This window comes from Terrapene carolina, unplaced genomic scaffold (genome assembly GCF_002925995.2).
Source record: "Terrapene carolina triunguis isolate 2854851 unplaced genomic scaffold, T_m_triunguis-2.0 Scaffold130, whole genome shotgun sequence".
Classification (NCBI taxonomy): Eukaryota; Metazoa; Chordata; order Testudines; family Emydidae; genus Terrapene; species Terrapene triunguis.
In genome coordinates this window covers 36,533,130-36,603,730 of record NW_020664481.1, presented here as the reverse complement: position 1 = coordinate 36,603,730, position 70,601 = coordinate 36,533,130, and the positions used below count along the sequence as shown (strand labels likewise).

General features: G+C 41.5%; 2 protein-coding genes across 3 annotated transcripts in view; both read right to left on the bottom strand.

Moving 5' to 3' along the window:
• DPY19L3 (dpy-19 like C-mannosyltransferase 3) overlaps window positions 1–663 on the bottom strand; it is a 50,619-nt gene extending 49,956 nt beyond the window's left edge. Inside the window, exon 1 of the mRNA XM_029911789.1 lies at window positions 508–663. The gene's annotated coding sequence lies outside the window, so the exon portion shown is untranslated. The remainder of the gene's footprint in view (window positions 1–507) is intronic.
• A 14,370-nt stretch (window positions 664–15,033) lies between these two features.
• Window positions 15,034–56,162, bottom strand: ZNF507 (zinc finger protein 507). 2 transcript variants are annotated; one of them, XM_026652848.2, is made up of 7 exons: window positions 56,097–56,162; window positions 46,443–48,574; window positions 44,086–44,191; window positions 37,162–37,276; window positions 25,488–25,592; window positions 16,518–16,652; window positions 15,034–16,360 (listed from the first exon to the last, which is right to left on the bottom strand). In XM_026652848.2, the coding sequence occupies exons 2-7, from the start codon at window positions 48,567–48,569 to the stop codon at window positions 15,994–15,996; spliced, it is 2,955 nt and encodes a 984-aa protein (XP_026508633.1). In that variant the 5' UTR covers window positions 48,570–48,574; window positions 56,097–56,162; the 3' UTR covers window positions 15,034–15,993. The 2 variants fall into 2 exon arrangements, with proteins under 2 accessions (XP_026508633.1, XP_026508634.1); XM_026652849.2 differs by lacking the exon at window positions 25,488–25,592.
• Between the last annotated feature and the right edge of the window lie 14,439 nt (window positions 56,163–70,601).

Here is a 70,601-nt window from a genome sequence, read left to right as displayed (position 1 = left end):
GTGGGGGAGATGGTGGAAGGGCTGGGGGCAATGGAGGAGAGGGAAGGAGCAGGTGGGGGAGATGGTGGAAGGGCTGGGGGCAATGGAGGAGAGGGAAAGGACAGGTGCAGCCCATGATGGAGAGGGAAGGGCTGGGGGCGATGGTGAGAAGGGAAGGAGCAGGTGGGGGAGATGGTGGAAGGGCTGGGGGCAATGGAGGAGAGGGAAAGGACAGGTGCAGCCCATGATGGAGAGGGAAGGGGCAGGTGGGGGCGATGGTGGGAAGGACAAGTAAGGGGGCGATGAAGGAACAGGGCAGCTGCTCTGTGGAGCTGGCCGAGGCCCGCGCCCGCAGTTCCCCGGCCCGGCTACACAGAGCGGCCTGGGCGGGCGCCTCAGGCGCCGGCTCTCCCGGCCCGGAGCGCAGCGCTCTCACAGCCCAGTTCTGCGGCCTGCACCGCCGCGGCCTGGCCTGGCCTGACACCGGCGCCTCCCCGCTCACGCGCGCCCCAGCCCCGGGGCCGATACCTGCCGACGCTGCCGAGCGGGAGCACCGGGTATAGCTCTGGCTGGGCGGCGGCTCGCTGCCGTGGTCACCCCGGCGCTGCCTGCGCGGAGCCGCCTTAGACCCCCGGTGGGGAGGGGGAGGACGCGGTGCCTTTTGTTCCTCGCTCAGTCTCTGCGAATGCGGAGCCGCGAGCGGGGCGGGCGGCTGCCGGGGGGCGGGGGTCAGCTGCCTGGTACATGTGTTGGGGATGCAGGGGGGGTGCCTGGGACAAGAGTTGGGGGGCTAGCAATGGCAAAGGATGAGGGGCTGCCTGGGGGTGGCTAGGAGCTGATTACAGAAGCAGGGAGGTGTTTACCCCGAGTGAGCCTGGGGGACAAGGTATAGCTGCAGTGCTTTCAGAGGGAGATAACGTGATTTAATTTGGGGCAGGATGCTGGGTAAACGTGGTAGCAGAACGTGAAGTTGTATTAGGATTGCAAGTGAAGAGTAGGGTGACCAGATGTCCCGATTTTTGGGTGTTTTTCTTATATAGGCTCCTATTACCCCCCCCCCACACACACACACACACCCGTCCTGATTTTTCACACTTGCTGTCTGGTCACCCTAGTGAAGAGACACCTAGATGTGGGGTGGAGTAGGAAGCTGGGCTATGTGAGTTTCGATGGTCAGAATTTGGTTGGCAGTGGGAGGGGCCTGCTTCTCTCTGCCTGTCCATTCACCTGTCTCCATCACTCCTCCTCACAGAACATTTGGGTAAATGTGAATAAAGGTTGAACTATTTGGACTTTTAAAGTCTTGAAGGGCAGGAGGCTGGGATCCTCAATAGATATGGTGGCTTATCTGGCGAGTCCAGTGGAATAAGAGGCTAAGCTGCCATCCCATAGTTTCAGTGTTTCCTACTTACAATTTTATTTAGTGAGATCATTTGCAGGTAAGAGAACAGTCTTGGGTTTGGTGATGCATAAAGGATTAACTGCAATGAAAATGAATGTTTTATCTGTAGGCATTGAAGCTGAAAAGCAAGCTACTTCACGTTGCCTCATCAGTTACTTCAATCTTGACCTCCTAATGTTGCGCTTTTCTAGAAGCAATGTAATTCAATGTTCGTGGTCAGGCCTAAGAGTATTTTTGTGAACACCAACTGCCAGTCATTCCTGATTGTTCCAAAGTATGTATGGTAGCTTCCATAATGTTGATTAATGTTTACTTGGAGCTGGGATCAGGGTGCCAAATTTATTTTAGTTACACCCTTAACCTGGACTCTGAGGTGAAGGAGTTGTCCCTTATCTTCAGGACTACCCAAACCATTGTTTTGAAGTTGTACAATACAAAATGCTGACTGATTTGAGAAGTAATATTCAGGTAAGCAGTGGTAACCCTTATTATAAAGACATGAATGAGTACACTAGAGATTCTAGTATTGCCAACCTCAAGTGATCAAAAATCATGAGATTTTTTTTTTAAAGGCTATATTGTGTTTTATTTCTCCCCTGATTTTTTTGGACACCCCCTGCCCATCCCCAAGTGTGTGTGACAATTAGTGTTGGCTGCTCTCCCAAATTTATCCGGGAAAGTGATTTTTGGCCCCCGGTGAAGGAGCTCACACCCTCACATCTGCCCCCTGCCCAGAAATTACTTCTGACCCTTCCCCCATTAGTTCAGCATCCCCATCAGTTCAGTTCCTCCTCCCCCCCCCCCCAGCTTCGTCTCTGTTCCTCCTGAGATTCTTCACCCCCCTCTCCTAGTCCTAGAGAGGTTGCAGCTGGGTCCCGTCTTCCCTGTCCAGGTTGGAGGGCAGCTTCAGCAGTTCTTCATCCCCCCACTCTGCCTTTTCTCAGGCTGGAATACTGCAGGGATGGAGGAGGATCAGAGATGCCATCCTTTCCTCTTTGCTCAAAGGAGGGAGTGGATATTAATACTTAAATTTTCAAAGCTGCAAGCCTTTAAAATTCTAATGTAAGATGTATGATTTTTGTATTTCAGTATGTGTATTGCACTCAATATGGGGAGTGGAATTAAACTGGTCAGTTTAATATTTCTTGGTAGTAATTTTCTAGTTGATTTCACTTTCTGGTTCTCATGTATTGTCCCAATTTGTTTTTTAGAATCTCATGATTTCTAAGCCAATCTTGGGACCCTGACTCATGATTATTGAATTGTTTATTGGAAAAAAAGCAAAACCTAGGATTTGAACCTAAACTAAGTTGACAGTGAAAATGAGTAGCATGTGTACGTGCACTTTTTCCTGTCTATGGCCCTGGCTCAATATGGTATTTAAGCATATATTTAAGATTCTGAAACGTTCTTTATTTACACGATCACTATTTCTTCCTCATTCAGTGCACAGGATTAATGGGGCTTCCTTAATGAGTAGCTATTAAATATTGTATTTTATCCTCATTGTTAAATGGGACCCCAGGCTTTATTTACTGTACATGATTGAAACCCTGCCACAGAGCCAAAATTATTAATTTCTCCAGGGGTGTTTTTATGGGCTCTCATCATAATATCAGAATGCTTCACAAACATTAATGAATTTATCTTCTCATTAGTGATGTGAGCTGGAGGGGTGATATTATCCCCATTTTACAGGTGGGAAAATGAGGCACAGAGAAGTTAAGGTTAAAAGTTTCCACTAATTTTGAGTGGCCAATTTGAGACAACGAGGACCTGGTTTTTCGGCATGTTTAGCATTCTATAGCATTTCATATGTTCAAGCAAAGCTCTCACTGACTTCATTTGCAGCTGAGAGTGCGCATCACTTCTGCAATGCAGACACCAGGTCTCCATTTGGGCACCTGGAAAATAAGGAACACATACTTAGTAATCACCTTTGGAAAGTTTTGGTTTAAGTCACGTGCCTAGAATCCTAGGAACTCAATGGCAAAGAGGGAGAGAATTCAAGGCAGCAATCAATTGCCTTAATCTGGAGAACATAATTTCTCTTCCTGCAGACCCATGTCATGCATTATGCATGTTTCTAACATCTGCAACAAATGAGGCCGGAGTCCTATGGACAACGTCCTCCTTTACTACACAACTCTGATTCATCACCAGAGCAAGTCCATTCTGCGCTCCAAACAAGGTAAGGGTCCTGTGGAAAAAATAGCATATGATCGTGTCATTAAAGACTGTATCATAATGCATATGTACAAGAGGGTGAATTAAAGTTGCATGGGCAGCCTTAATTCTGATATTTCCTAACTTTTGTGTGCTTGACTTTGCAACCTTTATTATGATCTTTTAAAGTGTTTGTTTTCAGGGGGAGGTGCTAATTTGCTAGGTTTTTAAAAAGGCAAACTGAAAAAACAAATCCCATCATGTGACATCCTACTTATGCCCAAATGGTTCATCAGGGGATTGGAACCTTTAAATCCACCACACAGACTTCTGGCACCTAAACTAACAGAGTAACTGTTAGCTTATCAGAAATATGTTGTTGTCTTTTGTGTAGAACAAGCACAACAGGGAGATGAGGCACATGCTTTGCTAGTGGATTTCAGAGTTATTTATTAACAGAAAAGGAACGGTGCAACTCGGGAATCTTGAGTTTCATTTCACCTTCTGGAGGCAGGGCTCAAGTTGTGCCATATTGCGGTTTTGGGGGAGTCAGACTGGCACCCTGGCACTGGTGGAACTCCGAGGGAGCAGGGGATTGGAGGGGAATCACCCTCCCTGGTAGTCTTTAGGTGTATGCATGGTGCTTTCTCAAACATATTATGCAATTGACAAAAGGAGGTGCACAACACAATTTTTTCACCTGGGGCTATAGTGTAAGCCCACCCCACACCTAGAAGCGGTAGCTCAGCCCATCTCCCTCATCTGGGCATTGCAACATGGTGCACAGGGTTGCATGGCATTGAAATACTGTGTGCCTTGTCATAACACCACTCACTTAAATTTGGCCTGGCCACCTCTCCCTTGTGATGAAAGGGTGGTTGGGCCAAACCTGAATGATGCTGCAACCCCCCTGAGACTGGCGCCACGGGTGAGTGTCAGGTGGGCTTGCTCTCTAGCCCATAAGAATGGCCAAACTCGGTCAGACCAAAGGTCCATCTAGCCCAGTATCCTGTCTTCCGACAGTGGCCAATGCCAGGTGCCCCAGGGGGAATGAACTAAACAGGTAATCACAAGTGATCCATCCCCTGGGCCCCATTCCCAGCTTCTGGCAAACAGAGGCTAGGGACACCATCTCTGTCCATCCTCCATGAACGTATCTAGTTTTTTTTTTGTTTTTTTTTTGTTTTTTTGTTTTTTTTTGAACCCTGTTATAGTCTTGGCCTTCACAACATCCTCTGGCAAGGAGTTCCATAGGTTGACTGTGCGTTGTGTAGAAAAATACTTCCTTTTGTTTGTATTTAAACCTGCTGCCTATTAACTTCATTTTGTGACCCCTAGTTCTTGTGTTACGAGACAGAGTAAATAATACTTCCTTATTTACTTTCTTGACACCTCTCATGATTTTATAGACCCCTATCATATCCTCCCTTAGTTGTCTCTTTTCCAAGCTGAAAAGTCCCAGTCTTATTAATCACTCCTCATGTGGCAGCCATTCCATACCCCTAATCATTTTTGTTGCCCTTTTCTGAACCTTTTCCAATTCCAATATATCCGTATTTAAGATGTGGGAGTACCATGGATTTTTATACAGGCAATATGATATTTTCGGTCTGATTATCTTTCCCTTTCTTAATGATTCCCAACATTGTTCGCTTTTTTGACTGCCACTGCACATTGAGTGGATGTTTTGAGAGAACTATCGCCAATGACTCCAAGATCTCTTTCTTAAGTGATAACAGCTAATTTAGACCTCATTATTTTATATGTATAGTTGCAATTAAGTTTTCCAATGTGCATTACTTTGCATTTATCAACATTGAATTTCATCTGCCATTTTGTTACCCAGTCACCCAGTTTAGTGCCCACCACCAAATGACCCATCATGACCCAGTCTCCTTACCCAGCCAGTCTTTCTGTTCCACACTCATCTCTCTTACCAGACTCCTTGTCCTAATCTACTACTGTGCTTCCCCATATCTGCTTTTTGTCCCCTATGCATTTGAGTCAGCTAGCTTTCTCCTCCAGGTTGACTGCATGGCAACAGGAGGAATCATTGAGAATTCCAGTGACCAGTCCCACGTAGGCCCAGAAGCAACAAGGAGTCCGGTGGCACCTTAAAGACTAACAGATTTATTTGGGCATAAGCTTTTGTGGGTAAAAAACCTCACTTCTTCAGATGCATCCACAAAAGCTTATGCCCAAATAAATGTTAGTCTTTAAGGTGCCCCGGACTCCTTGTTGTTTTTGTGGATACAGACTAACACGGCTACCCCCTGATACTTAATAGGCCCAGAGTAGCCATTGCCTGGAAAGGCCTGTTTTGCTCCCATAGCCCTGAGATGGAGCACACTCAGTTGCCCTGTGAGCAGGAGTGGCATTAGCCTTTTGCTGGCCAGAGGGGAAAATATTTTCAGGGCTGCACCCTATGAGCAGCCAAACAAAACAAACTCAGCTGGCCAATCAGAGCACAGCACAAAAAATACACTTAAAGAGCTCAGGAGCACAGTAACTCCTGGAGTTTGGTGTCTAGGGCAATCACCCCGTGTACTCACCCCTGGAACGGACTCTGTCTTTGGGGATGGCATATGGTCTGGTCCACTCTAGGAGCTATAAGCAGCTCAAACGTGCTCTGTGCAGAGATTTTAATTATTATACTCAAGTCTCTATTTAGCATGTTCAAATTAAAAAATTTTTTTTTCAAAGGCCAAATTTGTGCAGATTTTCAAGGGGATGGCAAAAGGCACATGCAGCCTGACACAAAGACCACCTTCTGCTAAATTTCATGTCCCTGCTCCAAAGAACGGGTGCACTAGAGCTGTTCAAAGAAAAGGTCACCAGACTTTAACATTGGAAAAATAACCTAATTTAAAGTAAATTCTTAATACTACACAATGTCTTATAAAAATGGAAATAATGACACTCTTGTCTAAAGCTTTCTCTACAGGAAAATTTGTACCAATTAAACTAAATTGATTTAGAAATTGAACTAACTAAATTGCTGCAGCTCTTTTGTATGGACATTACTTAAATCAGTACAATTTTCTCATGTGGACAAGATGTTAGGCAATATCTTGTTCATAGGTGATAACTGCTTTTGTTGACTGTCCCTCTGTCTTTCCCTGCGCTTTGAGAAATTTAAGATCTCAGAGCTGTAATCTTTTAACAGAGCAGCCAGCAGAAGGCAGTAATCAACCATATGGTGACTCCAGCTAGCCCGTTGTAGACAGGGACATCATTCATGAACTGATCCTGACTTTTTTTTTTTTTTAAACTAACATTTGCCAAATAGTTTGAACAAAATATTCAACCTATGGGTTGATCTGTTGACTGGTTACTATTTTTATATGCAGGGACATGTACATTGTATGGCATTGTTGCTGATGCCTGCCTGGATGATAAACTTTTGAAACAGTAGAAAAAAAAAAAAACAAGTTAATAATCATTTGTTACAGTAGCATCCTAAGACTCCAATCTGGACCTCGTGTTAGTCTCTGCATCTGTGTTTGTACAGAACCTATCTTTGCCAGGGGATTTATAATTACCTTCTGGTTTGAATTTTCAAGTTAATTCATTCATGTTAAAGTTGTTGATACTCTGGGAATTCATGAATTCTTCTCAGTTGTCCAGATACTCTTGAACAGCATGACATAGTGAATTATAGATAAAGCAACTTAGAGCTTTTATTCATGAAGATATTTACAAATCAATTTTGTTAGTCAACCAGCTCAACTAGTTACCCACATTGGAAACTGAACCTAGGTATCAGGGTTTGTGTAAAATACCACACAAGCTTTAATGAGTACAAGTAATCAGGACCTCACTTTTAGATCTCATTCGATAGATATCAACTATTGCCTCTCCTAGCATTAGGCAGTTATATTGGTTCTACATTACTATGAGAGAAGAATCACTTTGAGTTGCCAACACAGCTTTCTGGAGCATTCTGGGTTCTACTGGAATTCTTCAAACTAAATACTGACCGGGTCCCATCCCAGTTTAGCATATGCAGTATGAGATAATCATATCCCAAGATGGTATATTATCCATTCTCCAGAAAGGAATTCACTTAAAGTCACCTACACAGTGCTGACAAAACTTCCTTTGTCTGCTGTCTGTTAGTCTTGTTGGGTTGGCGATAGAATTTAAACTGAGGACTGTCACTTTTATACTATAAAAGAAAGGAAATACTGAGTGGAATAAGTTTTAACCATGACTTGTTCTAGGACCTCTTATGGTCCACTGGGGATATCTTAGATAACCTTGTCTAATCACATTAAAGTTAATCATGTGGCAGTGCTTTAAAATGAAAGATTGTATCACTGTATAATTGGATATATTGTATTTTTATGACAAGAAACCGATTGTCTTGACTTAGTCTTCTAGTCCTTTTGCAAATAAGATACCTCATGTAGCTTGTCTGAGATCTATATCAATCTTACATATTGTTTCATACAATTTTTAAAATTAACTGTTGTTAAACATGTGAAAGCTATAACCATGTTTATACTTAAATACTTAGTTTAAGGTCTCTAAAATTAGAATTCAGAACTTGGTCATGAAAAAACTACAGCAGGGGTCGGCAGCGTTCGGCACGTGGCTCGCCAGGGTAAGCACCCTAGCGGGCCGGGCCAGTTTATTTACCTGCTGACGCGGCAGGTTCGGCCGATCGTGGCCCCCACTGGCAACAAGACCTGGCTTTAGAAGCAGCAGCGTAGGTGGCATATTAGTAGATGAATGAATGCCAGAGTTAGGGACTGTAGAGTATGGGAACTTAGGAATTATGGACTTTACAGAGTGTAGCATTAGGTCACTTTGTTCTTAGCACTAAATATCGTAAGAGCTACAATACAGATGGGGTCAGCAGGAGTTAATCTGTACAGAAGATAAGTAATTTTATTCACATCAGTGGAGAAAAAAAGTAAAGGTATATACAGAATATGGATAAATAAGGAAGAATAATTATTTTCAAGAAACTGATCTACGTAAAATGTATGTACTCTGTAAAAGGAAGATAATCATGCTATTTTTATCACCACCCTTTAGTAGGGTGAGACAGAGAGTGACACTTCCATGGAACAATACATACTGAAATAACTATTTAAAAAGCTTTATATTTTTTAAGTTTCAGAAATGTGTAAAATATTAACTTTTTAAAAAAATTGGCTACTCTTTGGGAGCAATCTAACCTGTACCCTTTCCTTCCTGTATGTGTTATACTGGTATACATAGTACTAACTCTTTCTGCTACCTAAGACACTTTAAAAATAATTAGCAGCTTGTTCCTCTTTGGAAATACTCCATGGACCTATTTTTACATTTTAATATTATTGCTGTTCAAAATATTTAACCAATACAAGCCTTGTTCTATAAATCCAACCATAAAATTAGAATACTGAATAAAGTTGTGTGAATCCAATATGCAGTCATTTTACAGGGTTACTGACTTAGTGGATGGCGGAAGATGTAGATGTGATATCTTGATTTTTTTTAGTAAGGCTTTTGACACAGTTACATATTACATTCTCCTAAGCAAACTAGGGAAGTGTGGTCTAGATTAAATTACTATAAAGTGCACAATTGGTTGAAAAACCGTAGTCAGAGTTATCAATGGTTTGCTGTTAAACTGGGAGGGTGTATCTAGGGGGGTTCTTTAGGGGTCTGCCCTGAGTCCAGTACTAGTTATTATTTTCATGAGTGACTTGGATAATGGCATGGAGAGTGTACTTATAAAATTTGCAGATGACACCAAACTGGGAGGGGTTGCAAGCCCTTTGGAAGGTAAGATTAGAAATGACCTTGAGAAAAAGATAAAATTAAATAAAGAGGAGTACAAAGTACTCCACTAGAAAGAAAAAAAAATCAAACTACAGAATGGGGAATAACTGGCTAGGCAGAAATACTGCATAAAAGGATTTTATAGTAGATCACAAATTGAATGAGTCAACAATGTGATAAGGTTGTGACAAAAGCTAATAATCTGGGGTGTATTAACAAGAGTGCTGTACATAAGACACAGGAGATAATTAGCCCATTCTAGTTGGCATTTGTGAGGCCTCAGCTGGAGTATAGTGTTCAGTTTTGGGTACCACACTTTAAGGGCAGATCTACACTTACAACGCTGTTGTGGTGCAGCTGCGCTGCTGTAGCACTTCAGTGAAAATGATACAATGCTGACAGGAGAGCTTCTCCCATTGACGTAGCTAATCCACCTCCTGTCGACATAACCCCTGATGTAGACAACACTATATTGGAATAGGTGGGGATTTTTCACACCCCTGAGTGACTTAGTTATTCTGATGTAAGTTTATAGTGTAGACATGGCCTAAAAAAAGATGTGGATAAACTGGAGAGAGTCCAGAGGACAGCATCAAAAATGATGAAAGATTTAGAAAACCTGACCTATGAGGAAAGGTTAACAAAACTGGGCATGTTTGTTTAGTCTTGAGAAAAGAAGATCAAGGGAGGACCTGATAAGACTTCAGTGTGTTATAAAGGGCTGTTATAAAGAAGATGGTGATCAATTGTTCTCCATGTCCCCTGAAGGCAGGACAGGAATTTGCTACAAAGGAGACAAAGTTTTTCCTAATATCTAAGATAACTATAAGGATAGTTAAAGTATTGGAATAGGTTGTGGAATCCCCATTATTGGAGTTTTTAAGAACAGGTTAGACTAACATCTATCTATCAAGGATGGTATAGGTATACTTGTTCCTGCCTCAATGTGTGAGGGTTGGGAACAGGGGGGGAGAGAATGGACTGCATGACCTCTAGCAGTACCTTCCAGCCCTACATTTTTATGATCAGTAGTTTGCTGATCTTTACCAGTAACTTAAAGGCAGCTATTTGTAAAAACATCAAGATCTCCCATCTCTGGGAGAATATTGGATGATCTCTAGCAGCACAATTTCCACTAACACTTCTGATCCATTAATGCAGTGCAAAACACAATAGTGTCCCAACTGTGAACAATTTAAAATTGTATAATGGCAAAACATAATACCCTTACAAAATCATCCATGCATCTAAGGACATGTACTAAAGTCATATTAAAGCCTTTCAGATTAACTAAAACAATCAGTTATAGCCATCACCTTGGAATATTAGCACATATGTTTTGGGTATTCAGATAGCAAATTGTAGGTTAAGCAGTGAGGAAAATGTAAATGCATACTGATTGTCTCACAGTCTAAGAAAAAAAAAGCACCTTAACTTTTAACCAAAACAGATATTGTTTCATCAACAGAGCTGGGGACTGTCAAGGAACAAATAACGGCTCCTGGATTCTCTGTCTCAGACCTGGCACAAAATAGAGCAACCTGGAGCTGTTCTGCCTTGCGCCAGCTGATTCCCAGGGACTATATACGTAACTAGAAAACATCATGCTAAACTACTCTCCTTCGCTGTCCCTCCCCACTAGTGGCTGCTGTGCAGGCTATGTGCCCACTGGAGAATTACATCTGAGAATTATTACTCTATGTACATTTGCTGAAATAACTTACTGTAAAGTTTTGAAATCAGTTAGCCAACATTACCTTCGGAATAGAGATCTAATATTCTAGGGCACCTAAATACATAGTAAAACTAAAGATTAATATCTTAGATTTGTTTCTGAAAATTACATTTTGGACAATTCAATTCTTTAAGTTAATTTTGATTACAACAAATCAAAACCTAGGCTAGTATTAAGGAAGCAATTTTCTGACTGCCTTTATTTGTTGTTCATTACATCATTTTGGAAGAAATTGTGAAAACAAGTAATTTTGATCTTTCAGCTCTACCATTTTAATCAACAGCTCTGCACAAAGACCAGCTTAAACTGGAATTACCTGCAAGTCTCTTTTCTGTACTGCATACTGTGAAGTTGTTTTATACTCACATACCCTTCAGTATAGAAGGTGCAACATTTGTTCATATTCTAAGGATCAAGTATACAGTAGCTTATTGTGTTCCAGTTAGATTATCTGATATTAAGTCTCATTATTAGTAATGCCTCCATTTTATTAAAGTTTTCCTTCATCCCTATATGCAGACCTAGTTCTGCTATGTTTTATTAGTGCACTGTGTATAAAAAATGGAAGTTAAACTTTAGTTCAAGTTTAATAAATGTTTTCCACATAATTTGATATTCATATAATTTCTGTGAATTTTCCCCCCTGGATTGTTAAATCCTGCATTTTAGAATGGAGAGTCATATTTTTGTTTTTAATGTGTTAATGTTTAGATTATGGCTTTGTGTGCCCGTACAGAAGAAAGGCATTCTGCTTATATAAAGCATGATCTCTGCCTGGGTGCTCAGATTGGATTTGCACACCCATTTCAAAAGGTGTAGTTTTCTTCCACCTTACCAAGTATTGGCTCAGTATTTACTTCCCCATGTTAAATATTTGTCTCATTCTGTACAAATAAAAGCAGAACACTAAGAAGTGTTTAACAAAAAAGTTTATTACCAAAATACAATATTAAAGTCAATACATGACAAACTCCTGTAAAGCAAAATAAATTATTCTAACGTACAGTATTTCAGAAGGTAGTTAAAGTAGTACTACAGACTTGCTTCATAGTTCCAAATAGACAATCTGTTCTATCAGGAACACAATCCTACAGAGAGTTTAAGGCATGCAGCTTAATGTGCTGGATAGTTTTATAAAATGCAATTCATCCTATTTTAATAAGATACAGTGTCAAAAGTAACTGCAGTCTTTACGTCAGTCTTCTAAATTTTTTTATACTTTGGCTATAAAAAGCAGTGCCATAGTGTTACAATACCTTTTCTTAAAAAAATACATGTACTCATGTCCATGAATATCAAACGCAAATGTAAATTTCTATTAAATATATTCTATTCATCAATACTTTGAGCACCCACTGTACATTTTTTTAATTTTTATTTTAATGATTAAATAAGTGCTTGGGACAGGAGAATACAGTAACTCTGGCTGAATCCCACTCTCTCTTTCTAGGCCAAGTACAAAGTAGAAAGCTACAATGGAAGATTATAGATCCCCAGCTATTTCATGAGTAGAAAATGGGAATTTCCTCCATAACAGAATTGTAGGTATCTAGAACAAAGGCTTTAAGTTATAGTCCATATCACTGAATAAAATCTGCTTAGAGCAGAGTTGAAAGAAAAACTAATAATTTGATAGTTCTATGTGCCAGTAGCATCCCAAAATATTTGTAAATTCTCAAAGGAATGGGAAGATTGAAATGGTGTAACCCTAAAAAGTGCTGTTAAAACAAACCCAAAACATGCAAACAAACTAATCACACAACACTTTACAAAGCAGGTATCGTGATCAGAATACTTGCTTTCAGGAACTGATTCTGTAATCATTCCACATTCATCGCTTCTGTTAAAGTCAAGGGGGAATTTTGAATGTGAATCGATGGCAGCACGGGGACAATCAATAAGGAATTTTCTTATGAAGATTGTTTATTTTCTGCAGGCTAGCAAGTAATTATTTCTTGGCAGTTGTAGTATTTATCCTAGTCAGTTTTTAGAAGGCCCTCCCACCCCCTTCTACTGCTTTAGAACAACATATGGTTAACCAAAGATTACTCGCACAATTAATGAGATGGTAAAGAACACGCTGTAAATACCTATACTTTGGTTAGTAGTTCCAATATATTACAATGGGTCTTGGTGCATTATATTGTAACACTGCACCCAGAAAAAACATGACTAATAAAAAGTTTGACTTTGTAAATCTGGGCTTCCTGCCATCTTTCTTCTAGCTCATGCCTCCAAGTTCTTCACATATTTCCATTAGTGTAACAACTTTAAAATGCATGATCCATTATGGGAAAATTAAGTTAAGGTCAAGGCACACTGTAGTTTCCATGAGTTTTTAAAATAGGAATTTAAAATTCAAATTACTGTGGCCTCTCTGATATTTTTATATTTACCAGATTTTCAAATGACTGCAATAAATGGGATCTATAAATACAGGAGCCGGAATGTTAGAATGTGCTCTATGATCTCAGATATTAAAAATGTGCCCAATCATTTCCTGTTTTTTAAACACACCAGAATTCTATATGAAGGATACAATATTGGTGTCAACACTGGTCACTAAGACAACACCAGTACCCTAATTAAATATTTTCCACCTCTGATTGAAATTGTTCATTATAATCATGTTTTTAAAGTGTCAAATTAGCCTGTATGAATATGAAAAGTTCCCATCTGGTTGGCCCTTGTATATTCTATTTTTAGTAAAAAAAATGTAAAACATACAGAAGTTACTTTACATTTTTATTTAAAACATGTGAAATGTACTATGTTTAGTTCGTGGATAGGTCAAACCTATTAGTGTAATGGGCTGTATGATGATAGATCTTTACCAATTTTTAAAATAACTTTTGTACATCTAACCTAATTTATAGCCAAATTAATAGGACTACTTAAAGATAGAAAAAGTTCAAAATGTTTAAAAACAAACCCACTTTAAAAGATCACCAGTACAGCTTGAAATACAACTCTGCCCTTTATACAGCCTTTATACCCTGGGTTGCTTCTTAAAATTAAAGTTGTATACAAAAAGCTATCCTCTTTTTCTTTCCTGTTTGACCAGCTTCACTGTCCGCAGGAGAACTTAAAAAATTAACACAGAAATAGCACCATGAAGACTGTACACTACTCATACACCAGCTTTTCAGATTTATATAGTTGTAGCTTATTTCTGCTAAAAAATGTATAAATAGGTAATAAATACAAAAAATGTTCTGCATCACTCTTTAAAACTATAGTGTACTACCCATTTTTAACAAATGAGCAACTAACCCAGGCATAACTGAACTGAGATGCCAAGAACTGGGCATGCTTCAGTGCAATTACAGTTTTGAAGCTACCTTTAAACCAGAATTGAATGTTTCAAACTTCATCAGAATGTTTTAATCTGACTGCTAAAGGGCTCCTTTTCAAATGTTACACTTTTTTTTTGTAGCAAGCATATACTAAAACACAATTTTAGGGGCCAACTTTACAAGTGATTTTGGCAGAATTCCCTGGGAATTAGCCTGCATACTGAAATTCCCATCGATATATAAACTGATGTAGGTCATTTAAACTACATGAAAGATCAGCATTATAATGTTAGAAGCAAAATGGTTTTAAAAAGGGAGAAATTTCTAAGGGTTGCTTTAAAAATAAAACACCGCAATTATCAAGTTCCCTTTGTGAATCCTTATCACATGCATCAGTAATGTTTACTCTACTAACCATCATAGATCCTGTTCCTTTCTATTTTGGTGCAATGGAGAAAAGGTTGTTTCCACAAAGCAGGTCAATTTTTACTTAGAAATTATTTTTGCTGAATTCTCTTATTGTGAAATTTGAAGCATTTTATGAGAAAAGATTAGCATACCTTTTGAGTAATTATTTCAACAGACAGTGTTAGAGCCAGACTTTTCTAGGTATTTAGGCACTTAAAGATGTAGGTAGGCACCTAGTGCAATTTTCAAAAGTGGCTATGCACCGAGCGCTTTTGAAAATCCCACTAGGTGCCTATCTACATCTTTAGGGCCTAAATACCTTGAAAAATCTGGCCCTTTGTCAATTAGATTTCTGGTGATTGCCTGTTCCCACCCCAAGATTATGGCACTCATTATGTACTGACATGAAAAAGTCACTAGTTAAAATGCCAATTTATATCATGATCCCATTGCTTTTAGAGGTTTGGCTGAATATTTTAAAGAGAGACGTTAAACAATGGGTCATGTTTACATATGAATTTAACATGTCTAAAATAAGATCTTGTATTTACTTAGGATCTAGCCAAATAATTGGCAAGATACCTACTGCCTTCAGGCCACTCAGCTTCTCCTGCCTTGAATCAGCACTTCCTATTAGTGACAGAAGGAATACCATCCAGTACTGCTTATTCAGAAAACAATTGTTAAGCTGGGAAGAGTAAGGCCTTAAAAATAAATCAGGAGCACCCCCCTCACCATCTACCCCTCAGAATTAAACAGTAAATTTTAGGTGAGCATTAATTCATAACCCGTATCTGGCCTACTGTCCTTTGCATTGAAGGAAAAACAATATTTGTCTGAAATGAGTTTGACACCCTTAACTAAATACTTTCAAGGCAAAAAAAAAAAAAAAAGCCTTTTGAATTGAGCTAATACCTTGTTTAGCTGCTGAGTTTGAATTTCTTATTGTGCTAATGCACTTTGGATTAACACTAGGCATTGAGAAATCCAGACTCTTGGCATCACAGGGAAGGATAAAGGGTTAGATGGATCATTCCACAGTTTCCCCAAAATGGAGTATTTAATGGTTTTAGCTAATTAAATTATGTCTGTAATTGCAACAAAGACTCAGCTTGGGAAATCAGTACATTTTACTTGCATTTCCTCTCTTGAGCAAGTATCTCAGGCAACATTAGCAAAGATAGAAAAAACCCATTTTAGGAAATCCTCTTCTTTTTAGCTGATAGTTTGATCTAGTTGGAGTTCTGAGTTGGATTGTGGTCCTTATTTAGAATTATGTTTATGATTTCACCTTCATGTTCTTTCATATGATCCAACAGATTTTCTTTGCTGGTGGACTCAAACCCACAAATACAACAGCAGAAGAGTAGAACACAGTATTCTGTACCAAGGTGGGGCTGACTGGAGTTCTTTTCTAAATTGCATGAGGTATTAATTGTTGGATTAAGTTTTTGATTTTCATTGGAACCTGAAATTTCATTAGTAGTCTGATTAATGGACTCTGAAAATGACACCAAGTTCTCTGAACTCCCTAGAACAGGTACTAAACTTTCATCAGTGCTTTCTAATAGAGTCTTTCCAGGTAGCTGCCCTTGAAACCTAAAAAATAAACAAACAAAGTTTTTTTTAAAAAGTCATCATATTTTTTTGTTGTTTAAATTTGCAGATTGTAGTTTATCTTGGGTCAAGGTTGGGTGCTTTCAAAAGTCTAGATTAAGGATTCTAGTTTGTAAGGAAGTGTCATACATACACACACCTGCCGCTTTGTGAAATTGCATCATTAATAGCCTTGTTCACTTGTTCATAATTATAATTTTGATCACTTGCATGTTTCCACATATGGGACTTCAGGGAAGGAGGGTGGCTGCATACATATCCACAAAGAGAACATCTGAAAAACAATGAGGGTAAGAAAGTATTTGAAGTGAAGTCAAATAACTCACTTTTTTACTAAATTTTCTAAAACAGGCCAAATGAGATAATACAGCTGAGTATTACGGTAATTCCCTTTCTCTCCTAACGTTTGGTCAAAGAGAAATTTCTCCATGTTGCAGCAATTCCAGTATATCACCGTAATTTAATGCCACTATAAATAAAGCATGTCAATCCTTCCTTGTTTTAAGTTTATACCCTGGCCAAGTACATGTGTTTCAGAATAAAACTTCGCATGGAACATCTCAGTATCTAAAAAATATTTAAACCAAATTTAATTTAAAAAGCAAATCAAAACAAAAAACGTAGAATGCCACTATCAGTTTGGCCATTTTTAAAAAAAGCTATTTGAATACTACAAAAATGCACTAGTTCTGATCACTTCAACTTACCTTCCATTTAGAAATGAAATTCAGCGTGAAATTAGGTAATAAATGTAGATTATTGTTTTGTGATATTTTAAGGAAAACACAACACAAATAGCCAGAAAGAGTGAGTTCTGAAAGTTTGCTACTGTGTATGTACAATAACTTTTTTCTCCATTAAATTTAGTTTGTGTTCCTAATTGATATTTAATTGACACAGCAGACATTTTTATACCATCCCTAATTACATTTTGTAAGAACAAAAGTATATAAATAGCAAATGTTGGTAAATGAAGGAAAACCTGGGAATTTGTAACAAAGGTGACACTGCAATATTTCCTTTTCTCGCTTCTTCATTATTCCATTAACCCTCCCTTCTCAACACTAGTTACAAATTAAGATTACTGAAAACCCTTTTGAAAAAGTCTAACAAAACCATAATGTAAATGTTTTTGGAATGGGCAATCATATTCAACAGAAAATTATGTATTATGGAATTCAACTGGATGATTCAAAAACCTTTTGAGAAAGTTTCATAGAATGAGATCCTAAGTATGTTTTTAGATAAATTTGTATAGAATCATACTCCATGTAATACAGAAACATATTGGCTTAGTCCCAATTAAATACAATGGGACTTTTCCATAGATGAAAATGAAGAGTAGAGAATTTTAGAAGTTTTATGGTTAAAGTAATTTTAAGATATAAATTTGTCAACACTATACCTACGTAACAGACAAAAGAATATGTGATTATGGGGGCATCCATCACTAGCAAGTTGTGAAGCACAGGGGCTGAGGGCTAGGTGCCACCTGTCCAAAAAGCTTTAATTTTCAGAGGAAAAAATATTTGTATAACACCTGGAAACCCTGATACTGCACCACACAAGTCAATGAGAGTTTTGCCATTGACTTTAATGGCTGCAGGATCAAGCCCCAAATGCAGCAGTCTGAACTTGTGATGGCTGCAATTTCCACTAACCAGAAAACAAAAGAAAGGAAATTCTACCTACCGCTCCTCCACAGAATACTGTGGAGAACTCATAATTTGAAAGGTTATATGAAGATATATATAGTACACTACAGGCATGTGGTAAGGAAGGCCTGCTGTACTGGGCATATAATGAGGCCACGCTTTTTAGCATCACTATCTCTATTACATATCAGGAAATATGCAATTCTACGGGGGGGAGGGGAGAAAGGGAGTGGAACGGGGTGGTTTGTTTAATTTTAATCCTTCTCAGGCAAGTGAGCTTTTCAAATTAGAGTCAATGGATGTCTCAGTCTGAATGAAAACTTTACTAGCCAAATCAGATTGCTACATCACAATCCTGCCATTTTAATTAATAAAAACAAATGCACACCTTTAAAATCCCAACTTCCCTCTTAAATCAGTAAAGTATAGCTAAAAGAATGTTTAATTTTGCAAAGTTGAGTCAGGAACAAAAGATAAAGATGTCCACCCAATCACAACTCCACCCCACATGCACATGCATTACAACAGTCTTTAATTATATGTTGTTTGCAGCGTTGTTATAGCCATGTTGATCCCAGGATATTAGAGACACAAGATGGGTGAGGTAATATCTTTTATTGGGCGAACATCTGTTTGGTGAAAGAGAAGCTTTCCAGCTACCCAGAGCTCTTCTTCAGGTCTGGGAAAAGTACTCAGTGTCACAACTAAAAATACAAGGTGTAACAGATTATTTAGCATAAGTAGTTAACCTTGAATGGTCTCTTACAATATGTGTTAACTACTTAAGCTAAATAATCTGTTCCACCCAGTGTTTAGCTGTGACACTGAGTACTTTTCCCAGACTTGAAGAAGAGCTGTGGGTAGCTGAAAAGCTTCTCTCTTTCACCAAACAGAAGTTTGTCCAGTAAAAGGTATTACCTCACCCACCTTGTGTCTCTAATTACATGCTCACATACTACTTTACTGCAGAAGCCTTGCCTTATTCAGTGTGCAGGTTCGATAGTACAAACTAACTGAAGTGACAGTTCAATACTTATTTTTGAATACTCATGGTTTAAAGAGCAGACTCCAAGCTCAAGTATCAGAGAGGTAGCCGTGTTAGTCTGGATCTGTAAAAAGCAACAGAGAGTCCTGTGGCACCTTTAAGACTAACAGATGTATTGGAGCATAAGCTTTCGTGGGTGAATGCCCACTTCGTCGGATGCTCTAATACATCTGTTAGTCTTAAAGGTGCCACAGGACCCTTTGTTGCTTTTTACAGATTCAGACTAACATGGCTACTCCTCTGATACAGGACTCTCTGTTACTCCTAGCTCAGTCACTAAGGCCTTGGCTACACTTGCAAGTTACAGCGCTGTAAAGGCTCCCCCAGTGCTCTAACTCACTCCCCGTCCACATTGGCAAGGCATTTGCAGCGCTGTATCTCCGTGGTTGCAGCGCTGCATGTACTCCACCTCTCCGAGAGGAATAGCAAGTATTGCGCTGCCGCTGCAGCTCTGCGGCGCCAATGTGGCCGCCCAATGCGCTGTGAATGGCCTCCAGAATTATTCGGCAATATCCCACAATGCCTGTTCTAGCCACTCTGGTCATCAGTTCAAACTCTACTGCCCTGGCCTCAGGTAACCAACCATGTGACCGACCCTTTACATTCCCCGGGAATTTTAAAAATCCCCTTCGTGTTTGCTCAGCCCGGCGTGGCCTGGAGTGCTATCAGCGAATCTTTCCAGGTGACCATGCCTCCACGCGCCAAGCGAGCCCCAGCATGGAGCAATGGCGAGTTGCTGGACCTAATCAGTGTTTGGAGGGAGGAAGCTGTACAGTCCCAGCTGTGCTCCAGCCGTAGGAATTACGATACCTTCCCGAAGGTATCAAAGGACATGATGGAAAGGGGCCATGACCGGGACGCCCTGCAGTGCAGGATTAAAGTGAAGGAGCTGCAGAGTGCCTACCGCAAAGCCCGCGACACAAATGGCCGCTTGGGTGCTCCCCCTGCGACCTGTCGATTCTACAAAGAGCTGGATGCGATACTTGGGGTTAACCCCACCTCCACTCCGAGCACCACCATGGACACTTCAGAGCTGATGGGGGGGGGGGAAGGAGGAAGAGGAGGAAAACGGGAGTGATGGTGGTGGGCCAGATGGAGACACCCCGGAATCCCTGGAGCCATGCAGCCAGGAGCTCTTCTCGAGCCAGGAGGAAGGTAGCCAGTCGCAGCGGCCGGTACGTTGTGGAGGACAAACAGAAGAGCAGGTTCCTGGTAAGCGGGTTTTTTTTTCGGGAAGGAATTTTTTCGGTGTGGGCTCTTTGGGAGAGGAGGGTTAGGCATGCATGCCTAGATGCGGAATAATGCATTGATGTGGTTTATCACATCGCGGTAATCGGCCTCGGTAATCTCCTCGAATGTCTCATCCGGAACGTGTGCAATGCACTTGCGCAGGTTTATCGGGAGAGCCACCGTGGTCCTTGTCCCAGCCAGGCTAACGTGTCCGCGCCACTGTGCCGCGAGGGGCGGGGGGACCATTACTGCACACAGGCAAGCTGCATATGGGCCAGGGCGGAAGCCGCATTGTAGTAGAAGACCCTCCCTTGCTTCCCAGGTCACCCTCAGCAGCGAGATATCGTCCAGGACGAACTCCTGTGGAAAATGTTGGGACAGTGTTCAGTGTAGGTGCCCCCTGAAGCTGTTGGCTCTCCCCAAGGCACAGAAACCCAGAGGACAGTGCAGCCCTGAAACAATCAGTCCCCCTTACTCACCATTTTGAGGCTCCCGTGGGATATGTGTGCTCTGTTTTGGACGGGAAAATTATGCTATTGTGTAGACCCTGTGTGTTTTCTACTCCGTAAGTGCGGGGGGAATCATTACTCTGTCTGGTATAAACAATGCTGCCTATGTTAAATGTTGCATTTTGCCTATACAGCTGCATCAACCTTGAGACCTCAGCCGTCCCTCTTATCGCCTGCTCAAAGACTGCAAAGCCTCAGGAAGAGACCGCGAAAAAGCAAAGAAGACATGCTGCAAGAAATGATGCGGCAATCTATTAAAGAGAATGAGAAAGCACAGGACTGGAGGGAGAGAGAAAGCAGGATCCGCCAGGAAAACGCAGCGCACCGGCGGCAAAGCACCGCGCACCGGCAGCAAAGCACTGATAGGCTCATAAGCATCCTGGAGCGCTAAGCAGATGCTATCCAGGAGCTGGTAGCCATGCAGAAGGAGGAGCAGTGCCGCAAACGCCACCCCCCCCACAGCCCTTGTCCCAAAACTCTTTCCGTTGTGCCCCACTGTCACCTCCAACCCACTTTCCCCAACTTCCATGTTCTTCACGCCACCCGCTGCCTCCAACACCAGTATCTTCACCACCCAGCCCTGAAAACCACGACCCTTACCCTCTGCACTCAACCCCCATTACCATGCAGTATAGCTGTCCTGAAGTGCAGCACTCACTGCACAGCACACTAGACAGGACATACGCGAATCTGTGATTGTACTGTTCCCCACTCCACCCCCTTGTTTCTTTTCAATAAATGGATTCTTTGGATTTGAAAACATTCTTTATTATTGCATAAAGTAAAAGACTCCTTAGCCCAGGAAATAAACAGGCACTGCAAGTCTGCTTGTCTGCTTAGCAAACACTGATTCCTAAAGATTGGAACTACTGCACTTCACTCCCGTGCAGGGCACCAGATATCACTGCTGGTTTTCAGCCTCAAATTGCTCCCTCAAGGCATCTCTAATCCTTGCAGCCCCGCGCTGGGCCCCTGTAACAGCCCTACTCTCGGCTGTGCAAATTCAGCCTCCAGGTGTTGAACCTCGGAGGTCCATGCCTGAGTGAAGCTTTCACCCTTCCCTTCACAAATATTATGGAGGGCACAGCATGCGGCTATAACTGCGGGGATGCTGTTTTCGGCCAAGTCCAGCTTCCCATACAGAGATCGCCAGCGGCCCTTTAAACGGTCAAAGGCACACTCCACAGTCATTCGGCACCGGCTCAGCCTGTAGTTGAACTGTTCCTTGCTGCTGTCAAGGCTCCCTGTGTAGGGTTTCATGAGCCACGGCATTAACGGGTAAGCGGGATCTCCAAGGATCACAGTGAGCATTTCAACTTCCCCTACCGTGATCTTCCGCTCTGGGAAAAAAGTGCCAGCCTGCATCTTCCTGAACAGCCAAGTGTTCCGAAAGATGCATGCACCTTTCTGGGCCAGCCTGTGTTAATGTCAATGAAACACCCACGGTGATCCACAAGTGCCTGGAGAACCATAGAGAAATACCACTTCCGATTAACGTACTCGGATCCTAGGTGGGGTGGTGCCAGAATAGGAATGTGCGTCCCATCTATTGCCCCTCCACAGTTAGGGAACCCCATTTGTGCAAAGCCATCCACTATTTCCTGCATGTTACCCAGAGTCACGGTTTTTCTGAGTAGGATGCGATTAATGGCCTTGCAAACTTGCATCAACACGATTCCAATGGTCGACTTTCCCACTCCAAACTGGTTTGCGACCGACCGGTAGCTGTCTGGAGTTGCCAGCTTCCAGATTGCAATAGCCACCCGCTTCTCCACTGGCAGGGCAGCTCTCAATCTCGTGTCCTTGTGCTGCAGGGTGGGGGCGAGCTCCTCACACAGTCCCATGGAAGTGGCTTTTCTCATCCGAAAGTTCTGCAGCCACTGCTCGTCATCCCAGACTTCCATGACGATGTGATCCCACCACTCGGTGCTTGTTTCCCGAGCCCAAAAGCGGCGTTCCACGGTGCTGAGCATGTCCGTGAATGCCACAAGCAATTTTGTGTCGTACGCGTTACGCGGCTCAATAGCATCGTTGGACTCCTCACTTTCACTCTCACTGTCACTTTGGATCTTAAGGAATAGTTCGACAGCTAAACGTGACGTGCTGGCGAGACTCGTCAGCATACGCCTCAGCAGTTCGGACTCCATTTCCCGCAGACAGATTCCACTGCACAGAAACCGTTGAAAGATGGTGCCAAAGGTGGATGGAAACAAAGGGATTTCTGGGATGCGAAGCGATGCATCATGGGGCATTGGGACAGGACCCAGAATCCCCCGACCCACGCCCCCTTCCCACAACCCACGGCGCCAAAATGGGAAAAGGTGCTCTATGGGATAGCTGCCCATAATTCACCTCTCCCAATAGCGCTGCAATTGCCGCAAATGTGGCCACGACAGTGCGCTGGGCAGCTGTCAGTGTGGACAGACTGCAGCGCTTTCCCTACTCAGCTGCACGAAGTCAGGTTTAACTCACAGCGCTGTACATCTGCAAGTGTAGCCAAGGCCTAAGCATCACATTTTTGCTTTCAGGATTATAGAACACTATGGGTTAATGCTACTAGGTGCTAAGTACCTTCAGCTATCATTAATTTCAAATCAAAGCTGAAGGTGCTCAGCAACTTCCAGGATCACTCACTATACTACTCATCATCCATGGGTCAATATATGAGCGTATTGCACAACATGATCCTATAGGAAATATACAAAGTATAATGGGAGGAAAGAAATAGAAGTAAAATGAGTTTGCTGTTCCTGGCCAATGTTTTACAGAATGTATTTTTACATTACACTTTTAGCAAAAGACAATGAAGATTGAGGAAGAGCACTTAATTTTTGCAGTGTGCATTCATCTTGTGGTTCTATATAAGATATAGCTGCTGGAACCTAGGTCATTCTGCAGTGGTGTCTAGTACGTGGAGATCAGCTCCCTTATTGCTATAACAAATCATCATACAGATTTCAGAGTAGCAGCTGTGTTAGTCTGTATCCGCAAAAAGAACAGGAGTACTTGTGGCACCTTAGAGACTAACAAATTTATTTGAGCATAAGCTTTCGTGGGCTACAGCCCACTTCATCGGATGCATAGAATGGAACATATAGTAAGGAGATATATATACACATACAGAGAACATGAAAAGGTGGGAGTTGCCCTACCAACTCTAAGAGGCTAATTAATTAAGATGAGCAATTATCAGCAGGAGAAAAAAAAACTTGGTATTGATATCAAGATGATCCAATTCAGACACTTTGACAAGAAGGTGTGAGGATACTTAACATAGGGAAATAGATTCAATGTGTGTAATGGCTCAGCCATTCCTGGTCTCTATTCAAGCCTAAATTGATGGTATCTAGTTTGCATATTAATTCAAGTTCAGCAGTTTCTCGTTGGAGTCTGTTTTTGAAGCTTTTCTGTTGCAAGATTGCCACCTTTAAGTCTGTTACTGAGTGATCAGAGAGGTTGAAGTGTTCTACTGGTTTTTGAATGTTATGATTCCTGATGTCAGATTTGTGTCCATTTATTCTTTTGCATAGAGACTGTCCGGTTTGGCCAATGTACATGGCAGAGCGGCATTACTGGCACATGATGGCATATATCACATTGGTAGATGTGCAGGTGAACGAGCCCCTGATGGCATGGCTGATGTGATTAGGTCCTGTGATGATGTCACTTGAATAGATATGTGGACAGAGTTGGCATCAGGCTTTGTTGCAAGGATGTATTCCTGGAGACTTCATCACATGACAATCTTTAATTAAAGATTAATCTTTAGTTCCTGGAGACTCCAGGCCAATCCTGGAGGGTTGGCAACCCTATACAGAATTCAGTTTAATTCGCCCTACTGGCTTAACCTGTGCTGAATGATTAAATCTCACTGTTCAAGAATGTCCTAAATTGACATACTGTGGAAATTTTCTCACAGCCTTTGACAAAGTGGATCATCAGGGACACTGAGAGGCCAGAAGTGTGGAAGTTTTCAGTAATATTAGGTGACTGCAGAATGCTTTCCTACAGAGTATAGCTGCAGAGTGCATGGTATCTAGTGCTACTAGAAAGCACTTTGGAAAGGAGCATAGTGGGGAGGTTTAGTTTACATTTTGTAGTTGTGAAGAATTTGGATTTTTTTCTTGAGACCACAACTTTTGTATGCATGTGATTTATCCCAATGGCCCTGGTTGCCTGCCCAATCTTGCAGTATGAGTTATTTAGTTTATTTGCATTTTTGCTTTAGTCTTAGGTTTTCAACTCCTTGTTGCAAGTTAGCACTGGGTAGTCATGCTGAAGTATTAGAATTTCGTTTATAATAACTTTTCCTCAGTATGTAGCATGTGGGAACAGACTACTAAATGGCATTTATTTATCAAATATACACAAACATAAGAGACTAGTGAAACTCATGTTCTTTTCTAGGATAACATGATGCAACTCCACGTTTCGTCTCACATGGAGACACTAAGAATACCAAATTAGCTCCAAAACTTTTTGCTTTTGTACGAGTGTTAATCAACTGGCAATAGAGAATAAGACAGGGAGAAAAAATAATTCATGACTACCTACCCAAGCTATTTTTTATTTAGATTACAGAGAAAGCAATGAATCTGAACTCCACTTTGTTTCATAAGGTAACAAAATCACACTACTATGGCTTTTGCCAACTCATAACTGTTACATACTTGTACTGTTCCATTAGCTGCACTGCCTGGTGCTCCTGTGGGTGGCGCCTCATATGACATTTCAAACTATTCATATTTGTTGTGGCGAAGTCACATACTCGACATCTGAAGAAACAACAACAAGTGAGTGATCCCAACACCCTGATTGACACAAATTAAAGCTCCAAGAGGTAGCAACAGGATATTTTTGAAAAACTGTGAGTAAGACTAATAATAGTTTACTCAAGTCTAGATATTTATTATGATTATTTCTGTGTATCAGACCATGTAGATTTTCAGCATAAAAATCTCAGTGTAATAGTCATTTTTCATGAGGCCCAATTTCTACCCAGATTTACATCCCGTGAAACTCCACTGAAATCAATGAGTTTCACAAACTCTGAAAGGGGCTCAGATACACGATGTCAATCCCAAGGGTTAGTGCCAGACTATGTTAGATCAAGGCAAAAGCTTGCATTTTACAGGTATTGTATGTCATGTTCATGAGTGGATCTCATGCTTCAAGCCTACAAATTCTCCTTACTCCCTATGTTAAGACATCCACACCTTCCCATGTCACTTACATATTATCTTTCACTTATTAAGAAAACATAAGCTCCAGGTCATTAGATATCTCTTTTTAAAAAAAATAGAAACTGGAGATGAGATCAACAGGGCTGCAATTAGGTGGCCCTGGAAAAAGTTGACACACTATACTGCTTACATATTAGTTTTGTTATTGAATGTTTAATTTAAAAGTCAAAATATCCCTCCATGAAAACAAAACTTCCTAGACACCTCAAACTTAGATGTATGGCCATTGCACAATGTACATAAATACCAAAATACTGCAGGTAAAAATCGACCAACCTTCCTATAGATAGCAGATTAGAGCATCTCTTTACTAAAGCCATTCAACTCAACTAAAATACTATCTGTATATAATTTTCAGCAATTTAACTATTTCTTAAAAAACAAGATATTACAGTTCAAATATTGTAGATATACAACACTCTACTTATTTTATAACTTTTTTTAAACAACCTATAACTAGAATACTTATTACTACATAAGGCATGAAAGTCATGTGACCTGCATGGTTATTTCAAAGACATCCAGTAAACAATCCAGTATGTTATCTATGCAATTACAAAGTACTTATCTGGCCAGGAACACAAGGTATAATTTGCCTGCTCATTTCCTATTCAAGTCAATGGGACTTACACACACGCCTCAGGTTCTGGCCCTAACTATTGCTGATTTGACAGTTACCAAGTAAATAAGTATTTCAATTACATGATTTTTGTTTTGTAACTTAAAATATTAATGAGCATTACAACAAGGACTAACACCTAGACATACCATACAACAGAAACACAGGGAAAAAGGGAACGGTGGTTAGCCAACTTCTAAAGACTGAGTAGCTTCTCTTGATTTGCAGTTACATACAATATGTAGCACTTTTACAAAAATATAATGTAATGAGCTTTGAGTGGCCACCTTTCAACGCTCAAGAGGCAGAAACAATTTAAATCTTGCCAAGAGAGTGTGACATTCTGTACCTTGGGGGAGCACCCTGTAACCCCCCCCATATTCCTCATAAGTATATAATTGTGATATTACATATAAAGCATGCCTTGTAAGGTATCAGGGGAAAGGTTAAGATCTGCTGAAAGTCATTTCTCTATCCATATATGTAGATCAGTAAATGCATGTGATGTTATGAGAATTGTGTTGTATAGTTGTCACTAAAACATGCTGTAAATTGGGGAATCAGCCAGATATTAGCTCCCAAAAGGCAAGAGCAAGGAAAGTAACCAACACCTGGGCGGGGTGTGAAACAACCCATCAACAGCCATTGTCCAGCAGGGGAGCTACAACTCAATGACTCACCTGCATGAGGCCACACCAAGGGGACTGCTTAACTTTGCCTGAAGACTCAGCAATGCCCCCCAGGCATGCCTGGACTTGTGTTCTACAAGTACATGGAATGAGGGTATAAAACTGAACACAGGGGGCCCAGGCGTGGCCTTTTCTCCTGCCCCCACCTACGCTGCAAGCAACTAAGGGTATGTCTACACTTGCAGAGTTTTTGCACTGTAAGTTTCACTGTTGATAGGGAACCGGTGAAAGTAAAGCGCTGGTTTGTGTACTCACTTAATTCCTCAGGCATCAGAGTGTGTTTACATTAACAGCACTTCCATTGCTGATGAGAGCAGCGCTGTAGGGCAGCTATCCCATAGTACAGAGAGAGAGAGAGAGAGTGAGTGTGTGTGTCGCAAACACTGATAAGCTCCAGTAGCTCAGCATTGCTCCAAGCAGGGGATCATTTGCTCCATAGAGCAGGCATTGTCACCGGGCCAAATAAGTGAACACTTGCCAAGAAAACAGGAAGGGGAGTTTCAAAGTTCCAGGGGCTTTACAGGGGGAAGGGTGGATGTCTGTTTACCTGGCAGCAGAGCGGCTGGCCACAGTGGTCACCTAGGCACTGTGGGATATCCTCCGGAAGCTAAAAGCTGTGTAAACAGGAAGAACATGTCTTCACTTGCACATCACTGCAAAAGCATCACCGGAAAGGGCTGTACGTCTCTCCTGGAGGTGGTTTTCTTTTTGCGGTGAAACATCTGAGTTTCACTACAAAAAGTCATTAGCAAGTGTAGACGCTCCCATGGTTTTTGCACAAAAAAGGGACTTTTTCCGCTTTAAATGGCGAGTGTAGACATGCCCTAAGGCCTTTTCTACACTGCCACTTTTCAGCGCTGAAACTTTCTCGCTCAGGGCTGTGGAAAAAAACCCTCCGAGTGATGCAAGTTTCAGCGCTGTAAAGTGGCAGTGTAGAGAGTGCACCAGTGCGGGTAGCTACTCCCTTTCTGAGGGTGTTTGTTTGTTTTTTCTCCCAGCGCTGGTGCCGCAACTCCGCAGCAGCGCTTTAACATTGGTAGTGAAGACATACCCTAAAACATTGAGAAGAATACAAGACTCCAACAGAGGAGATTGGCCCAGGTTTAAGGAACAAACCTGTATATTAAGGACTGCAATATCCAGTGGGGTGAGAAACTGCTTAATCTAGATGTTGCCCAGTCTAATAGGGTTGAGAGTTTAGACTCGTGCTTATATTTTATTTTATTTTAGTAACTAACTCTAACTTTTTGCCTATCACTTAATATCACTTAAAATCTATCTTTTTTATAGTCAAATTCATTTAACTGTTTGTCTTTACCAGTGAGTTTGTATGAAGTGTGTGGCAAATCTCAGGCTGGTGTATAACCACTTTCCATTGCTGAATTAATAAATTAATAAATCTGCACTGCCCATCTTGAGCAGTGCATGACTATATGTTCCTGAGGTACAGTGCTGGGAGCTGGAGGGATTTGGTTCTGGTGCCTTTCTCTGTGTGATTCATGAGTGGCTCTGGGAGCATTCATGCAATCTAGTTGGGTCTGGGGCTCCACATGCGGTTGTGCTGAGTGATAACAGCACCTGGAGGGGTTTGCTGCTGGTCACTAGCAAGGCATTGTGAGAGACAGTCCAGGCTGGAGAGAGTTAAGGGGGCATAGCGGTCCCACACTCCCAGGCTGCACCCTGGGGAGATACCGTCACAGAGACAATGGTCTTTAATTTGTCCCTTAACAGACAACCCTGCCAAAGAAAAAAATCAGAAATCTGTATCACCACCATTAACTTAGTTAGCTTAAAGACTGATTCTGTATGCTGATAGGACTAAACAGACCCTTGATATTTTGTGTGTTCTCTCTGCTTTTGACAATAGGCTGCTTGAAACAACACAAACACCCAAAACCACTTGGACAAAATGGTTTAAAATGAAAGTGAGAACACATTCAAAATAAACTCAAAGTGTATAGAATACCACTTAGTATACAGAAACTCTAGATCAATATATGGGAATAAGTTAGATCTTAAATCACTGCATATCTGGCATTTAAGTTTCCCCAGAAATATTCACCTTCACAAAAGCAAGCAGGTCAAAGAGGCTCTCACAAGTTTGTCCTCGCTAAAGCTGATATCCTATGAAACAATAGATTTAATCACAAGGACTGCAATATTTACCTATACATTTATTCATTCTGCCTTTCCCCAGGAGCTTTCCTTGTCTCCTCAGAACTTAATCACCATTTCTCACATACCCCACCTTACAAATGTATGTCAAGGCCAAATTTCTGCTCAAAGGAGACTTCAGTAGGTTCTTCTTCATAAACCACAAGCAGGGTGGATAAAAAATGAGTTTTTTTTTAAATAAAAAAAAATCAGATTTTAATTTAAATTATATTTTTTAAAAAAATATTGTTTACAATGAGATCTGAATTTAATACAAGATATGTTAAGACCTAAACTTATTATAATATCTTAAAACATGTAAATAAAAAAATAAATATGCTGAATCCATAAGCCTCTATCAAAAACTTTGAGTCAAAGGCTGCTTTTCTATATAAAAAAAGAATCGGGCGGGGGCGGGGGGGGGGAACATCTGACTTTTGAAGTCAAGCTTTGTAAATTATGGCACAATAGGCCATCTACTGTATTAAAGGCTTGATCCTCTAAGGGCAGAGGCGCAGAGTGCAACCAGAAAGAAGCAACTCTGTTGTCAAAGCAACAACACTGTGAGAAGAAAGAACAACATTCTTCAGGTTGCAGCCTCTACTGTTGATTTCAAGACCTGGGAACTGGAGAAAAAACTTCCATGGCTGCACATCATAAAAAAAAAAAAGAAAAGAAAAAAAGACCCTATTTGGGAATATTTTTGAAGAAATTCCTGTACCTCTGGGTAAAAAACAAATATGCCAAATGTAAACAGTGCAACAAAGAGGTGAAAGGCCTGGTTGTCAGAATGAAACATTATGAAAAATACTTCTCAGAAAACAATGACTTTGAAGATGATATGGACATGTATCAACAATCTGGGTCAGCTGGTTACTAAATTTATTTTTGCACCATTCTTATGGTCTACCTACCATGTTTTACTATGCTAGTAAATTATATCTTAGATTGTCATAAATTTGTGTTTTGGGCAGATTACTTACGAATTTCAAAATGTTTATGTTCAAAATATATTTGGTATGTTAGTTTGTGGGACTATTTATTACATTTTTACTGTTACTGCTGGACTTCTGAAATTACTTTTTATTGCTCAATATGTTCCTAGGTGAAGATTTCCTGTTTTTTAAAAGTAAAGTTTATTAGGCACATATGAATTTTAACATTTAAAATTTTTCTTCCCCCCAGCTGTTTAGTAGGTTGCTAGAGATAAGGGTTTAAATAGATCTAGATAATCCTTATGATTTATTAATTATTATCCCTACATAACTAGGCTGAGAATAAATTATATAATTTTAAACAGTGGTACACACAGCTGCTGTAAGAGTAATCTTTCATTTACAATCTATTTGTTTTAAAGCAGTGCACTGAGTAGCACTCAATGAGTGACTTTTTATCATTTTGTTTGACGGTACATATCAGAAATAAGGGGTTATAAAGATTCATCATTTGTATGGTCTATAACTTCAGATTCATCTGCTGTTACCACCAGCAGTGCTTCAACTAAACATACGACAGCCAGTAAATTACTTGTACAAAAAATCCGAAACAAATCAAAACTTCGTCATCCAGTAAAACCATGGATGAGTTCATAACCAGGACCAACAAATTCCAGCAAGACTCCATAGATGAAAAGATTTCTTGGTTCATTTCTGCAACAAGTTCTCCTTTTCATCTTGTTCAGAACAAACATTTCATTGACATGGTTCAACCATTATCATGAGGCTATATTTCACCTACTGGATCAAGCATTGCTGGATGCAGTGTCTGAGAAGGAAATTGAACAATGTGTAAAAAACATTGACAGGAAATTCGTTAGTATGAGTCTAGATGGGTGAAGCAACATATACAATTGTCTAGGAATATGTGCTTGTGTGACAACAGATGATGGCATTTATCTTACAGAAACAACTGCTATATCAGGAAATGCCCATACATTAGAATACTTAAAAGTAGGAGCAGTAAAAGTTATAACAAACTGTGAACAAAACTTCAAGTGTCAAGTGCATAGCTTTGTCACAATGCTGCAAATGTAGCACAGATGAGAAGAAATCTAGAAGAAGATAATGAAGAGAACCTGAAACTTATAACACATGGGCACAGTGCTTATATGATGCATCTTTTAGCCAAATACTTAAATACAATTCCAGGAATAAAGGAAAATGCTGAAATTGCAAAACACTTCCATAACAACCCCTTTGCTTCCGGTTTACTGAGAAGAGCAGGAGGATCCAAGCTAATTCTTCGCCAATACATACAATGAAATTTAGTGGTTGACTGTTTTGAACTATTTATTAAGATCTGGCCTTTTCTGATGACAATTTGTGAACAAAAATCATGACAAAATAGATGGAATTATCACAGCCAACATAGTTGAAATTGGACTAAAGAGAAATGTAGAAGATATGCTGAATACACTGAAACCTATTTCCGTAGCCTTGGACAAACTGCTGCTGTTGGAATTTGGAAAGAACTTCAAGAGACATTGAAGAAAGAAATACCCAACAACAAAGTTAAATTGCAGGCAGTAAAGAAGCTGATGGCTGAAGCACTTACTCCATTTAGTTTTCTCTACAATATTCTCAACTCAAAGTACCAAGGTAGATGCATAATCACTCAAGAAGATACTGCTGACATGACATAGGTATCTCATAATCACCCATCAATTATGCCAAACAAAATAAATGTCAAAGACAGAGGTGAACCATTCATACAGTACATGTTTGTTGATGATGATTTAAAGATAGTCACACCACTGAACTGCTGGGAGTCACTACTTTAAGCATCTGGAATCAGAGTTTGGTGAAGTACTAAACCAGCTTTTCACTGCAGTATCTTCTTCTGCAGGCAACAAATATTTTCTTCATTTGGACTAATTATTTCAAAGCTGCAAAATGGACTGGGAGTTGAAAAAGAGGGAAAACTTGTCCTTCTCTTCAAGTCAATGAAAAAAACAAGGAGGGAGAGGATGAGATCTACTAGTTTTAACAGTGTGAAAAACAGCCTAAGTAACTTAGGAGGCTGTTGTCTCATTTTCAAGAGACTTAGGCGAACAGAAACTTAAGCTCAAGTCACTTTCAATGTAGGCATAAGTGAAATTTTTCCCAGGCTGACATGAAATAATCTGTTTAATTCAATGACTACAGTTAATCCCTCTGTTCCTTTAGTAAATCATTTAATTGTAAATGTGAAACACATTTTGATAAGAAATTTATGTATCCAAAATATTTGATTGTTAATAAAAATAAAGTTTATGCTGTTTTGTGTGTTTAAATTCTAATTACCAGCCTAATGCAGCTTGACACTAATTATGAGCAAAAAGTTAATTGTCTAGTAAATAAGAATTTCATTCACCTATTTCTAACATACTAACAATGTACAATAAATAAGAATCTGAAAATATTAAGCTATATAATTGCTTAAATAAATGAATATAGTTATAGTGTACTCTCCTTGGTAGCTAAAAGATGTACCAAATCTACTGTAAAGGCGCTATTTAGTTGTAAATCTACATGTTTTAATGGTTATATCAACCAATAAACATGCACCTTTTTTAGAAAATAAATGAAGTACAAATGGAAAAGTTATTAAGATCAATGATTTAAATTGAGGCTTTCCATTTGGTGATTTAAATCAATTCACCCTGCCCATGTCACCAGTGTCAAGTAACAAGAAATTCCCTGTTCTCTTCAATTTTATTGTTGTGAATTTTAATCCTCTATTGTTTCCTAATCAGGGTGACAGTTATCCATAAAAGTTATTTTGGAACACACACACAGATTTCTGTTGCACCCTTCATCTCTAAGTACAAGAGTACACGTACATCAAAGTGCAGCCAACTCTTGAGTTGGCAGCAGTACAAAACACATGGCAGAATAATGGAGGGAAGATTTTGGACAAAAACACGTGGACAAGTGAAAAGTGCCATGGAATTTTTAACATGAGCAAACAAGATTTCAGCTTTTAAGGTTTTCAGTTTCTGATCTTCAAGATTTCTACAGAGCAAACTTCATAACACATTATGGGATTGTGAATGGCTGCGTAGGTGTCCATTATCTACCATGGTGTGATCCATGCTGTGGAAAGGTTTGAGAACCCCTGGTCTATCTGATTGAGATTAGTCCAATCTCTGTGTTATCTGAAAGCTTCATATTGAGGTGTCAAAGTAAAATTCAAAGGTTATCAAATGAAATATGAATAATGTTAGTCACGTGTGGCTGATTATCAGAAGCTGGTGGAGCTAAACTCCACTAATAGTGTCCAAATGATAAAACACTAGTAGCTATAATATGGGTGCATATTACAGATTGCCGTAAAACCTGCTACAAAGTGTCCTAACTATGGGTTTCAGGCAGCAGAACGAGCAATAATACAGGCCTCTATGGGATTAATTCAGACAGACGTGGGATATGGGGCTCTCTGCAGCCTCTGCTCTTCCTCCTTCAGGCCAAGCAACAATGGGGGGAAGGAAGACTCTGAGGCAGGAAGGGGTGGGAGGTTGAGCTGGGGAACACTGTGGGGGTGGTAAGGAAGAGTGGGGAGGAGATTTAGTGGTCTTAGGAAGTGTTTTTCTGGGTCTGATGGAGGAAGGAGGGGGTTTCTAAGTCTGGGGAGAGTATCCTCAAATGAGAGGGAGGATGACTCTTAGGTGCACAGAGATTGTTAGGAAGTGTAAAGATTGAGCTAAAAGATGGACAGGAAGTGTTCCTGATCCTGGTTGGGGATGTTAGCAGAAAGGTGGGGAAGTTATTCTGGAGTAGTTTGACATGAGAGTTTGTGCGTATGTGTGTGTTTTATTTATTTATAGATAGTGACTGTGGAGACAGAAGGATAAGAGCTAGACTGGAGGGCGAAGAGGCTAGGACTGGTATAACATAGTTAAGTCTTAGGCTACATGTACACTACAGCATTTACACTGGCGCAGCTGCACTGTTGGAGCTGCGCTACTGTAGCATTTGTAGTGGAGACGCTGTAAACTGATGGGAGAGAGCTCTCCCATTGGCTTAATTACTCCCCCCCCATGAGAAAAATTAGCTATGTCGGCAGGGGAAGCTCTCCCGCTGACATAGCGCTGTCTGTACCAGCTCTTTGGTCGGTATAAAACTTATGTCGCACAGGGGTGTGGATCATTCACATCCCTGAGTGACGTAAAGTATACTGAAGTAAGTTGTAATCTATACAAGGTCTTAAAGGAAGAAATATTTTTCTCTCTTACACAATCTTTTATTGTAAAGGATTTCAGTTTTTCATTCTGTAAGATGGAGGTTGGTGAGAGCAATGAGAGGCCACTTTTCTACCCACTTCACTGGGCACTTCCCTACCTTTTCTCCAAAATCATCCAGGTCATACGCTGTAGCATGTCCTAGTTTTTTCACATTGACAGTCTGGCCAACTTGCATGGGGAGGGTAGGAAGCTGGAGTGGGGACAGGAAAGGAGGATTTCTGGTATCTTTCAAGAACCAGCCATCACTGATTGTAGCTGATATTTTCTGTTTTGTTCCTTTCTTTCCTGCTGGAACACTGGTTTTCCTCAGTACTGTCAAGTTTGAATGAAGAAGTCTTGGGAATCTAAGGAAGCGACACCCCGACCACCACCACCACAATAAAAAGGCTCTTCTTATAAGTCTTTGATTCTAAAACAAATCTCCAAGTTCTACCAGATCTCTGTGAAGACACTATGACATCCCACATTTGGCTTTGTGACAAAACATCTTTCAGCTGCTTATAAGTATACTTTTGGAAAAACATTCTAGAATACCAATACTGAAGCACTGTCACAAACAAATTATGGTTTATTTCTGTATAACACAACGCAGCTGGCTGAGTCATAGACAGTGGGATTGAACCTGAGACCTCGATATCTAAAACCCAGAGCTTCTACTACATGACCTAAAGGCCAAGTTGTACTGGGTCAAAGCCTGTACCAACTCTAACTTCTGCTTTCCAGCCACTAGAGAGGGATAAAGTGCCACACTGAGTGAGTATGAATTACATTTGTTTGAATCTATGAAAAAATTGCAATAGAAAAGGAACAATTTTAAAAAAAAAAAAAAAAGCAAGAGTAGTACAGACCACTAACACAAATTATTGAAGCTTCTACATAGACCTATGAGGAAATTATTAAAATGTCTCTTATCTAAGATTGGTAACAATGAACCTATTGAAAACCTATGGGAAAACGGAGTGGTGTAGGGGCAAAGTACAGGGCAGAATTTTGCAATATCATGCAGTGCCCAATACATCATGGTTAAGGCTGTGGCCTTGTCATGGAAGTCACAGATTCCGTTACTTTCTGTGACTTCTGCAGCGGCCGGTGCTTCTGGTTCAGGGGCAGCTCAGGCAGCAGCTCAGGCTGTCCCTGCGCCAGATGCACCGGCCACTGCTGGGGCAGTCTCGGGCCACCCCCACCCCCGCCAGCAGCAGCAGAGTTTGGGTGTGGGCAGGGGGCAGAGGGTTGGGGCACAGGCCAGGGTGAGGCGGGCTTTGGGCGGCGCTTAACTGGGGGGCTTCCCAGAAGTGGTGACACCCCCTCGCTCAGCTGCTAGGCAGAGGCATGGCCAGGCAGCTCTGCACGCTGCCTCCGCCCAGAGTGCTGGCTTCACAGCTCCCATTGGCCGGGAACCGCGGCCAATGGGAGCTGCGGGGATGGTGGTTCCCGGCGGAGGTGGCCACGCCTCCACCTAGCACCTGAGCGAGGGGGGTGTCAATGCTTCTGGGGAGCCCCCCAGGTAAGCGCCGCCCAGAGCCCGCCTCACCCCGTCCTGTGCCCAAACCCTCTGCTCCCTCCCACACCCAAACTCTGCTGCTGCAGGGGGGGAAGTGTGGAACCAGGTAGGGAGCCTGCCGGCCCCGCCAACCCTGGTCTGTGACTTTTACTAAAAATAGCCATGACTAAAATGTAGCCTTAATCATGGTTGCCCTCTCCCCACTCCACTGAGATATTTGAACCTTGTTATTTGTGTCTTACCAGTTTAAAACAAAGCTATTGACGTTTTAAATATGACTGGGCGTAACCCTCTGCAGTGGAATGAATCCAAAATGAACTCAACTGTACAGGAAATCCAGAAATCAGCCACACTTCAATTGAAGACTTTAATGAACTATTTAATGTAAAATATCGTAACATTTTCATTATTTCCCCCTCCAAAGTGTCACATTTCATTGTTTCAAATTCAGAAAATACAGCTGATATGTACAACTGAAGAGACATACTGTAGCACCATCAAGCTTATTGGATCCTAACTACACCTCTACCCCGATATAAAGCTGTCCACCGGAGTCAAAAAATCTTACCGCGTTATAGGTGAAACCGCATTATATCGAACTTGCTTTGATCCACCAGAGTGCGCAGCCCCGCCCCCCCGGAGCACTGCTTTACTGCGTTATATCCGAATTCGTGTTATATCGGGTCGCATTATATTGGGGTAGAAGTGTATATAGTTTGAATGAGCCAGCAGCTCCTCCATTTTTGAATGGATTAGTTTAATTTGCCTTTTAGTAAAACTCTGAAACTGATATTAAATGCTTTCTACAATGATACCCTTAAAAACAAACTGTCATTAAAATAACCACGAGCAATTTAAACTTTTAAGATAAACAGTTCAAAAGCCCAGCGCTAGTGAACAACAATTAAGATACTCACCTGTATGGCTTATCAGAGTTATGAATCCGTCTGTGATTTCGTACCCCAACATATGTTGTGCTTGTGTAGTCACACACATCACATCTATAGAGTTTCTGGACTGAAGGCTTATTCCCTGTACACAATAGATTTAATTGTTTTAGAAATATGTTTTTTCTCCTATAGGAAGTTCTAGGATGATAGTTTTAGCACTGAATAGAATTATGAAACATGCATTATCAACATTTTGAAGTGATATTTCAACACTGAAGCAAACTAGAAATGGACATCTATACATAATAAATGTAAATGTAGTTTACCAGTGCTCTTCTGCATGCTCCCTGCTATTTATTAGAGCTATTCATATTTTAGGAAGTACATGCTCCCTCACAATCCAGCCTCTACCCTTTCCTGGTTCCTGCAGTCAGATCATAATCTCAGGTTTGTAATATTATGAAGTGATGCTATAGAAACTCCTGGGCTCAGCATTTTCACTGCACTGCAGAATCAAGTCAAAAAAAAAAAAAAAGGTAGGCACTAAGAAAAAAGAAACAATTAACAACAATCAAAAGCTTCCTGAAAAAGATCTGGCTAGGAGAGCCATTTTATCTCCTACTAATACTCCATCATCATCTTAAAAGAGTTTGGGATATTCAGATTTAGGGTATGATATAAACCATTAAAGAGATAATCTAGATTTTTGTAAGAACTAAAAAATGAGTGTAAACAGAGGAAAATATTAACTTTTTTCAGTCTGAAATACCTAAGTATTTCCTTTCTGGGACTGACCTCTCAGCCAATGTAAGACATTTAAGCTGTGCTTTTCTTCTTGCAAATACTGGAAGATAGTTCAGATTCATCAACAAGGTTCTGGAGCTTGGTTACAACCCTTCTATCCTCATACCAAGTTCTTATTAGTAGATTACATTTAGTAATACCTAACTGTGTTAGATACATACATGGGACTTGAAACGACCAGGGTGTAGATTACTGGAAAACTTTTCTTCAAGTGGGACAGAGAGGAATCCCTGAACCAAAGTCATCAGGTAACAAGTTTTCCATTCTGGATCCTGACGTTTCCTCTGTCTGAGACTTGTGATGTGGCAAGCAGAAAGGAAAAGTTAGTAGGAGGGAGAAATAGCTACGATAGAAGGGAGAATTTCCCCTGTCCCTAAAAATAATAACCGATTCTGAGACCATGACTTGGAGTACCTTCCTGCTGAAGGATGCTTCCACAGAGGAGCAAAGGTCAACCTTCTAGACCTTTATCAACATATGCTGATGTGGCAGATCATGTGGCAGCCATACAGATTTCCACTGTAGTGGACGATGCTCTTTCTGCCTAAGAACCTGTGTTGAGCGGTCTCTCATCCCTTCTGGACTGGTTTTTTTGCAGTTGAATAAGAATCTAGACATTTTCCTGAAATGGTCATTTTTACTAAGATATATTTTAACAGTACTTCTCATATCTACTACATGCCATACTTGGGTGTTGAGAACTGGGCAAATCAAGAAAGGATGATTTCCTATGAAGTATGAAGGAAACTTGACCTGGAAATGAATGATTCTGGGATTCAAGGACAACTTTGTCCTTTGCTGAAGACACAATAAGTTTCAAATTTTGTAAGAACAGAGATTTCAAAAACTCTTCTTGCTGACATGATTGTGATCAGGAAGCAGGTCTCTGCCTTCCTCCTCACCACACCACACACAAAGGGGAGTTAGATACCATCAGGTTGAATGGATGGGTCATGACGACTTGTAGAATTGTTAGCAGAGTCCAGATAGGGAAGAAAGGTTTACCCATTGGTTTGGATACACGTTGCCATAAGGAACCTTGACCCCACCAGGCAACCTACAAGACACTACATGAGCCTGTGTTTGACATTGCATCTTGTGTTTCAACTTTAAACAATGATGGGAAGTCTTAGACTTAGGGAAGAAATCCAGAAAAACTGTAAGGTCTGGTTTCCTACATTCGATCCTTCTATTTTAACAGGAGAATTTTGTCCTTGTGAATGCTAAGAGCATAAAAGGCTTGTGGTGAGACTAGGAGTATCCTGTCTTGTTTAAGATTTGCCAGTCAATAGCCAGGCCATCAGGCTCAGGTATTCTGAAATGTGATATAGGGATTAGTCCTGGGATAGGAGTTCCTTCCTGGAAAGATGGAGTGATTTTAGCAACGTCTCTACTTAGGTCCATGTACAATGGCCTTCTTGCCAATTTGGTTTGAAAAAAAAAAAGAAAAAAAAAAACCCCTGATCAATGTTTCTTCCTTTATCATCTCTTGAATTACTCCCAGTAGCTGAAGTAGGGGAAATGGGCGTGAAGAGTAGCAGAAGAAGGGGAGTCAGGGAGAATTTGGGGTTTATCTTGATAATTTCTTGAGTGGTGAGGATAGTCCAATTTGCTGAGTCCCAAGAGCTGAACAGGTTGAACCAGTTTTTGTGGAAGTGACTCCAGCAGAGTGTCCTCTGGTATGGGAGTAGGAGGGAGGGTGGATGCAGGAGCACAAACAAACAGCTCAGACTGAGACCCCCTTCCCTGGAAGGGTTAAGGGATAGGAGCATTCATGGAAGCATCCCTTTCTGTGGCTCCTGACAGAGTGAGATTTATAGATTCTAAGGCCACAGGGGATCATTGTGATCAGGTAGTCTGACCTCCTATATAACACAGGACCATACAACTTCCCCCAAATAATTCCTAGAGCATCTCTTTTCCTTGCAAAAGGAACATCACCCCATTTAATCTGAAAACATTCAGCAGCTGGTCTAATTCAGGGAGCAAATACCCAGAAATTTCAGTCCCCCAAAGGAAAGGAGAGAATGGAGGTGGTAGTGGGGAATGTCCTCACTGCTGCTCCAAAAATCAGCTTTAAAAGCCAGGACTGCAGTGGATAAGACAGAAGTCCTTGTGCTACCAGAGTCACAGAATCTGACATACATAGGGGTTTAAACGTCTGCTGAGTGTTCTATCTTAACAGCGTTCCAGACCTTGTATAAAAGAGAAAGCATGTGGACAAGACTGAACTGCTTCTGTAATTTGCCAGAACTACAGCCCAGCCCAAATGCCTTGACCTAAAGGACAGGTCAGGAATCAGAAAGATAAAACTGATAAAGGACAAACAATAACAAAAAATATCAGAGAAGAATAAAGTAAGTCTGAATTAAACTTTAAGATTTAAAGTCTCCCAAGATCCAGGTGCCAATCAGCATTTGATTATAATCACTCCCCAAACTGAAATTTGACAGACCACATAAAAAGTGCTGAGGTTACTAATACTGTTAAGAATTGTTAGACATTCTTTTAATTTGTAAGCTGAAAGCTCTGATACTGTTACAACTAGCTCTATTCCAGATAGTAGGAATTGACGAAACAGGGGTTTAAATGTCTGCTGAGGGTTCTACGTTAATAGTATTCCAGATCTCAGATAGAAGGTGATAGATAGATAAACAGACATATATAACTTCAGCTAACAATTTAAAAAAGGGGATCCGAAATGAATGCTAACCTGGAAGCAACTTTTTTAAAGAGATAAAGTAGCAAACCAATGATTTTCCAAATGTAATTAAAGAAAGTCTTAGTTCAAATTTAATGTCATAATATGCAAATATACAAACTTGTTCTTCTTGATTCTTTAGAGCAAACATTTATTGAGTGAACAGCCTATTTTAATTAGACATGCAAACCCACTTCCTCTACATTTCATTTCAGTTTGTTTCATAGTTGGACAAATAAGTGATGTGAAAGTATTTTTTTAAAATACTTTACATTAATTTGAGGTTTGCAGACAGCTGATTTATCCTCCAAGTGAAAACCACTCCAAAAGTGACTAATAGTAGAGTTTAAACATGCAAAATCAAGTGGCAGCAACTGGACCTCTAGGCTGATACTACCAAGGATTTATTCTGCCAGCAATACATACACTTAATGGACATAAAAATTAGAAAACTGTATATATGCACACTTAACAAAAAGTGACCCCTACATGCTTAACTCTGCTCCACCCATGAACTGAAACACATGGTAGAAAATTGCTCAATGTTCTGAGATCTCTACAAGATAAAGTGACATGGAATGATACTGGGCCTACATTCTTTGATTCAGCCTTAAATTCATGAAAGCAAGGTACATCAGAACTTTTCCCACAATGCATTCATTTTATTACTGTACAAAAAAAAACAACCTTCCATGAAGTTAGCATGGCAGCCTTACTAAGTTTGTATTAACCACTTTTGTCACACTCATTCATACAGGTGGATACATATCTTTGTAATCTGGAGATTAACACGATTTCAGTCTAGCACGAGACACCAATAAGGTCCAGACCACCCAGCAGAGCAGAAACTGTGAATGGCTTCTGCTATTGCACTCCCGCTTCAGTGAACTTTCTACCATAAAGTGTCAGCAGGCTAGGTTCCACTAGTGGGAATTAATTTGGCTCTGAAATATTTTCTAGTAAGTAATTAGGTATTTATTAGTTAGATGGCTGTAAAGAAACAGTAGCTAACAAGATAAAAGGATACTGCAAACAAATAATTTATTGCATAGTTAGAAGTGGCTAACCACCAGTCAGCTCACACTTGGGAGCAATTACTCATACTAGTCACTAGTTTAAATTTATTCTTTAACAAAATGCAGTTAAGTTATGATCCATCATATGTTCCGGGCTGTAGTTAAATTGCAAGTTTGGAATTATTTTCCTCCCCCCATGATTTTGTGGGTGTTTTTGGAAGGGATTTGTGCACTGTGTATGTGGGAAATGACAAATCCTTATTCTAGCGGCAAGAACAGGTGCTCCTATAATGCAGCTTATTACTATAGTCCATTATTAGGCATTTACAATCCAATCATATCCAGTGTTATAATGCTTCCTTTAAGTTTACTGTATAACATGATGAATAAAGAGACGTTTAGGACTGACTATTTCATAAACAAAAAATTAAACTGTTCCAATTCAGAATCTCTCATATAAACAGATGCTATGCCATAAATGTCTTTATTTTGGGTAGCTTTATAGGGATGACATCTGTTTGACATGATGGCATCTGTACTGCCATAATTTGATTGCAAATTGTTTTTGAAATAATTTAAGATTTCCAAAATATAATTTAATGAAAGTTTAAAAGGAAAAACGTTTTCACTTAAATCATATTACCAACTTTAATTTGGGGTAAAAATCCATCTAAAATGAATGACTAAAACATTTTACATAAGGTAAAAATGAGTAAAAATTATTAAAACATTTAGAGTAAATTTAAGTCAGGCCCAGCTTCCTGAATAGGAGTTTCCCCTAGCAGAGGAATTACAAGATCAAGTCCTTAATTTGCAAGAATTGCAAAAAAAAATTTTTTTTTTTTTTTTAAAGAGCAAGATTTTCACAGATGACTAGCAGTTTTGGTTCTCTCAATTTTTGGATCTTCAACAGAAACACCTTAAATGGGGCCAGATTTTCTAGAAGAGCTGCTCAGCACCTTCTGAAAATCAGGCCCCTTTCACGTGTTTCAAGTTGGGTACCCAAAAACTGAGGCACCCAAAATCTTTAGTCACTTCTAAAAATCTTGGATTAAACAATTGCAAGCATTGACAATGGTGATAATCACAGCTGTGCAAACATCTATAACAAAAGCAAAACCAGCAACACTTATGTTCCATCACTTCTACAAAAATGCTCATGTTATTTCTTTTGAAAAACGCTGGGTGTGCTTGAAGAGTGCTTTTTCTTCTACTAAGGAGCTCTTCCTGCATGCCCATGCCGCATCAAAAAACCAACCAACCAAAACAAAACCCCTACAAAATTCATCTAGCATTTTCTTGAACTTGGGCCTGAAGAAAGTAACAAAACACTAAAGCTCAATCTCCTGGAATTATTATATATATCTAAATCCCGGCTGGCTTCCAGGAGGACAAAAAAGTAGCTAACGGGTAATTTTATTTAGTGCTGGTGAGGTAAATAACTGATTTTTCTGACTTGTATATTTAATGTCAGAACCATTTAATAAGAGCCAGCATGGTCTAGTAGCATAATTATGGGACTGGGTGCCAGGAACTATAGTTCTAACTCTATTCTGACACTTACCACATGGCTCTGGGCAAATTACTAACAGCCCATACTTGCTCACATTAATCAGTACCTTCCTTACTCCATGAGTGTCCCACTGATTTCAATGGGATTACTTTTGTCCTTACAAAACATGAGTAAGGGTGACAGAACTGGGCCCTTAGCCACTTTGTTGTTATACATATTACAACACACCTAGAGGCCCGAACTGAGATCTGGGTCCCATTGTGCTAAGTGCTACACACATTGCAGGAGACGGTTCCTGCTCCAAAGAACTTACAAACTAGATAAAAAAGACCAACAAAGAGTGGTAGAGGAAACAGAATGCTTTATTTATTTATTCCCCCTCATGTAAGCTGGGAAATATTTTTACCTACTGTGCTTAAGTGATATTATGATTAATGCTTGCAAATAAAAATACAATAAAATAATTTTGAAGTATGACATTCAAGAGCGTGTCCATGTGAGTATGCTTATTTGATGTTCCACAACTCTAAGTTATTTGAAAGTCAATTAAAAAAAAAAAACTTTTCTACATCCACTATGTATTTTTCTAAAAATATTTCTTAAAACCCAAAGGACATTAGTTCATAAAGGACTGTCCACGGCAATTGATATTTTAAAAAAGAAGTGATCTGAGTTATCTCAGTGCACATACATAGAAATATCTCCACTGGTTAAAGACACTGCTTGTCAAATGCTGAAAGGGTATGTCAAAACCATGCCTTCTGAAAACCCCACACACATTTAGGCTGAGAGTAAGCATAACAATTTTCTGCCTAAATGGAAGTTTTGAGAAACATAAGCTCATAATACAACACACCAGTAGCAACACTATAAATTTTACTCTTTACTGGTATCTTATGTAAAAATATATACAGTACCTTCTCTTTCATCTGCCTCACTGGAAACTATTAGTTTGTTAGATGTTGCTGTTGAGAGCAGATCTGGAAGACTATGTTGCTCTCTCTCATGATTTCGCAGCTGGCTCTGTTAAAAACAAAAAAACCAAAATCACCTTTCCCTACAATATTTGAGTATAGACTCTGTAAATACACAGTGGTCACTTCATGTTGCACTAACTTGCAAAGCTATTGTTTACATTTATACATTAGCTCATATGTATTTGCAGAATGCCTCAGTTAATTGACTAACTGTACTACATATAAAATGCAAAATATGGTACTAAGATGACAATTGAATGAATGAAATGCTTTTGACTGTTTTAAAGAGTAGACATTAGATATTTGACAAAGATATTAAATAGCAACAAGTTTTTTTTAAAAAGCAAAATCGATCATTAGAAAAAAGTGACCTGTTGAAGTAACTTCCTGGTCTTCTAAATGTAAAATAATTTTAAGATTAAACTTTTCTTCACATTCAGATATAATATAGTAATATACTGAAACTCTCAAAGAATAATAAAATTCTAATAGGAAGAATTTCTTCTCGATGAAGTGAGGGGGATGGGGATAGGAGGGAAATAGGAGAAAAGAGGACTGGGTAGCTCAGGTTACTGGTAATAGGATAGAGAAGCAATCAGTTCTAATTCACAGGTTCAAATATGGACCAGGTCAGTAGTGCCTATGTTTTCTGGTGATTATCCAGTTGCTTAGATGAAAGATGTCATTCCAGTTTCTACTGGCCATGACAAAAATTCTCAGCTATGGAGGTGACATACTTTAATCTAACTGTTGTCCTCCCAAATTAGAATTGAACAGGACAAGTGGGCAAGTTTGCACTGCAATTGCCTGTGCTGGTCCCAATTGTGTGAATGACTGAAAGACTACAGTTCCAGTGCTACTGATATCTTTTCATAAGCACTAAATTCACATATAAATGCATCATCCTGCAACACTAATGTGCTAAATAGAGAGGCTAAAACTGTGACCGTGTCACAGTATTCAGCTCTGGAGTGTAATTTTTCAGATTTGGTCCTCTGCATAACATCTGTTCCATGAGGCAGCGATGAGAAACTATAGAAAGAGAAAAAGAAATTTTCGTCTCTCAGCTGATTTTTCTGGGCTAAAGTTTCTAGAACAGCGGTTCTCAAACTGTGGGTCGGGACCCAAAAGTGGGTGGCGACCCTATTTTAATGGGGTCGCCAGGGCTGGCTTAGACTTGCTGGGGCCTGGGGCCAAAGCCTGAGCCCCACCACCCAGGGCCGAAGCCCAACAGCTTCAGTCCTGGGCGGCAGGGCTCAGGTTCCCCCCTGAGTGAGGGTGAAGCCCTTGGGTTTGGCTCTCCCCCATCTTCCCTCTCCCCCGCCTGGGGCAGCAGGGCTCAGGTGAGTTCAGTCTCCACTCCTGGGGTCATGTAGTAATTGTTGTTGTCAGAACGGGGTTGTGGTGCAATGAAGTTTGAGAAACCCTGTTTTAGAAGAACACTCTCTGGTTTTGCACCCACTCCCAATGAGGGGTCATGTTTGAGTCCCCTTTGAAGGTCTGATCTATTAGGTTATCTAGACCAGGGGTGGCCAACCTGTGGCTCTGGAGCCACATGCGGCTCTTCAGAAGTTAATATGCGGCTCCTTGTATAGGCACCGACTCCGGGGCTGGAGCTACAGGCACCAACTTTCCAATGTGCTGGGAGGTGCTCACTGCTCAACCCCTGGCTCTAACATGGGCCCTGCCCCCATTCTACCCCTTCCCACCCCTCCCCTCAGCCTGCAGTGCCCTTGCTCCTCGCCCCTTCCCCTCAGAGCCTCCTGCATGCCGCGAAACAGCTGATCAGGAGGTGCGGGGAGGGAGGGGGAGGTGCAGATCGGCAGGGCTGCTGGTGGGTGGGAGGCGCTGAGAGCGGGGTGGGGGCTGCTGGCGTATTACTGTGGCTCTTTGGCAATGTACATTGGTAAATTCTGGCTCCTTCTCAGGCTCAGGTTGGCCACCCCGATCTAGACTATCCCCTCCTAATGCTTCCATTCCCTCCTGTTATTGCTACAGGTTAACAGGCCAGAAGTAGTGCATTAATTGGTCACTATGATGACTCTCAGTGAAAATGTAATATTTTTCACAAAGAAACAGAGGACGCATAAAAGTAAATAACTTGAGGTTGCAAGACATGTTGCAAGAACACAGTAGTACAAGAGTAATTCTAATAGTCTCCATTTGTAATGACATTTGAGCCAAGGTGCCATACTTTGATAATTCCTGTGGCTAACTTAGTTTAGTTAAAAGAAAATAATAAAACAGTTAATTAGTAGCAAACTAATTCTAGAAAGATGCAAAGGAAATAACTTCACCTTATAATGAAAGGATTCTTCACATTGCTTGCATTGATACATTCTGGTTTTGCAGTGGTTGATCATGTGGCTTTCTAAATCTTTACTATTGTCAGCTATGTGCTCACAGATAGGACACTGATATGGTTGCCTTTGACGATGGACTCTCAAGTGTTGTTTTATGTAGCCCTTATTGCCACTGCTATAATGGCATAGGCGACAGCGGTATGGTCGATCTACATTGGGTATGTACTCTACCAGGTTACTTCCTGGCATGTTCATGTCATTCACAGGTTGGCATTGTGCGTTGTCCTGTAATTCTTTCAAAATGTCATCATCAGAAGCATTCTGATCTGTCCTCTCTCTCAATTTTTCAATTACTGTGAGCAGTGACATACTAATGCCCATTTTAATTGGTGCTTCTGATAGCTCTGGTTTGTCCTTCTGTAGCTCCATTATTGCACAGTCACTTTGGTTTAAACTAGTTAACCCCTCTGGAGGGTTTTTAAGTGATGATACCATTTTAGAATGGGCTGCACAAGTGCCATCCGTCTGCCTTTGTCCTGTATCTGCATCTAAAGAGTTTACCGCAGTGAAGGCCCTAAAGCTGGATCTTGTTAGTTCTGCAGCTCTGATAGGCATTGTAACAAGAGCTTCTGCAGCTAACGAGTGCAGTCTCAGAGACTCCGAATTTGTTCTTCTTCGCACAGGAGGGGCATTTTCATCAGCTGCTATGCCTTTATTAGAGATTAAATCATTATCTTTCTTCTCAGTATTGCTCCATCCGATTATTACTTCTTCAATTTCATCTGAGTGATAAACTTCACCAGATCCTTCACACACAACCTGGGATTCCTCTGAGATTAATTTTTTCTCAGCTTCAATGTCAGTGTTCATTAGAAAAGGTTTCTGTAAAACAGTTTCTTCAGCACTTGGCAAGCGCTCTACTATTACATTAACATGACCTTTCTTATTTGGGCTACAGTTAATGATTTTCTGTGCTGATGAAAGTAGGCTATCAGTTATCAAATTATCTTGCTCTGTATCTGTATCCGATATGGTTTCCTCTAACAGTTCTCCAGTAGGGGAAAGGGCTGTTGATTGACTTAGAACCTCCTCCTCTTTTACATTTTCTACCACTGGTGGAGATTTACATAACAGTTGCTCAGAACTACAAATCTGGAGTTGAAGAGAATGGTCACTATGGATGTCTGGTTCATTATTTTCTAGAGAGAGAACAATTGTATCCACACTATGAGGCGTATGAGTTACAGTTGCATCTGACAAGCTAGCAGGCTCATTTTCTTCTTCAAATATAGGATAGGAACAATCAACCTCACCTGCATGTTTCCATGCATGGGTTTTCAACATTCTTTGCTGACCACAAGTGTAGCTACAAATTAAGCACCGATACATGCCATACTGCTCATAAGTATACCATTTTCTCCTACCCATTTCAGCTATAGGAGTAGACCGAGTTATGCCTTTACAGTCCAGATGTACTGCCTGATCAGTGCCTGCTTTGACACTTCCTTCCACCGGCCCTTGCAAAGATGAAGTTGAGAGATTTACACACTGTTGCACTTTTGACTGGTTTTTGCCATCATTCTCATGGTGAATTCTGACATGAACTTCAAGTTCTTCTTGATTTTTAGAAGCAAAGTGGCATTCTGAGCACATTAATATCACTTCATTCTGTTGACCATGTTGTTTTATATGTTCTTGTAGTATAGAAAGAGATGGCGATAGAAATTTACATAGGCTACATTGGTAGCATATAACCTTTCTTTTACTTTGTGGAAGACAATTGGTTACATAATCTGCTTGTAGCTCATCAGTCTTTTTAATGCCAATAACAGGCAGCTCCATTGTTTTAGCTGGGATCTCAGAAATTTCTTGTGTTTCAAAAGATGGCGTAGAAGCATTAGGATGGGAACGTTTTTTCCCTATTAAAAGGCATCTCTGTGACTTCTCACTTTCTACTATCTTGCTTAATTTTTCGATAACATGGATTAGAGGATCAGTTTTACATTTTCTATGATCTTCACTGCTTTCCAGTGTTGAGCCAATGACTGTTTCAGAAATCAGTACAGCTTCCTGTTCCCCAATATTTGGCACCAATACTGCAATACTGCTTCCCTCTTCCATAATATCTGAAAAAGTTTTATGAAATGAAACATTAGCTTACTTAACAAGCACAAAGATAGAAATATGTAGTCACTACAGATAAATATTTAACTTCCTAATTCTACTAAAAATGGTAGCCTAAATTCATTAATATTCTAATAATAAAGTCTTCCAGTTTTAGACTATAGAAAATCAGAAATCTGGAAGGCCTTATACACACAGCATTTTGGATACCATGTTACATTTTGACAAAGTATTTGTAGCACCTTTTCATGTTAGCCTACATCTGAATGCCTCCAACTACTGTCTGGAGTGGCAGAGTGAGCTAATGATTTTCACGGGTAAGTTGGCTTGTATTGTTGTGGATATTGTCTATTTCCCCACCATGATCACCACCATCTGAACACTAGAAACCCTACCTAAAGATACTGATTTTAAATGAATTCAGCACATTTAAATTAAAAAAGCAAGTTTCAATCTGGCATGAAGACCTACTCTTTAAATACTAAGGGCATCAAGTACCATTTCTACTGATCAGACGAAGTCTTCTGAAATGAATGTAGGTTTGTAACAAAACACTTCAGAATATAGAACCATTTCATGCTGAAATTTTAGTTACTAAGCATTACCTGCATTAATCATTTAGCTATGGCTTTATTCATTAAGATAGTACAAATGTAAAAAAAGCATATTTCTCAGCACAAGACTAATTTTCTAAGATAGCAAGGCAATATTCGCTGAACTGTAAAGCTCTACTGGTAGTGAGCATTTCTGAACAATCACTTTCTGTGTTGTAAGAATTGTATAGTTCTGGAAACTGAAGGCAATAACTGTTTCCCATTTTACTTCCTTTAAAAAACATTAACCATAAACCACAGACCATAATGTGGTGTGGTCAGAGGTTAAAAAAGTGGCCATATTTAAGCACAAACATGGTTTGAGATTATTGACTGGGGAAAAAAAACCAAAAATGGGAATTTAATGCAGCATCATGTTTATAATATTACACCTAATATGGAGCTGATTCTTTTATTCTCATTATTTTCTCCTGTAATAAAAGTTCTTTAGGCCAAATTAAACCTTCAGTTACACCTGTGAAATTCCAGTATCTTCCAATTAATTACACTCAATACACATCTCTGATGTAAAAGGAGGAAAAGATTGGCTCTAATAGGAATAAAAAAACAGTATAAGTTGAATTTTCTCACTAAAGACAGTAGGCATGATTCTAAGTAAACACAAGGAGCAGGTAATATGGTGACATTTTTGCATAGCTACTTCTTAGAGCAGGACCACACTACAAGTCAGTTGAAGTGTCTTTTAATAAAAGTATCCAATTGTTTGGGGCTTAGAACTTGTCAAACAAGTTACTCATGTAGAAATAGTATTTTTAGTCAATTGCAGAAATTGGATTGAGCTTTTTAGTTTAAGAACAGAACGAACAGCACACAGCACCACAACATTGGGCTCGTATTTAGAACTGGAGAAGATGCTTTTTGTTCATGAGAGACAATAAAAACTGCATCCTGTGCTGAATTAATATGAGGCTGTAGAAACTTATTTGCAGAGGATACAGTTGTTAGAATTAAAAAGAAGCATTTTCAAATTATGTGTACTGAATCTTAAATATTCTATTTACAGATCTCAAATATGAACCAGAGAACTTTTTTTTAATCATATAGCAGAACAATACAAAGGTGAAGATTTTATAATAAAGAATCAGCTTCTATCCCCATGTAGCGTGTAGAAACATTGCTTCAATATAACTGAAAGAGACAAGTAGCTCAATAGTCTGTTCATGCCAGTTCTTCTGATGTAATTCCAGGTACACAAAAGTTCTGCTGTAGGTACTCCTCAGGAAATTGAGAAAAATACCACTCTGGCTCTTCACATATCCAGGGGTGGATAGTTGACATTAAGGGGGGAAGACAATGAGTGATATGCAGATAAGAATCATTAAAGTCTAGTGCAGTAGCACTATAATGGTAAATTGAGAATATTAATTCAAGTAAGATTGGTTTGAAATTGAACCTTTTGCTGCAGTTCACTGTGATACATTAAGAGGGAAATTAAGCCAACCTTAGCATTGGCAACAGTAATGGTTAGTAAAATAAAATAAAAAAAAAAAATTATTTTTGTCCAACACATGGGAAACTAGCTTCCCTTCACAAGCACTTCTCCGCTGTGTTGGGGGCAAAAACACATTTTGCAATTTTTTTTAATACCATTATTGTAGCCAATGCTACAGTTCGCTTGCACATTCCCTTACCTTACATTATAAGAATCTTTCTGAGAAAAAGTCATAGTTAGAGAGTATGGTCTTTTTTGAAAACAAGACTATAGTTTTGTTCCAATATTTTTCCTCAGATTCTGTAGTGGACATATGTATATTTCTTACCTTGCTATATGTTTCTGAGCACATATTGATTTTTATTTGAACTGTCAAAAAGGGAAATACATACAGTACTCTGCACTGCGGTCAATGGTAGTTACACATTACTGCCAATTTATGATTATTAAGGCTTGTAGTAGTACTTCTCTACTTTAAAAGGCTTTACATATATTAATTTGAGGATTATTTAACTCAGATGAAAAGTTTCCTCCATGCTAAATCTTGGATTCTACTATCACAACTCAATTTCCTCTTGCCCTCCTGTCAGTATAGAAGATAAATCCATTTGATTAAATAAATTAAAATAAGTGTGAATTTCACTGCTTGGAGTTTTTTCAAATGATTTCAGTGGGACTACTTCCAGGATTAAAGTTAAGCATGGAGTAAATGTTTGCAGGACCAGAACCTTTGTAGGGTTTGGGGGTTGGTTTTTTTGTTTTGTGTATTTTTTTTTGTAAGCAAGTTTTATTTGAATACAGTTATACAGATGAGCAGTTAAAGAAAAAAAATTAGAGAGAGCAGATTGTCCCAAACCAGAAACTGTTATTGTATTCAGGTACTTGCAATACAAATTTATCTCCCTGACAACAGCTACAAACCTTTTCCTTGAAGTATTTCAAATGTATAGGTCAGTGGCTCTCAAACTTTTGTACTGGTGACCCCTTTCACATAGCAATTGTCTGAGTGCGACCCCCCCTTATAAATTAAAAACACCTTTTTATATATTTAACACCATTATAAATGCTGGAGGCAAAGCAGGGTTTGGGGTGGAGGTTGACAGCTCGCGGCCCCCCATGTAATAACCTCGCGACCCCCTGAGGGGTCCCGACCCCCAGTTTGAGAATCCCTGGTATAGGTCATAACACCAGTCCCTACAGAAATGCTGAGCAGAGACACTTTCCCTTCAGTTTATATTGGCATCTGATTAGTTTATTTAAAATGCAGTTATGGTTTTTCTATTGTAAAAATGCTGAAGTTGAGAGACTCACAAGAGGATGTGGAGAAGAGTTTCTAATTTTCTAAGACACCGCCCTTTCAAAAATAAGACTATTTTTGTCTTTAAGACATTTTATTTAAATAGTAGCATTTTCTAAACCTTTAAGTTCTATAAAGATTTAAGTTCTTATTTACTAGAAGCGTATATGCAGAGTTCAAGCCATGTCAGATATTACAGGAGGATCACAATATCAAATATAATTAAGGTAAGGAAATTTGCAGTGTTACTTCCTTTCATCCATTCATACATAAAGTAATTGAACCTGGCAATGAAGTAAATATTCAGGGTATCACATAAAATGTGAATTATTAAGACAAACCAGAATGATCTTTTCTGTATTATTATCAACATTAGATTTGAAAAATGTTTAAGTAATGAAACCACTCTTAAGTGGATAAAGCTTAATTAAATTAATTCAAAATAACTCATTTTTAAAAGATACAAAAGTTATCTTAAAAACCCAGACTCATTAGATGCCTTAGTAATTACAAAATAATTTAAGGGCTTGAGCCTTCCATCAGATCTATGTATGTAAATTCTTTGCAGAACTCCACTGAAGTGGCAGGACTGCAACAGGAAATGTAGGCTGAAAGTACAGTTATGACGTCTTAGAAAACTTTTATATAGGACAAAAGAACATCATGTGGACAGGTTATGTAACTCAAATTCAGTATCTTCTTGGTAATAGAAATCAATGTGATAATGTATCTGTAGACAGTTACTGTTAAACTGAAAAAATGTCATTTATTCCATCATGAAACAGAATAAGTATGCTTTGCATGTTGTACTTTCATTTTTGATTGTTCAGTTGGCATAGAATGAATTTAGTTTTGTTGAATAACTACAACAAGCACAAATACATCCTTTTCACAAAGCTTGGAAATCACAGAAATGGCTGCCATTACAAGTGTCTTCACTTCAAGTTGCAATAGTAGTGATAATATGAGAATAAAAGTTGATACAATGGCTTGTCTTCCATTCTTTAAAATGTACATTGGATTTTTTTAGTAATACTTATAATCTGAGTAAAGCAATTTCAACAGTGTTTTTAGCATAATATAATGCTTAGATGTTTGTCTCACATTGACCTTAACAGGTGCCACAACTATTAGTGCAGAATAAGCAAATACTATCTATGCATAGTGCAAGATCTATTTCAGAACTCAAAAACACTCTGAGGGATGATGTCAACTTGAAAAACAGTCAATTTCTAAGGGTGAGTTAAAAGTAGTTTTAAGTACTATGCCTTCCCTTAAGTACTCCAGCTAATTTTTCTGGGTTTGCAGTTTGTTTGTTTTATTTCCTATTAGGAAAATATTTTTCTACTTTTATGTGACTGAAGCACAGAAAAAGAAAGGGAAAGTTCCATACAGGAGAAATGATTATTTTACACAACATCACGCTGTCAAACTGAAAGATGATATTTTTCTCTAATCTTTTTCAATTACAGTTATTATAGTGATCTATTATAGTGATCCCTTGGCCCGCGCCGCTTCCCGCAGCCCCCGTTGGCCTGGAGTGGTGAACCGTGGCCATTGGGAGCCGCAATCGGCTGAACCTGCGGACGCGGCAGGTAAACAAACCAGCCCGGCCCACCAGGGTGCTTACCCTGGCGAGCCGCGTGCCAAAGGTTGCCGATCCCTGTTCTACATCTTTGGACAGCTAAAGTTACTATTGCTTACTATATTTACAAGTTTCAGTGGTAGCCATCTTAGTCTGTATCAGCAAAAAAACCAAACAAGCAAACAAACAAAAAAACACGAGGAGTCCTTGTGGTACCTTAGAGACTAACAAATGTATTTGGGCATAAGCTTTCATGGGCTAGAACCCACTTCATCAGCTGTATGAAGTAAAAGATACAGGAGCAAATACATGAAAGGATGTGGGGTGTTTTACCAAGTGTTAAGTCAGTCTAACGAGATAAATCATTTAACAGATAAAGGCCTGAATAAAGACTGGGAGTGGTTGGGTCATTACAAAACCTAAACTTAATTTCCCCAATACTAATTTCTCCCTACTGTTACTCATGCCTTCTTGTCAACTGTCTGTAATGAGCCACTCTCTTACCACTTCAAAAGTTATTTCTCCTCCCTTGGTATCCTGCTGTTAATTGATTTATCTCGTTAGACTAACTTAACACTTGGTAAAGCACCCCACATCCTTTCATGTATTTATACCTGCTCCTGTATCTTTTACTTCATACATCTGATGAAGTGGGTTCTAGCCCACGAAAGCTTATGCTCAAATACATTTGTTAGTCTCTAAGGTGCTACAAGGACTCCTCTTTTTTTATATTTACAAGCTGAGCCTAGAAAGAAAATGTTTTATTCTAGATTCTGTTTTGCAGTGGAGTGATATTGAAGAGACCATTTCCCCCCCCTAAAAACAGCAAAAAAAGTTCAAACTTTAATTACTGCATCAGTAACACTTAGACAAAAGAGAAGGCCCCAATCTTGTAATCAGATCTATTAGTGTGGATCCATACTCTGCATGTAGTCCAGTTAAAGGCAAGTTAATTACTACCTATTTGCAGGATTTGGACCTATGGGAAATTTCTCCAGACTGAAGTAGCGAAATGTACGTGAGTGAAGTGCATATTTCAAAAGGCGTGACTAAGTTAAGGGCATTTGAAATGAAAGTTAGGTCTAGGAAAGGCCAACTATTTCTTTACACAATAATGTAAAGCAAAAGCCATCACAACAGCCTTTACAAATCCCATGAGTAGGAAAACTTTATCATCAGAATTTCACTTTTACCAACTATTGATTTTATTATTTAATTTTCAGAAACCAAAGCTATTGACATAGCAAAAGCCTTGAGACGGATATCAACCCAACAGTTGTGAAAAGTTAGATCTCACAGAGTTACCATACATCCAGGTTTTCCTGGACATTACCTCTTTTTTGAGATTCCATCCTCTGTCTGCATGGATTTTTCAAATAACAGGAAATGTCCTGGATTTTTGCAGAGTAGAGGCTGTAGCTTAAAAAGACCCCTGATTGGTCCACTTCCCAATTGGTCCTACCCCTACACTGGCAGCTGACTGGTCCATTCCTCTACAACAACAGCTGCCAGCTCCTACCCACTCAGCCCCCAGCCCTGGGGAGGGGGGCCCCCTGGGAGATGCTGACTGATGGCTGTTGCTGCTTCCTAAGCTTGTACCAGCTGCCCATCCATCCTGACAGGGAGCAACACTATCCCCCACCTCCAATGAGTACCCCTGCCACAGGTACCCTCTCCAGCTCTCCCCACCCCTTTTTGTCCTCTTTTGGGGAATCTGAAATATGGTAACCCTACATGACAGGCTTCTCAAATCACTCCCTCTCCAAAGGGGAGGGGGGCTGGAGTCAAGCACCCGTTTGGTTTTCTTACTCCTGCATTTCAAAATCACTCACTGGAACTAAGATTAATCAGATTTGGTACACTAAGATTATTGCCTCAACTGCACTTTGGTTTCAGCATCTGGTTGCTCTCTCCTCCCCCGAAGGGGCTGCTGGAACAACCCAAGGCTTGTTTTTCCCCCAAACCCCTATCATGGTGGAAGGAGATGGTAACGTGGGGGTGAGGGGAGGCTATATCTACTCCGCCAGGGACTCTTGCAAACTTTCTCATTTAGCTCATCAACCTTCCTCTCCTACAGTTAAACCTCGTGCAACCGCCTGTCCAGTTTAGTCACCACCACCCCAGTCATTCATGCTGCAAACCCATCTCCGGGATAGGGAGAGAAGAGGCACAAGAAGCCGCCCAGGGCAGCAAACACCGTACAGGCTGCCTGAGGTGTGTGAACCCTAGGTTATGCTAAGGGGAAGGGGCAAGGAGGGTGCTGGACGTTACGTAGGAAGCAAGGGCGTGAATTCAGACCCCAATACGGGGCGCGGGCACCAAGACCCCCCAGGGGCAGCAGGCGGAGGCTGAGGGGGGCGGTGATGACCCCAGTTACACCGCGGGGGCGCTTGGGGAAGAGCGCCCCCGGCCGAGCACCGCCGGCCCTGGCCCCGGAGACGGAGGGGCCTGCGACGTGCCGCAGGAGGTGATAGCGGGGGAGCCCAAAGTCTGAGGGGGGCGGGAGGGTGTTCCAGGATATGCACATGGGCTCCGCTTCCTGGCGCTCTGCTGCCGCCGCCTCTTTCCCTCCCGCGCCGCTTTGCTCACACGGTACCTGCCGGGTCCTCCGCGGGACAGGCCGCTCCCCGCCACGTCGCCTCGCTTCTCTCGGACCGGCGTCGCTTAAGGCTTTTTTTTCCCCCCCTCCCTGGGAACACTGCTTCAAAATGGCGATGATGGAGACGGGATCACGTGACCGTTGAGCCAGATCAGGTGATCGAAGAGTGAAAGTTCCCTGTTTCCTCTCCCTCCTTCCTGTTACCATAGAGACGAGGGCTGGCCCCAGGGTGAACGAAAACCCCAAAGCCTTGCTTACTATAGGGTTACCATACGTCCGGATTTTCCGGGACATGTCCGGCTTTTTGGGCCTCAAATCCTCGTCCGGGAGGAAATCCCAAAAAGCCGGACATGTCCGGGAAAATAGGGAGGGGCCGCCGGGGCCGGGGGTCGGGCCGGGGCCGGCGGTGCTCGGCCGGGGGCCGGGCCGGGGCCGGTGGTGCTCGGGGGCTATCTTTGCCCGAATGGGGCTACCGAAGGAGATATTAACCGACCAAGGAATTCCATTTATGTCAAAGCTAATGAAGGACCTCTGTACGCTGCTCCATATACATACCCTGAGAACTTCGGTTTACCATCCACAGACTGATGGGTTGGTAGAAAGGTTTAACCGAACCCTCAAGGCTATGATAAGGAAGGTGGTAAGTCAGGATGGGAAGGATTGGGACACCCTACTACCCTACCTTATGTTCGCTATCCGGGAGGTACCACAGGCCTCAACTGGGTTTTCCCCCTTCGAGTTATTATACGGGCGTCACCCCCGTGGCATACTAGCTATCGCCAAAGAGATCTGGGAAGAGGAACCTAAGGAGGGGAGAAATATAATAGAGCATGTAATGCAGGTGCGAGACCGGATAGCCCGGGTTACCCCTATTGTACGGGAACATTTGGAGAAGGCACAGGAGGCCCAGCGAACCCATTACAATCACCAAGCAAAAGTGCGACAGTTCCAACCAGGGGATCGGGTTATGGTGTTGGTACCCACGGCAGAAAGCAAGCTTCTGGCCCAATGGCTGGGGCCCTATGAGGTGGTTGAACCCGTGGGGGAAGTAATCTACAAGGTGCGGCAGCCAGGACGCAGAAAACAAGAACAGATTTATCACGTTAACCTTCTGAAACCCTGGCATGCACAAGAGGCATGCACAATGGTCCAAAAAGACCTAACCCAGGAAAACAAGCCTTCCAAACAGGTGAGAGTGTCTCCCGATTTAACACCAGACCAGAAGAATGAGGTGTCTGAGATGATCTTCCGGAACCAAGATGTGTTCTCGACAAAACCATGTCGAACAACCGAGACATATCACCACGTCGTCACGAACCCTGGGGCCAGAGTAACAATGAGGCCCTATCGGGGGCCAGCGGCAAAAAGGGAGGAAATAAAAGCAGAAGTAAAAAAAATGCTGGCGTTGGGGATCATCGAAGAATCCCACAGTCAGTGGTCCAGCCCAATCGTGCTGGTGCCCAAACCTGATGGCACCACAAGATTTTGCAACGACTTCCGGCGACTAAACGAAGGACCGTCTGGGTAATGCCCAGTACTTGACTACCCTAGACTTGACAAAGGGGTACTGGCAGATTCCCCTTGCAGAAGACGCAAAGGAAAAGACTGCGTTCTCTACACCAGAGGGTCTTTTTCAATATACTGTCTTCCCTTTTGGACTACATGGGGCCCCAGCTACTTTCCAGCGCCTCATGGACAAGCTATTACACCCGCATAACAGTTATGCTGCTGCCTACTTGGACGATGTGGTCATTCATACCCCAGACTGGGAAACCCACCTGGAGAAGGTGGAGGCAGTCCTCGATACCTTCAGGCAAGCTGGCCTTACAGCAAACCCTGCCAAGTGCGCTGTAGGGTTTACAGAGGCCAAATATCTTGGCTACATTGTGGGACAAGGTCTGGTAAAACCCCAAGTGAACAAGTTAGAGGCCATCCAAAATTGGCCCCGACCAACTCGCAAGAAACAAGTCCAGGCGTTCCTAGGTGTGGTGGGGTATTACCGACGATTTATCCCCCACTTTGCCACAAGGGCAAGCCCCCTGACAGACCTAGTGAAAGCCCGTGGACCTGATCTGGTGAGATGGTCTGACGCAGCAGAGGAAGCATTCACAGACCTACGGACTGCCCTCTGCAATAACCCCGTACTGATAGCCCCTGATTTCACTAAGGAGTTTATCCTGCAGATGGATGCATCGGAAGTAGGGTTGGGGGCCGTTCTATCACAGATGGTCGGGGAGGAGGAAAACCCAATTCTATACCTCAGTCGGAAACTCCTTCCAAGGGAACAAAAATATGCAGTGGTGGAGAGAGAATGCCTCGCTGTAAAATGGGCCATGGAAACATTGCGCTACTACCTGCTCGGGCGCAGATTTGTCCTCGTGACCGACCATGCCCCTCTTCAATGGATGCAGCGGAACAAGGAGAAGAACACAAGGGTGACCAGATGGTTCTTATCCCTCCAACCTTTCCAGTTCTGTGTGCAACACAGAGCAGGGAGCCGTCATGGCAACGCCAATGGCTTGTCACGTGTGCACTGTCTGGCGTCCCAAGCTGCCCAACCCCTTGGCGTTGAGCAGGGGGGAAGGATATGTGACAGACCCAGACCAGTGGGGTACAGGAGTCTGGTAGAGGGCAAATATACTGGTCACTGGATGAATAGTTTTCTGTTCCCTGAGTGACCAGAGCAGGGGCTGCACTAGAGTAATCAGGAACCTGCTAGAACCAGTTCAGGCAGGCAGGCTAATTAGGACACTTGGAGCCAATTAAGAAGAAGCTGCTAGAATCAATTAAGGCAGGCTAATCAGGGCACCTGGGTTTTAAGAGGAGCTCACTTCAGTTTGTGGTGCGAGTGTGAGGAGCTGGGAGCAAGAGGCGCAAGGAGCTGAGAGTGAGAGGGTGTGCTGCTGGAGGACTGAGGAGCACAAGCGTTATCAGACACCAGGAGGAAGGTCCTGTGGTGAGAATAAGGAAGATGTTTGGAGGAGGCCATGGGGAAGTAGCCCAGGGAGTTGTAGCTGTCATGCAGCTGTTACAGGAGGCACTATAGACAGCTGCAGTCCACAGGGCCCTGGGCTGGAACCCGGAGTAGAGGGCGGGCCCGGGTTCCCCCCAAACCTCCCAATTGACCTGGACTGTGGGTTCTCCCAGAGGGGAAGGTCTCTGGCTGTTCCCCAACCCACATGGTGAATCTCTGAGGCAAGAAAATCCGCCAATAAGCGCAGGACCCACCAAGATAGAGGAGGAACTTTGTCACAGTGTACTCTCTGTGCCATTATTTAAAACATTGATGAAGATATTGAAAAAAACAGACCCAGAACTGATCCCTGTGGGACCCCCTTGATATGCCCTTCCAACGTGATTGTGAACCACTGATGACTACTCTTTGGGAATGGTTTTCCAGCCAGTTATGCACCCACCTTATAGTAGCTACATCTAGGGTGAATTTCCCTAGTTTGTTTATGAGAAGGCCTTATTATCAAAAGCCTTACTAAAGTCAAGATATAGCACATCTACTGCTTCCGACCTTCCACAAGGCTTGTTACCCTGTCAAAGAAAGCTATTAGGTTGGTTTGACATGAATTGTTCTTGACAAATCCATGCTGACTGTTACTTATCACCTTCTTATCTTCTAGGTGTTTGCAAATTGATTGCTTAATTATTTGCTCCGTTTCCGGGTACTGAAATTAAGCTGATTGGTCTTTAATTCCCAGGTTGTTCTTATTCCCCTTTTTATAGATTGGCACTATATTTGCCCTTTTCTAGTTCTTTGGAATCTCTCCTGTCTTCCATGACTTTTCAAAGATAATTGCTACTGGCTCAGATATCTCCTCAGTCAGCTCCTTGAGTATTCTAGGATGTATTTCCTTAGGCCCTGGTTACTTGAAGACATCTAACGTGTCTAAGTAATTTTTAACCTGTTCTTTCCCTATTTTAGCCTCTGATCCTACCTCATTTTCTCTGGCATTCATTAAGTTAGATGTCCAATTGCTCCTAAACTTTTTGGTGAAAACTGAAACAAAAGTCATTTAGCACTTCTACCATTTCCACATTTTCTGTTATTCTCCCTCCTCCCTCCCCCCATTGAGTAACTGGCCTACCTTGTCCTTGGTCTTCCTCTTGCTTCTAATGTATTTGTAGAATGTTTTCTTGTTACCCTTTATGTCTCTAACTAGTTTAATCTCATGTTGTGCCTTGGCCATTCTAATTTTGTCTCTACATAATTGTGTTATTTGTTTATATTCATCCATTGTAATTTGACCTAGTTTCCACTTTTTGTAGGGCTTTTTGAGTTTCAGAACATTGGAGATCTCCTGGTTAAGCCAGGGTGGTCTCTTGCCATACTTCCTATCTTTCCTACGCAACGGGATAGTTTGCTCTTGTGCCCTTAATAATGTCCCTTTGAAAAACTGGCAACTCTTTTGAACTTTTCTTCCCCTTAAACTTGCTTCCCATGGGATCTTACCTGCCAGCTCCCTGAGTTTGCTAAAGTCTGCCTTCTTGAAATCCGTTAACTTCATTGTGCTGTTTTCCCTCCTACCATTACTTATGGGCATATGCTGCCACTTTGAATTCACTCACGGGCCATGCTGCTCATTTTCATTCACTATTTGCTGCTGGGGTGGTGTAAAAGAGTCAAAGTAAGGACAGAATCTGGCCCATCATATCCATATCTATATTACTAGCGAATCAGCTCATAGCAGTTGTTTTACCTAACTGCTAGCCCACTGCCAAAAGAAGATTGCAGAATGGATAAAATAAAGTTGATTAAAAGTGAACTCAGATAAGAAAGAGGTACTTTTAGGTGGCATGTGAAACAGCTGAAGGAGGTTGCCTATACTTTGGCAGCTTGATCTATCAATAGGGTCTGGCCTAAGTAGTCTGATTGGGCTGGCATCTTGGGGTTCTGGTTATTGTGAGCTTGGGGTTCTGGTTATTGGGATTGTGGGCATGCATACATCCTTCTAAATTCAAGCCTGGAAAATGCAATATTATGTTGAATATAATGTCATTTAGATAAAACAATGAAATACCCTTATTTGAATTCTATATTCAGTTCTTGTCACGGTTTCAAACAAAATATTGCAGAAATAGAGAAGTTCGAAAACAGGCAACATAATTATTAGACACAGAGAAACTTCTGTGTCAGGAGGGAATGAAGATTGGAACTGTTACATTTAGGGTATGTCTACACTACGGGATTAATCCGAATTTACAGAATTCGAATTTTGGAAACAGATTGTATAAAGTCGAATGTATGCGGCCACACTAAGCACATTAATTCGGCGGCGTGCGTCCATGTACCGGGGCTAGCGTCAATTTCCGGAGCGTTGCACTGTGGGTAGTTATCCCATAGCTATCCCATAGTTCCCGCAGTCTCCCCTGCCCATTGGAATTCTGGGTTGAGATCCCAGTGCCTGATGGGGCAAAAAACATTGTCGCAGGTGGTTCTGGGTACAGCCTCACCCCTCCCTCCATGAAAGCAATGGCAGACAACCATTTCGTGCCTTTTTTCCTGGGTGAACACTGCAGACTCCATACCACGGCAAGCATGGAGCCCGCTCAGCTCAAGACAGCAGTCATGAACATTGTAAACACCTCTTGCATTCTTGTGCAGTTTATGCTGAACCAGGACCAGAAAAATGAGGCAAGGAGGAGGTGGCGACGGCAGCGCAGCGACAAGAGTGATGAGGACATGGACACGGACACAGGATTCTCTCAAACCGCGGGCCCCGGTGCTTTGGAGATCATGTTGTTAATGGGGCAGGTTCTATCCGTGGAACGCCGATTCTGGGCCCGGGAAACAAGCACAGACTGGTGGGACCGCATAGTGTTGCAGGTGTGGGACGATTCCCAGTGGCTGCGAAACTTTCGCATGCGTAAGGGCACTTTCATGGAACTTTGTGACTTGCTTTCCCCTGCCCTGAAGCGCCAGAATACCAAGATGAGAGCAGCCCTCACAGTTGAGAAGCAAGTGGCGATAGCCCTGTGGAAGCTTGCAACACCAGACAGCTACCGGTCAGTCGGGAATCAATTTGGAGTGGGCAAATCTACTGTGGGGGCTGCTGTGACGCAAGTAGCCAAAGCAATCACTGAGCTGCTGCTACGAAAGGTAGTGACTCTGGGAAATGTGCAGGTCATAGTGGATGGCTTTGCTGCAATGGGATTCCCTAACTGTGGTGGGGCGATAGATGGAACCCATATCCCTATCTTGGCACCGGAGCACCAGGGTACCCAGTACATAAACCGCAAGGGGGTACTTTTCAATGGTGCTGCAAGCACTTGTGGATCACAAGGGACGTTTCACCAACATCAACGTGGGCTGGCCGGGAAGGGTTCATGACGCTCGCGTCTTCAGGAACACTAATCTGTTTAAACGGCTGCAGCAAGGGACTTACTTCCTGGACCAGAAAATAACTGTTGGGGATGTTGAAATGCCAATAGTTATTTTTGGGGACCCAGCCTACCCCTTAATGCCATGGCTCATGAAGCCATACACAGGCAGCCTGGACAGGAGTCAGGAGCTGTTCAACTACAGGCTGAGCAAGTGCAGAATGGTGGTAGAATGTGCATTTGGCCATTTAAAAGGTTGCTGGCGATCGTTACTGACTCACTCAGACCTCAGCCAAACCAATATCCCCATTGTTATTGCTGCTTGCTGTGTGCTCCACAATCTCTGTGAAAGTAAGGGGGAGACCTTTATGGTGGGGTGGGAGGCTGAGGCAAATCGCCTGGCTGCTGATTACACGCAGCCAGATACCAGGGCCATTAGAAGAGCACACCAGAAAGCGCTGCGCATCAGAGAAGCTTTGAAAACCAGTTTCATGACTGGCCAGGCTACAGTGTGAAATTTCTGTTTGTTTCTCCTTCATGAAAACCCGCCCCCTTTATTGACTCATTCTCTGTAAGGAACCCACCCTCCCCCTTCCCCCAGCTTGCTTTCAAAGGATTTAAAGTCACTATCGTTTAAAAATCATTTATTATTTATTAATTGATTATAAAAAGAGGGAGAGAACCCGGGTGGGGTTTGGGAGGAGGATCGGCGGGAAGGAAAAGGCTAAAACTAAACTAAAAAAACTAAAAAAAGGTTAAAAAAATGACAGGTTTTGCTTGGGCTGTCCACTGGGGTGGAATGGGAGGGTGTACGGAGCCTCCCCCCCCGTGTTCTTACACGTCTGGGTGAGGAGGCTATGGAACATGGGCAGGGGGGTTATACAGGGGCTGTAGCGGCACTCTGTTATCCTGCTGCCGTTCCTGAAGCTCCACCAGACGCCGGAGCATGTCTGTTTGCTCAACGCAGCAGCCCCAGCATTGCATCCTGCCTCCTCTGATCTTCCTGCCGCCACCTCTCATCTCGAGCGTCTCTCCTCTCCTCACGTTGGTCCCTCATGTCCTCACATTGGTCCCTCCTGTCCTCACGTTCACTGGCATCTTTCCTATACTTTGAAACCGTGTCCTTCCACTCATTCAGATGAGCTCTTTCACTGCGGGTGGATTCCATGATTTCCGCGAACATGTCGTCTTGCGTCTTCCTTTTCCGACGCCTTATCTGAGATAGCCTTCGGGACGGAGGAGGGAGGCTTGAAAAATTTGCAGCTGCTGGAGGGAGGGAAAAAGGGAGATAATTTTTTAAAAAGATACATTTTACAGAACAATGCTTATACTCTTTCACGGTGACCAACACTATTCACATTACATAGCACATGTGATTTCTGTGCAAGGTCGCATTTTGCCTCTTAATATTGAGCGCCTGTGGCTTTGCTGCTAGAGATCACAGACGCAGGTCCGGGCAACAGAATTCGGCTTGCATGCGGCCATGGTAAGCCATTGTCTTTCGGCTTCTGCGCCCTCCTTTCCCACATACCAAGCAAAGCCCGTTGAGTGCTGCAGTTTTCCTGTTAACCTTCAGCAGCAGAAAACAAACTATCCCCCCGCCATCCAATTCTCTGGATGATCGCTTTATCTCTCCCCCCACCGCGTGGCTGGTATCAGGGAAGATCCCTGATAGCCAAACGCGAAAAGCTCAGGGCCTTTTCCCACCCCCCCTGCGCTTGGCTAACTGCAGGGAAGGATTTCTTTTCAGCCACAGGCAAACAGCCCAGTAGGAACGGCCACCTCTGTCCCCTTAATTAAATTCCCGTATTTCAACCAGGTTACCATGAGCGATATCACTGTCCTGAGGATTACACAGCGAGATAAAGAACGGATGTTGCTAGAATGCCAGCAAACACCGGGACCATACGCTGCCAGGCTTTGTCATGCAATGATACCAGATTACTTGCTACTAGCATGGCGTGGTCAAGTGTCCTACCATGGAGGACGGAATAAGGCTGCACTGCCCAGAAACCTTGTGGCAAGGCTTTTGGAGTACCTCCAGGAGAGCTTCATGGAGATGTCCCTGGAGGATTTCCGCTCCATCCCCAGACACATTAACAGACTTTTCCAGTAGCTGTACTGGCTGCGAATGCATCCCAAGTCCTCAGGGCAAAGTAATCATTAAAAAACGCTTGCTTTTAAAACAAGTTTTATATTTTAAAAGGTAAACTCACCTGAGGTCCCTTCCATGGGGTCATGGTCTTGGATACTGGCTTGGGAGGGTACTTCAGTCAGGCTGAGAAAAAGATCCTGGTTGTTGGGGAGAACGGAGTGCTGTGTGCTCTCCGCAAGCTTGTCCTCCTCCTCCTCCTCTTCCCCGTCCACAGAATCCTCAGGTGTAGCTGATGAGATTACCCCCACCTCGGAATCCACGGTCAGAGGTGGGGTAGTGGTGGCGGCCCCCCATAGAACTGCATGCAGCTCGGCGTAGAAGCGGCATGTCCACGGCTCTGACCCGGAGCGACCGTTTGCCTCCTTTGATTTTTGATAGGCTTGTCTGAGCTCCTTGACTTTCACGCGGCACTGATCTGAGTCCCTATTGTGCCCTCTCTCCATCATGCCCTTGGAGATTTTTTCAAAAGTTTTGGCATTTCGTCTTTTAGAACGAAGTTCTGCTAGCACTGAATCCTCTCCCCATATAGCGATCAGATCCAGTACCTCCCGTACGGTCCATGCTGGTGCTCTTTTTCGATTATCGGCCTGCATGGTTACCTGTGCTGATGAGCTATCTGTGGTCACCTGTGCTCTCCACGCTGGGCAAACAGGAAATAAAATTCAAATGTTCGCGGGGCTTTTCCTGTCTACCTGGCCAGTGCATCCGAGTTCAGATTGCTGTCCAGAGCGGTCACAATGGTGCACTGTGGGATAGCTCCCGGAGGCCAATACCATCGAATTGCAGCCACACTAACTCTAATTCGAAATGACAATATTGATTTTGGCGCTACTCCACTCGTCGGGGTGGAGTACAGAAATCGATTTTAAGAGCCCTTTATTTCGAAATAAATGGCTTCGTTGTGTGGACGGGTGCAGGGTTAATTCGATTTAACGCTGCTAAATCCGAATTAAAGTCATAGTGTAGACCAGGCCATAGAGAGGAAATATTAGGTGGAATATGATAGAGGTATACCAAATAATAAATGATATAAATATAGTAAATTGGGAGCTCCTATTTTCTTCTAGTATAAGAACAATGAATCACTAAATGAAATTTAAATGGCACATATTTAAAACTGATAACAGGAAGAATTTTTTTTACACAATGCGTAATTAACCTTTGGAACTCATTGGTGCAAGGTATCATTGAAGCCAACAGTTTAGTAGGATTTTAAAAATGGATTAAACTTCTATATGGATAATGAAAACATCCACAGCTACATTAGATGGGATTAAAAGATGGTGTGAAGGTGTGTGTGTGTGTGTATATATATATATATATATATATATATATGTGTGTGTGTGTGTGTGTGTATCCCATGTTTCAAGCATTAAACCAAACACTAATTGACAGGGGTTAGGAAGACTCTTCCCTTATGAGTTGGTGACTCTAACTTGCCACTATGAGTATTATTTTGCAGTTTCCCTTGTGGCATTTGGTACTGGCACAACCTGGATCCTGGACTAGATACACTACTGGTCTGATCCAGCACAGTGTTCCTTATATTTCTATTTTATATTCCTAAGTATTAGTTACATTTTTGTTAAGGCACCTGGAGGCCTTTGGGCTTGGATTTTGAGACATTAAAATTGAATTGAATTGAATTTACATTATTTAAATGGATTATTCAGATTTACACAGACATTTCTTAATATTCAGCGTTTCTAATCCCAAAGTAGTGATATTTCAGCTGCAACAATGACATCTAGGGACTGATTTCTATTAATTTAATATTAGATATGTATCTCCAATTTTTGGAAAAGACAAGCACTAATATGTTGACTAAATCAAAATTACAGTATTTACTAAAAAGCTGTAAATCTGATACGTGCTGAAAGTTATAATTTAGAATAACCGTGGCATTTTACCTTTTTCTTTTCTGTTTTGTTTTCCCTTACTTCTGGCTTCTTCTGGCATTTAATGATGTTCCTATTTTTAAAATAGCAAAACAATGAATCTGTACACAGTTTTTTCCCCGTGACATTAACAAATGATTTCCCCCTTCCCCCACCCCATAAATTTGTTTCCCCTTTTCTGTGACTTTTCTCATGTTTGTTTGATCTGTTCTTAAAACACAATGGATCAGATTTTCATATGACTTTATTCTGGCTTCTAAAATCACATCCAAAGTACCACTTGGTAGGTATAATTGTTGCATGTACAAACCTTGCATTTGTACTGGAGATGGGCCTGAACCAAAATCCCAGGTTTAAATGCTGATCCAAATTTAAACCTTGTGGTTCAGGACCTCCTCTGTTTTTAGTACAAATGCATTTTTTACGCATTCAAACAATTGTATGAACAAAACATGCAGTCACAATATTAGAAGTGACTTTAGAAAATTTATCCCAGTATTTGCATTCTTGCTTTTCTTCTCTTGTATCATATGTTATCTGACCACAAGTCACATACTTTGGAATTGATATTTACATAAAATCTGTTTTTTTCTTTCCCTTCAGTTTCTTTACTCTCATTTATAACTCAATCTCAAACTTCTGAGATGATCAGCTGTTTTGCTAGATTCTGTTCATTTGCCATTCAATAATAACATACAGGATTGTCTTTAAAGTGCTGACTTTTCAGTGACACCAAAAAGAAGAGAGTCTGATAAACTCTTTTGAGTAAAAGTTAGGGAAGGGCTAATGCAAAAGTAAGAAAACTGGATTCTATTGGCCGGGGTGAAATCCTAGCTCCACTGAAGTCAATAGCAAAACTCCCGCTGACTTCAGTGGGGCAAAGATTTCACCCCAGTTTCTTAGGTATGAGCTAGCTTTCTTGCCACTTAGTTGTTCTAAATATAGGGAAGGGCTAATTGCTGCCTCAATCTTTGTCCTTAGTATTTTAGCATCTCACGACTGGGCCCATGAACAGAGAGATCATGACTGAGTTTCCATCCATGAGGAAGACAACTTGAGGAGTGTAATTTATTGTATTTATAAGAAGAGAGAGAAAATCCAGCAGGACTGAGAAAAGAAAAGTTAAGCCTTAAACGAGGGGTCGGCAACGTTTGGCACGCGGCTCGCCAGGGTAAGCACCCTGGCGGGCCGGGCCAGTTTATTTACCTGCTGATGCAGCAGGTTCAGCCGATTGCGGCCCCCACTGGCCACGGATCGCCATCCCGGGCCAATGGGGGCGGCGGAAAGCCGTGGCCAGCACATCCCTCGCCCGCACCGCTTCTCGCCGCCCCCATTGGCCCGGGACGGCGAACCACGGCGAGTGGGGGCCGCAATCGGCCAAACCTGCCACGTCAGCAGGTAAATAAACTGGCCCGGCCCGCCAGGGTGCTTACCCTGGCGAGCCGCGTGCCAAACGTTGCCGACCCCTGCCTTAAACTGTTGGGGACTCCAAACTTTAAAACTAGTGGTGTGTTTTCAGTTAATATGTCAGGCAATGGTTCGGAGGCTGATTTTGAAAAAGAGAGTGTGACATGAAAAAGCTCCTGAGATGAGATTACAGGTGAAGCACTGAAAGTTGTAAACTGAATAGGAGTCAGGAAGAAGTTACTTCCTTAATTAATGTCTGACTGGAATCAGAAGGAGAGAAACCAGAGCAAGTGAACTGACAACACTGTGGGATTTGTAGAAGGAAACAGCTTTCTGCCAAACTGCCTAGAACAGGGGTTCTCACAACAAACTTTTTGGTGGCCTCAGAATGCGGCCATTAACTCTTGCTGAGGGCTGCTCTCACACTTTTTCCTAAAATACTGAATTAACTTTAGGAAAAACAAGTAAATCTGCACATATATGTGCCCAAATGATTGTCATTTATTTATGTAGGATTTTTTTTGCAGACTCAATAATAAAAATAATGTACAGTTGTCTCTATTCTTTACTGGACCTAAATAGAATAGAAACACAATTCAGGCACTTTGCACGTTTTTGTCTTTTTTCTTGTTTCTTTTGCTTTTTTAGTTGCTTTTTTAAAGACTCTCTAGAGAGTAAGTCTGTTGTGAAAAGTGATATTAAGAAACATACAAATATCACTTTTCACAGCAGACTTACTCAGTCCTGGGTACAAATTAAGCCCTGGATGGGGAGGTGGGTACAGAGGCAATGGGGGCCAGTGGCGATGAGTCATTGGGGGAGGCAGCGAGGGCCAGAGTGATAAGAGAGGAGGTGGGCGAGTTTGGGGGCCAGAGCCTGCCACTGTGCAGCCAGGGGACGGAGCCTGAAGCCCCATGGCCTGGCCCCCAATCTCGCCCACCTCCCCTCTCATCACTCTGGCTCTCGCTGCCTCCCCCAATGCCTCATCGCCACTGTGTCCGCAAGAAAAGCCCCTGGTGGCCGCATGCAGCCATGGTGGCTGTATTTGAGAAACTCTGGCCTAGAATGCAAGTCAAGTCACTCAGGCCTGGTATAGCTAGGAGGTAAACCCTAGCTGCCCCCCCCCCCCCTCAAAAAAAAGTGCTTTTACTGATATAGCTCATGCTGGTTCCTTGAGGAAAAGAAGATATGTCAGCAAAAGAACTTTTATGATAGTATAACTGCACCTACATGAGGATTTTTGCTGGTATAAAGTGTCACAAAAAATCACCCCATTAACTGACATTGCTATACCTGCAAAAGATTCTAGTGTAGACCTGGCCTAAGTATCACAATTATCGAAGGCCTGTCAGAAGCCTGAAGAACCTGATGCCTTATTACCAATGGGAGAACTGCATGAAGTGGCTGTAGAGCAGAAGAGACTAAGTGTATCTGAGCCAGAGTACAGAACAGGAACAGGTTTGGAGGAAAGGTAGAGAAGTAAGAGGAAAGAGAGAACTAGGTGTAGTTCTCCAGGAGATAAGTAACCTTTCTGCTTTTAAGTCCATATTGCTACAAGTATAAAAAACAAAATGGTAGAAGATTGCATGGTAGGTGATTATATATCTATATCTCTCTCTATATATATCTATATATCTAGTTCTGCTGTGGGTAGAGCAAGAGAGCTTTTGAGATGCTTTTAGATGGAACTATTAATACCCATTGTGACTTTGAGTGCTGCTTCTTATCTCACAGTTTGTTTAAAACCAAACTAGAATTTCCTGTATAATTCATACTCTGAATGTGGGAAACAGAAAGTGGACTCAAAAGCATTAGGTGTAGACCCTATCCTGCATGTGATATCTGCTGAATGCAGGAGAAGGGGGTTACAGCTCCCTGATTCTGTGGGATGGTCTGTGCCACTGTTGGCTCTAACCCCAGTCTCAGCTCCAGCCCCAGAGTGAGTCAGAGCAATCAAGGGATCTGAGGGTCAGTGGACTCTCCCCTGCCCTGTCCACAATTCTGACACGCCCCCTTTAGGAGTGGAGGTTGACATAAGAGCCAATTCTGCTGGCTCTACACCAAATGGAAGCTCCTCTGACTGGGGGAGTTCTCAGTTGACCAGTTACAGATATAATTTGGAACACCTAAGTGGCAAAAAAGCTAGCTCATACCTAAGAAACTGGGGTGAAATCTTTGCCCCACTGAAGTCAGCGGGAGTTTTGCCATTGACTTCAGTGGAGCTAGGATTTCACCCTGGCCAATAGAATCCACAGTTTCCTTACTTTTGCATTAGTTTAATTCAAAGCTGGCTACATGTGTTTGTGTGCGCACATGCGTGTTGGGGGAACAACCTGTCTTGCAGAAGAAAGAATCAAGAAGCATGACCGGGAAATCTTTACTGCTGACTTGGACTTGGGACATCTCCACAGAGAGCAGGAGCAACATATTGTGGGACAATACATGGCATAGCATGGGCAGTGTATAGGGACTCATGCATGATGAAGCATATTGGAATATTCCTAATGCCTTTATCATTATATTAGTTTGCACAATTACAGATATTGGGCCCAGATTTTCAGCTTTTACTTTGAATAGTACAGTACTTACTTAAGAAAATAGGATTGAAAGGATGTGGAATGGGACCCACTACTAGTTCCCATAAAATACGGGGAATGATATGGACAAAGACGTATACAGCAATGATATAAAACTACCACTAAGGGTTTTTTC

What these genes read in the sequence shown, in the direction of transcription:
- ZNF507 (XM_026652848.2), bottom strand. Translation starts at nt 48,569, where the DNA reads ATGGAAGAGGGAAGCAGTATTGCAGTATTGGTGCCAAATATTGGGGAA. An exon ending in CAGCTAATGGAACAGTACAA is followed by an intron (nt 16,653 to 25,487) that starts GTATGTAACAGT and finishes ATTGTTTTTCAG; the next exon opens with ATGTTCTCTTTGTGGATATG. An exon ending in GCAATTTCACAAAGCGGCAG is followed by an intron (nt 16,361 to 16,517) that starts GTGTGTGTATGT and finishes TTTATTTTTTAG; the next exon opens with GTTTCAAGGGCAGCTACCTG.